Raw genomic sequence first — 72,089 nt, 5'->3', positions numbered from 1 at the left:
CTGTGAAGCACCTCCTGATGCAGGCCTAACGGCCCGAAACCAACGTTGTGTCGAGTCTTCATACTTCAATAAACTTCCCTTTTATTATACATCTTCTCAGTCTTTGGTATCCTTGGTCGCCCTCCCACTTTTATTTTACAGCGCACCTTAGTAAACAGGTCCTTTATATAATCATCTGCACTGTCCTTTTTATTTTGCCACACTAACCTTACATCCTATGCAGTAAGGGGGATAATTTTATTTATTTATTTGTTACATTTGTATCCCACCTTTTCCCACTTATTAGTAGGCTCAAAGTGGCTTACATAGTTCCAGAGAGGTGGTTACAGACTCCGGTGTGAATAAATACAGTACAGGGGTACTATAACAGTGACAAGTACAGTAAAGAAGTATCAGTAGATAGGTTGGGATGATTCAGACAAAATGTTAGGGTGTGATCATGCATCGGGGTTGAAAACTGTCCGTTTCCTGATTAAAATGCCATATTTCATTATTCGGTATTTATGTCAGTTCTTTGGGGTATGCCTTCTTGAACAGGTGAGTTTTTAGTTTTTTTTCAGAATTCTAGATGATTAATCGTAGATTTCAGGTGTTTTGGTAGAGAATTCCAGAGCTGTGTGCATATGTAAGAGAAACTTGACACATATGTTGATTTATACTTCAGACTTTTACAACTTGGGAAGTGAAGAGTCAAGTACATTAAGGAGCCACTTAGCTTTAGGTGCCTACTCTTCTTTTTAGAATAGCTTTTCTAGCACCTAAATCTAGGCGGCCCCTTATATTTATTTATTTATTTGTAATGCTTATACCCCGCACTTCCCCACTCACTAGCAGGTTCAGTGTGGCTTATAGTATATCAAACATACGTGTAACATAGTAGATGACGGCAGAAAAAGACCTGCACGGTCCATCCAGTCTGCCCAAGAAATGTGCCACTTTTTTGTGTATACCTTACCTTGATTTGTACCTGTCTTTTTCGGGCACAGACCGTACAAGTCTGCCCAGCACTATCCCCGCCTCCCAACCACCAGCCCCGCCTCCCACTACCGGCTCTGTTATCCAATCTCGGCTAAGCTCCTGAGGATCCATTTCTTCTGAACAGGATTCCTTATGTTTATCCCACGCATGTTTGAATTCCGTTACCGTTTTCATCTCCACCACCTCCCGCGGGAGGGCATTCCAAGCATCCACCACTCTCTCCATGAAAAAATACTTCCTGACATTTTTCTTGAGTCTGCCCCCCTTCAATCTCATTTCATGTCCTCTCGTTCTACCGCCTTCGTATCTCCGGAAAAGGTCAGGTTAACAAAGTAACATAGAGTGGATGCAGCTGTAATATAGTAAGTAAAGAGGTGGTCCTTTAGATGTGAATATGTAAAATGGGCAAGAAAGGAGGATGGTAAAGGTGGGGGAGTGGGAGGAGGGTGTATATTGGGATTAGCATGATGTTAAGTATGGAAGAATGTATAGGGAGGGGTAGGAAGAGGGATGTGTTAGAAAGGATTAAATAGGGAGCATATTTCAGGTTCAGTCTTCATAGCCTGATCCGGGATGCGCAGATGGATTCATAGTCTAAGTCAGGTCATTTGTGTAGGCTTGCTTGAAGAGGTAAGTTTTTAGCAGCTTCCGGAAGGGTAGATGGTCATTGACTGTTCGAATGGATCTTGGTAAGGCATTCCATAGTTGGCTGCCTATGATGGAGAAGTTGGATGGTAGTAAGTAGTAGTAGTAGTAGTAGTAAGTTTTGTACTTAAGTCTTTTCCAATTATTTATTTATTTATAACATTTATACCCCACAATTTTCCACCACTGACAGGCTCAATGTGGCTTACAACATTTAGTTAACAAACAGGAAAGTACAATAAATTGAAAGTGATAAGGGTGGCGGGAAGGTACAGGGTTAAGAGAAAGTAGTTAAGTCCACAAGATCTTTATATGAGTTGGAGTCCAGGAATCACAGAGGCAGGATGGGATCTTTAGGGTAAGCTTGCCCAAATAAGTAGGTCTTGAGAGACTTCCTGAAAGTCAGATGATCTTGAACCATTTTTACAGATTTAGGCAATGTATTCCACAAATGAGTGCCGATATAGGAAAAGGTGGAAGCATATGTGGTTTATACTTGAGTCCAGAACACGCAGGGTAATGGAGGTTTAAGTATGAACGAGAAGATCTAAGTGAATTCCTTGGTGGCAAGTTGACAAGGGCATCCATATATGCTGGAGCTGCTCCGTAGATGATCTTATGGACTAGGGTGCAAATTTTAAAAGTTATGCGCTCCTGTACAGGAAGCCAGTGTAAGTTCTCATGAAGTGGTCTGGAACTTTTAAACTTTGATGCACCAAAGATTAGTCGAGCCGCTGTGTTTTGTGCAGTTTGTAGCTTTTTGAGAAGTAGGTCTCTGCACCCTGCGTATATGCCATTGCATCTGACTCCCAAATTATTCCAAATACAACTATTATGGAACGCTCCTAATTTGTTTATTTTATTTACTTCCTCATTACTGAATATTATACCTTGTCCTGATATCATTATATTATGTTTTATCTATTTATCCACTTCCAGTCCTACATGATATACTTATGCACCTTTATTTGCAACAATTCTGAAATTACTATTCCACTAATATGATTGCCATGATATTCTTATGCACCTTATCTGTATCTATATTCTGAAATCCTTATTCTATTAATGTGAATGTTGTTGTAACATTTTGTAAGCCACGTTGAGCCTGCAAATGGTTGGGAAAATGTGGGATACAAGTGCAGCAAATAAATAAATAAATAAACTTACACTGGCTTCCTGTACAGGAGCGCATAACTTTTAAAATTTGCACCCTAGTCCGGAAGATCCTCTACGGAGCAGCTCCAGCATATATAATAATATATATAATTAATAATATATAATTATAGAAGTACCTGCTACCCTCTAAGGGTTTCAGCTTAGAAAAATGAACAATAAAACTATCATGCTAAAGGGTAGTGTGGCCAACATCTATCTCATGCAAACCTGCCTAATCAGGAATTGCTCCTGCTATAAAAAAACTGCACTAGATTTTGAGGTGTTTTTTAAAATGACTGTTTAGTGCAGAATTTTTACTCCACCTCAGGGCTAAAGTAAAGATCTCACATGGGAGCAGTCGAGTCATATGAGGTGAAGTGCAGCACTTCAGCTCAGAGGACTCGTGGCCCAACTGAGTCCAGTAGCCACCTCACCTCACCCAAGACTATCTGGTGCAGGGCACCCTTGGTCTGAACACCCAAAGCCAGGGCACCCCTAGCCCATAAACCCTGAGCCAGGACACTTCTGGCCCAGACACATAACACAGGAATACCATTGATTAGAGATCCTTCATGTTGCAGATGTTGCAGCAGCTTCCTGGACCAATAATACTTATCTGGTCTGGGGAAGCATCCTCTTCCTCTACCACCATCTTAAAAGCTAGCAGTGTTTGATACCCTTCCAGTGCATTGGGATACATCCCTAGAGGTCAGTCTGCCAAATGAAGGATCATCTCCTTTATTGGGATGCACTCCATTATTTGGTAGGCTCACCCCTAGTGGGAGGATTAGGATACCACTAGACACCTCCCCAGACCAGGTAAATATCTTTTGTCCAGGGTCATCTTGTAGCATGAAACTCTCTGGTCAAGGGTCGATCTGTTCTCCATGCCCAGTTCACGGGTTCCATGAGTCAGATGGCCTTGGAGGGGTTTGAGGGATCTGGAGCCTAGTGGTCCACCTCAGAAGGTTTCTGGGGTGACAATCAGGGGAGTCCAGTATCCAATGGGCCACCAGAATTTTTTTGATGGGCTGTCTTTTTTTTCTTGTTTGTCGCCAGCTCACATACTAGCAGGAAGAGAGACAAATGTACCCGCTGTAGCAACCCGTGACAAATTACTGAGGTGGTGGTGTGCAGCTTTATTCTACTAGTGCCCATTTTTAAATACGGCAGCAATTTGCGGTTGACTGCATCAGGAATAAACGATTTCTTTCAGTGTGTACATTAGAATACTGCACACTAAACCTCAGCACAAAATTCTAACGTTAAATCCTGCATTATTTTGTCCTTATCACACATTAGTTTACTGCAATGCAAGCTAAATAATAATGAGATATAAAGTACATAAAGCACCTCATTATTGTAAGGCAAGTAAATAAGACAACAGGTGTTTAACTTTGAAAGCTGTATTATTTGTTGAAAGATAGTGTCAGTTCAAAGCTGGCATTACTTTTTCTTTCTTTCCTCAGAGACCATATGCATCTTATTTGGGAAATGTAGGGCAGAACGTTTTGTGCATGGTGAGAATATAACTGTCTGAATTCCTTACTGGTCTCTCAATCTATCACTTTTAAACCTTTTCCTTCCTCCTCCCAGTAGCTTGTATGAGCATTTCTCCCTCACAGTACTTATTAACTCATTTTTTTTCTTCATACTGCCTCTTACACTGCACAATCATAATGCTCTTCTCTGATTTGGCATATTGTGAGGTTAAGGGGTGTGAATTAGCATATTTATTGCAACACAGTGATTTATAAACTAATTAGAAGAAACATGAATAAAGTGAAGGTTATATATTTAGTGGCAAGATAATACAATTCTGAAAGATAAAGATCATTCTATGCCATATATTGTAAAGAGAAACATAGTTTGTATGGAAATGTGAAAATAAGGCATAAATTACATCAGCAGAAAAATCTGAGAATGTTTAATTTATTGCTCAAGAACATTAATACATATTTGCCATTTGTGCCTTTCATTTCTCAAGAAAATCACATTTACATATTTGGTGAAGTATAGCATTGGCATAATTGCAGAACCCTAAACTATGCAGATATAAAGGTCAACAAAGTAGCTGTAAACAATTTCTTTGCATTGCCTAGCCCAATTCATTTGGGGCTAATGCAGGAGAATTGAATGTAGAAGTAAATTACAGGATAGATTTGTCTGCATAGGAAGGAGAGAGACCAAGATGGCACCATGAGTTGATGAACATTCAATTACTACCAGGTACTGCATGGATAGAGTTTTCTTTTGTTTATTGCCTTGTCTTCTTGCCAAGTATGGGGAAGAAGAAATCAAATAATCACTCCTCACAGGTGCTCTCAGACAGTGTTTGTGGCTTATAGATCATTATTTGATCCTGTGCTCTTCATTTGGTCCTGCTGGAGTGAGCAGTAGAATACTCCCTGGCAGAGCTAGAAACCAAACTTAGTTCTAGAAGCAGAACTCCCTTGCCACAACCTATGATGCTAATTGAGGGTGACAGTAACAGTTGGGTGCAGCTAGAACAGTTGAACATCAATTGAGTTTCCATTGTCCACAAGTCTTTATGTTGCAAGCTTCTAAGCTAACATTTCTGAAGGATAATTTGGTGATATATTTTAAATTGGAAACCTTGAAGAATATGAGCTGAATTAAGAACTTGAAACCCCTTAATTTTTAGAGGGGTTTGAAGTTCTTTTTAGAAGTAGATTATTGGCCACTAGGAAACTGTGGACTATGTATTTGAGATACAATTAGAAGATATAAAAGTCAGAAGATACTTGATTCTTCAAGGTGTACTATTCACCATTGAAGAAAGGAAAGAGAATGAGGAGGAAGGAGCTTTCGACTTTGGTTTCTGTGGAAAGTTAAGATCTATTTTTTTTAATTCTTTATTTATCATTTTTAAATTACAAGCTTTCATAACGCTTGAAAAGGAAAATCAGATATAAATAAAACAAAATTACAGAAATTTTTTTAGTTCCAGAAACATAATTATGCATCCTATATTAGACCACAAATTGGAGGGGAGAAGAGCCATTTTCACACGGGAGATCTGTATGCAACAAAAACTAAAGAAATGCTTAACAGTTTTATCCACTTATAATCATTCATTTCTCCATAAGGTCAATACTGCTACTATCCAACAGGCTTCATGACAATTTTTTCAATTCTATAAATTGCTTCAAATGAACAGGGTTAAAGAAAACATATTTTACACCCAAATATTTTATATTGCATTTACATGGGAAACTTAAATTAAAAGTAGCCCCCAGCGCCAAGGTAGCTGGTCTCAATGCTAGAAAATCCCTTCTCTTGATTTGTGTAGATTTAGTAACGTCTGGGAAGACTCAGATCTTTTGTCCATAAAATGGAAGTTGTAAATTCCTTAAAGCTAGTTTCCTAACCAGTTCCAAATCCTGCTGGAATACAAATGAGACCAACAATGTTTGCCTATTTGTTATTGAAGACAAAGATGTTTCCAACAGGTCTGAGACATTGAGATCTCCTTGAGGCTGTTGAGGAATTTGTGAAGATCCACTTGGTTTTTTTGTGGGTAGGTAATATATTTTATTAAGAGGAGGAATATTCTCAGAGGTAAATTTTAAATTTTCCATCAAGTATCTCTTGAATATATCCAAGGGGGAATACACCTCAGTACAAGGAAAATTTAACAATCGAAGATTTAATCTTCGGTTGTAGTTTTCAAAGTATTCCAACCTATTATATATCTATGTATTGTCCTGAATCAGTTTGGATGTTACCTCTTTCATTTTAACAGTATCAGCCTCTAAAAGATTTACTTTCTCAGTCAACTCGTTACTCATAGTTGCAAATGCAGTTTTTAAATTCTGTAAATTTTCAGATAAATTGTCAATCTTGCCTGTTGAAGTCTTCACAGAGTTGTCCAAACGCTGGAGCACGTCCCATATTGCCTCCAGCATAACCTTTGCAGTTGGAGCCTTAGATGTTTGGGGCTTCCCTTGCAGGGGCTCAAGGCCCTTCAACTCCATTGACGTGGGAGATCCAGGAAGTACTCCAATTTGCTGACCCAGTGGCAGATTCGTTTCCCAGACTTCCGAGGTCGACAATTCACCCGCAAATTCAAGTACCACCGGCTGCATAGGCGGGAGTTGCGTCGGGGGAGACAATGATGTGTCGATTCCCTGGATCTTGGTGCCTCCCTGCATCGAAAGATCAGCGGGACCTCCTGACGCTGTTAAAGTGGATTGCCGCATAAGGAACAGCTCCATGGACTGCTGGGCGGGTGTTGAAGTTAGGGAGGGCTGGGTCCTCACCCTTACGATCCCTTTTCTCTTGCTATGAGGCATAAGAGCCAAAAAATTAAGAAGAAATTCTTTCGAAGAAATTTTAGCAAGAGAAATTCTAAGTTCCAGCAGCGATGGGCTACTCACTAACGCGAGCAGTTGGTACCGCCGCCATCTTGCTCCGCCCCCCCAAGTTAAGATCTATTTGCTTTTTTGGAATCTTCCATCAATGTTATATTGAGCATCGCTTGGGTTTTGTTTTATGAAATGGATATATCTGTTATTTTTCATAATTATTTCAATTCAATGTTTCCTTTTGTAGCCAAAAGATAGTCCTGTTATCAGATGTAGCTATAGTTCTCCAGGTTAGAAGGAAAGCCACATGTGGTTGCTATCCCCTGGATTCTATATATTGCGCCCAAATTTCCATGCCCAACTTTATGTGCACACCAGTGATGTGCATGCAAATAAATTGACTAATGAGATCAGAAATATTGATGATTGGGTAATCAATAGAAATAAAACATAGAAAAGAAAATAAAACATGGAAAAGAAAATAAGATGATACCTTTTTTATTGGACATAACTTAATACATTTCTTGATTAGCTTTCGAAGGTTGCCCTTCTTCATCAGATCGGAAATAAGCAAATGTTGGTAGATGACAGTATATATAAGTGAAACATCAAAGCATTTCAGTGACAGTCTAACAGGATGGGGTTGGATAGGTGAGAGACAGGAAGAGTCGGGTGGATGAGGGACAGGGACATATGCATGGAGATAGGAGGGTGACAAAGCAGTACAATTTTATGGTTTATAATGGGCTAGAAAACCCAGATCTTTGTTAAGTCCTGTCTGGTGGGTATCAAAATATTTAATCATTCTGACTTCAAAGGTTTTACGTCCCTGTATTGTTTTAAAATTGCCTTTCAGGATTCTAACCATGAAATCACTGGTACAGTGTGCTGGTTTTGTAAAGTGCTGCCCCACAGGGGTGACATCCTTATTTGTACTAGCATTTTTTATATGGTGTCTATGTTAATTAAATCTCTTCTTTAGCATCTGACTTGTTTCTCCAATGTAGCAGCCTTCATTGCATTTTTTACACTGAATGATATATACCACATTGGAAGATGAGCACGTGAAAGATTCCTTAATGTTGAATATTTTTCCTTTGTGAATGACCTTGGGGTCCTGTGAAATGTTTTGGCATAGTTTGCAGCTGCTCCCTATTCACATGCATGACTCTGATGTACCCAAGGTGGTTTTCGTCCCCAGATATATTGATACACTTTTCACTGAAGCAGGGGCGTAGCCACGGGTGGGCCTGGGTGGGCCTAGGCCCACCCAGTTTGGGTTCAGGCCCACCCAGCAGTGGAGGCAGCAGAGTGGAGGGAGCAGGCTGAGCTCCGATCCTGCATCTGCCTCCCTCTCTCTCATGGCAGCGCTTCCCAGATGCTGCCTACTGCCGCCACGATCACAGGATCTACCTCCCTCCGTCTCAGCACTCAGCAGCAGTGGTAGCAATTCATACACGCTGCCTCCTGCTTCTAACCCGGAAGTGTCTCCTCTGCCGCGTCCTGCCCCCATTATCACAACTTCCTGTTTCTGCTGGGGCAGGACGCGGCAGAGGAGACGCTTCCGGGTTAGAAGCAGGAGGCAGCATGTATGAATCACTACCGCTGCTGCTGAGTGCTGAGACGGAGGGAGGTAGATCCTGCGATCGTGGTGGCGGTACTAGGGCAGAAGGTAAAAAACAGACACCGAGGCAGACTCAAGTTCCCCGGTTGAAGTGCTATTTAAATTCATCAAAATGCTAATTAGGTGCAGAGTCCTGGGCTGCCTGTGATGTGCAGGAGACTGGTGTGGCTTAAGGATGCTGAGAGAAAGCGAGCTAGGTGCGACTGAGAGCTGGTCAACAAACAGCTAGCTGCCCCTCATCCCCCTCAGCCAGGGGGCTTAACCCGACTCACTGTCTCTCCTCTCCTTTTCCCCCCAACTCAACTGGAGTCTGATTCGGCTCCAGAAACCAATGCGGAATGGTCCTGTCAGATATGTGAATGAGAAAGCAGATAGTGAAATCCTACCGTACAAATCACTGCCATAACAAAATCAATGAAGCACTCAAGGGCAAGAATGAGGGCTGACGAGACATATCCGGACATGCAGGCAGTCCACTTATATTTCTATGCTTTTGCTCAGTACAGACAGGTCCATAGAAGTTTTTTGGGGGGATTCTAGCTTGAGAAAGAGTTTTTAAAATGGATAGACAAACCAGCTGGTTGATGCAAGTCCAGGCAATATACGTTTATTGTGGTGTATTTAGAGAAACGCATTTACAAAATAAAAGGGGATCATTTTGGCTATCACATAAGAACATCATATTTTCTTACAGGAAGTGGATTTTTTAAACTCAGCAGACATGTAATAAGAAAAAGAGAGCTAGATATGGGTATGGTTCTTACTGACAACCTGCGTGAATGAGCATCACACATTCATAATATAAGAATAAATAATACGCAAAGCAACAGCAGACTGAGGATTGTGAAACAGGGTCTTGTGTTCTATACAGGCAGAAAACTCAGCTGCCTTTTTATAGACAACCTAACCTCTACAACTGCTGCCAGTGTCCATGTTTCTCTGCTGGTTTCGAATCCCCACATAAAATATAACACCCTTAGAGAAACGTATGAGATCTGCCAGAACCAGTCTGCTTCCACCACCCCTAATTCGACTTTTCTTTTTTGAAGAATTTCGTTTACGACTGATCATTCAACACCTCGTTGGCTCTGACTGTAGAAAAAAATATATGATAACCATCCTGTAATAGATAGTGTGACAAATTACTTCACAGTGTGTTTCAGGCTGCTAATTGATCGTTTCAGTCTGGGGATTGTATGGAATAAATTATAGCTATCAAAAGGATACAGTAGTTCATTTTAGGGGATAGTGATTTGTTCGTTGTGAACCGTCTCTCCGTATTTACCCACTTTTAGATGCCTGGTGTATTTGTATAATTCATTTTGTTCTGCTGGGTATGGATGAATGGAGGGGGCAGGGGAGAGAAGATAATTGCTGGGTATGGATGGATAGAGGGGGCAGGGGAGAGAATTGTTGGGTATGGATGGATGGAGGGGAGGGGAAAGAAGAGAGTTGCTGGACATGGGTGGATGGAGGGGAGGAAAGTGGAGAGAGGAAGGTTGCTGGACATGGGTGGATGGAGGGGAGGTCAGGGGAGAGGAGGGTTGCTGGACTTGGATGGATGGAGGGAAAGGCAGGGGAGAGGAGGGTTGCTGGACATTGATGGAGGAGAGGGAAGGGAGAGAGAAGAAATGCTGGACATGGATAGAGAGGAGGGAAGAGTGAGGAAGGAGATGAGATGAGGGAAAAGGAAGAGAGGAGAAAAACTGCACATGGATGAAGAAAATTAGCAGAAGCTGGATCCACTGGACCGTCAAGTCTGCGGAGGACCCAGCTTTTACTTACGGATATAGAGCAAGAAATGAAGAAGAAAGGCAGAAAGTAAAGAAATAAATGGAAAGGAAGCCCTGCAAACGAAGTTAAGAGGACAGATAGCAGCAGAATCAGATACTGGGCCAGCATGATCAGAAAAACAAAGTCACCAGACAACAAAGGTAGAAAAAAATCATTTTATTTTCATTATAGTGTTTGGAATATGTCCACTTTGAGAATCAGGTGCTCAACATTAAAAGTTTGTATTTATTTACTTATTTATGGCATTTTATCCCACATTAAACATGAATTAGATTGGAACTGGGATCATTTAATTTTTTTTTCCTGGAGAGAATAATGCATTGCCCCCCCCCCCCCCAGGCTCTCTCCCCAGCTATAGCCAGCTCTGCAATTTTGAGGGGAGGTACACAGGTGGACGGGGGGGGGGGGGGGGCGCAGAGGTGGACCGGGGACAAAGCCTGTTCTTAAACATTTACCAGCACACCACTGTCTAGTGCCCACCCATCCAACCTGTTGGCCCACCCAAAAATTGACTTCTGGCTACGCCACTGCACTGAAGTAAAAACCCCCTGTGCATCAGCAAAGGGAGAAAGGGAGATATGTAAAACAAAATATAATAAACAGGGTAACCCATTCATCTTAACCGCACTTATTCTCCCCACCCAAGATAAACTGAGCCCATCCCACTGATTCAAATCTGCCATTACTTGGGTAAGCAGAGGAGGATAATTCAAATAAAACAGACAATCAAGATATGCTGAAATAGATACTCCCAAATATCAGATGCTAAGAGGAGTCCACCGGAAAGGAAAGCGCCGATGCAGGAACTGAAGAAGGGAACCTGACACTATAACATTTAAGATCTCAGCTTTTGCTGGATTAATGGTAAACCCCGACACCTGCCCATAATGGAGCAATATGTCCATAACAGCCTCCAAAGAAGACAGAGGATTAATCAGGATGAAGAGTATATCATCAGCATAGAGTAAAATCCTATGAATCTTCTCCTCCACACAAATCCCATTAATCACAGGGCTGTCCCGAATCGCTTGAGTCAGCGGGTCCATAATTAATGCAAATATGAGTGGGGACAGAGGGCAACCCTGTCTAGTGACCCGAGAAATCTGGAAAATTCAGTGTAAATATCATTAAAGCGAAGACTTGCCAATGGTGAATCATAAGTAAGCACTATCCAGATCATAAAATTACCCAAAAAGCCAAATTGTCGAAGAGTACCAAACATAAATGGCCAGGATACCTGGTAAAAAGCCTTCTCTGTGCCTGTACCCAAGTCTACTGCAGAAAGTTGCTTTTGACGTGCCACCCAAATAAGAACCAGCAATCGCCATACATTATCTTTTGGCTGCTAGCCTGCTATAAAGCCTGATTGATCCCCATGTACCAACTAAGGCAAATAGCATTGTAATCAAGCTGCCAGCATCCGAGTAAACAATTTATAATCTACTCCCAGTAAGGAAATAGGTTGGTAAGAGCAACAGTCTGCCGGGTCCTTCCCCTCTTTGTATAGCAAAGCTATTCCAGCCTGACAGAGTGAGGTTGGTAACTGAGACTCTAATAGCAAAGACAATCTGAACAAACTTCTTATAAAACAAGTTTGAAAAGCTGTCCAAACCTGGGGCCTTATGTGCCAGAAGGCAGGCAATCGCTTTGCCGATTTCTTCTATCGAAAAGGGAGCCAAAAGTTGAGCATTCGCACTAGGTGACAAACTAGGAAGCATAATCCCATCCAAATAATTCTCCATGCAAGCATCCAAATCCCACTGCCATGCCAAATAGAGATGCTGATAGTACCAGACAAACTCTTGTCCAATCGCCCTCTCTCCCTGGACTATATCACCATTCGAGGTCTTTATCCATACTATTACATTCCAAGCATTTGTTTCCGAGGTTTAGCCACCAATAGGCAGCCCGCAAACACCATTGGTCCTTCAATTTAGTTCAAAATGCTTTTTGCGATATACAATTCCCACAGTCAAACACCTTAAAGCCTTCCCAAAGAGAGATGGGCCCTATAGCACCATTATCATTATGTGTAAAATATTCTTTAAAGTCCACCTCTGACTGTAACAAAAGTTAAGGGTTAGTCAACATCTGATCATCTAAACACCAAAGTCTTCGACTGGCCTGTCTCCAAGGTTGATCTGACCACACCCTCTGCTCTATAGTCACTTGAGCAATTAACAAACAGAATCCCTGCTCCATCAGCCACATGCATAAGAATCATGTAAGGCTGAATAGAATGAATACTCCCACTCCCATGGATGATACAAGGGCATTTCCAATAGCTTCTCTGTTTCCTCCACCTGCTGTCCTTTTTTAATTCTTCTGATGTCTTCTGCAGTTCGGACTGCACTGATGTGAGGTCCGACTTTAATTCTTGGAACTAGGTCCGCATTTCAGTTTGGAGGGATGCAAGCTCATTCTCTGGAGCTGCCGTGGGACTTGTCGGCAATTCACCACCCATTGCCATCTTGCCTGGAAGCGAGCCCGACACTGAAGTTGAAACAACTGATGATTTCACTGCTACAGTGTGCCGACAAGTGGACATTCAAACTCTGACTGATCTCCTGTTCCATAACAGCAGGCACACCAATTAAATTAGCTAGGTAAGAATATTACATCTCCTGTCAACAGAAAGCCCTGGAGCTCGTGGCTTTAGCTGACATCATCTAGATGGATGATGTCACTTCCTCCCATCGGCATTTAGTCTTTATTAAAACAGCCAAAAATGTCCTTTCTTTGCCCCGGGCATTTTTACAATGTTTCATTATCACAGAAAAATGTCTAAATCATAAGCCCACCCTAGTCCTGTCTAAAACACACCTCCAACATCCACCTAGAGATGAATTGTGGAGAAAAACGTCTTAAAATGAGTTTTGATAATAGTGATTTGGATGTTTGTGCAAAAAAGTCCATCTGCCGCTTTATGCCATTTTTTGGATGTTTTTCTCTTTTGAAAATTAGTTCCTCAATGTACTTTAATCTCTCAACAGCATGTCACATATATGAGGCCAATAAGGCATTTTAACAACTGATAGGGAAGTTATCAATGTAGGTTACTGTTAAGACTGGTTAGTTTACCACAAGTTATGCTATTTTAGCACAGAGTTCCATTTTATTCAATGACAGCGAATGTTAAAATAGCACAACTTGTGGTAAAATAGCCCAACTTAATGGTAGCACACAATAGTTTCCTGTCTGAATGTGTACTAACAAATGGATTTCTACAAAACAGTAGAAGTAAGCATGGAACATTGAGTACATACATGCCTTGAAACCCCAGGTAAACAAAACAAAATCCTCACAAAATAGTCAATGTAACAAAACAGTGAGGATGACCTAGAAAGAACCAGAATAGTCCAAGGATGAGTGCAAAAAACTTCTACTTGAAAACATGTGCTTTATTAACATCCACTACAAGTCTGTAAAAACACAATCATACATTTATAAGGTGCAAACATCCAATATTTGCTGAACAAGCGTCTCAATTCAAACATATCACCACTGTGGAAAGCAGCCTGTGGAGTACCCCAAGGATCACTACTATCACCAATACACTTCAACATAATGATAATCCCGCTGGCAAAGTCCCTATCCAATCGAGACCTTAACCCATACATCTATGCAGATGACGTAACAATCTACATTCCCTTCAGACATGACCTAACAGAAATAACCAAAGAGATCAATGATAGCCTGAACATCATGGACTCTTGGGCCAATTCATTCCAACTGAAACTGAACACTGAAAAAACACACTGCCTCATCCTCTAATCCCAGCATAACAAGCACAAACCCACAACCATAAAATACCCCAGGTCACACCCTCCCTATCTCAGCCTAAAAATACTCTGAGTCACAATCGACCGCAACCTTACCCTTGAGAGCCACATAAACTCTGTATTAAAGAAAATGTTCTATTCAATGTGGAAACTCAAACGATTAAAGCCTTTCTTCCCCAGAGAAATTTTTTGAAACCTCATACAATCAATGGTCCTAAACCATGCAGATTACTGCAACAGAATCTACACGGGATGCAAAGAACAACTCACAAAAAAACTCTAGACCACCCAAAACACAGCAGCCAGTCTAATAGTTGGTAAAACACGATTCGAAAGTGCCAAACCCCTCCGAGAAAAATTGCACTGGCTCCCAATCAAACAAAGGATCATCTTCAAAATCTGCACCCTGATCCACAAAATTATCTACGGCATAGTCCCAGCATACATGACAGACCTCATAGATGTATCAACCAGAAACAGAATCTGATTATCATGATCATATCTAAACCTACATTACCCAAATTACAAAGCACTTAAATACAAAACAACTTATGCATCCTGCTTCTCCTACATAAGCGCACAACTATGGAATGGACTCCCAAAAGCTGTGAAAACAATCCATGACCATCTAAACTTCAGGAAATCACTAAAAAATAACCTCTTCAAAAAGGCTTACCCCATCGATCCACCGTAAATCACCATACCCAGCAACACTGCATAACCAATGATCGTATGGGACAATAAACAATTTACATTCCCTTTGACCCTCAAGGTGCCTGACACACACCTACCTCATCAGACCACAATATAACCTTGTATTTGTCAACCGACTTGGCGAACGCCATTACGGTACTATGTAAGCCACATTGAGCCTGCAAATAGGTGGGAAAATGTGGGGTACAAATGTAACAAATAATAATAATAATAATTATTATTATTATTTGAGTGGAAATGATTTTCCCCGATATTCAAAAGCATTTAACCGGCCAGGCTATATTTGGCCACATGAATATGTGGGATATCTTTGGCCGGTTAGAAGATAACGGACTAAGTCTTAATATGAACATAGCCGGTTATCTTCTAACTGACCAAAAATAAACCGGATACTCAATCCTGGTCACCGGAAACAGGTTTAGCGGTGACTGCGGGAGTTAGCTGGGCCAACTCCTGTGGCCTGAATATCGGCCCCATTGTTTATTATTTCCTCACCTTGCAATATACATTCAATTTACATATGTTGCTAGATCATATGACTCCTGATGCAGGCACTTTCATCGAAATGTGGCCATGTCAAGACTTTGCTCTCCAATTGAGATCCTTGTTCTGCAATCATTAGATGTTTGCACCTTATAAATGCACAACTGTGTTTTTACAAACTTGTATTGGACATTAATAAAATGCAGTTTTTCAACTAGACGTTTTTCATAAGAACATAAGAATAACCATACTGGGTCAGACCAATGTCCATTTAGCCCAGCATCCTGTTTCCAACAGTGGCCAATCCAGGCCACAAGTACCTGGCAGAAACATGCTACCAATCCCAGGTCAAGCAGTAGCGTCTCCATGTCTCAATAACAGACTATGGTATTTTCCTCCAGGAACTTATCCACACCTTTTTTAAACTCAGATAGGCTAGCTACTGTTACTACATCCTCTGGCAATGAGTTCCAGAGCTTAACTATTGGTTAAGTGAAAACATATTACTTCCTATTTATTTTAAAAGTATTTCCATGTAACTTCATTGAGTGTACCCCTAGTCTTTGTACTTTTTGACAGAGTACAACATTGATTCTCTTCTACTTGTTCTACACCACCCAGGATTTTGTAGACCTCAGCCGTCTCTTTTCCAGCTGAAGAGCCCTAACCTCTTTAGCCTTTCCTCATATGAGAAGAGTTCCATCCCCCTTTTTTTAGATACAGCAATGAGAACTGAATGCAATACTCAAGGTATTTTGCATTCATCCTTGGACTACCCTCATTCTGTCTAGGGCATCTTTGCTGTCTTGAAAACCCAGACATGTTCCGCCCCCCTCTGATATACACATCCTGTGCCATGGAGTCAGTTTATCTTCCTAGGTAATGCTTTAGTCCAATTCAATAATTATGTTTATATTTATTTAAGAATTTGACATAATGCCCTTCCTAATATACCAAATTGTAGTCTCAGGCTTGCTACCCCTAATAGTTTCCGTCCACGCCCCAACCACAACTAGTTGGTATGTGTTGAGTTACAGTTTGTATGCTTATGGAACGAAATAGAAAATTGAATAAAAATAATTCAAATAGAAAAACATTTTAAAAATTGGATTTAACCCTGAGAAGGTATGTAAATGAATTCCGCAGAGTAGCAGCCAGTCATTTTAACCAAATGCTTAGGAAGAAGGTATTTAACGAGCATTACAAAAGTTAGAAACATCAGAGTGCTTGAGTTCAGTTTGAATCAACTGACTGAACCTGGTTCAGTTTGTCAACTTAATGGACAATAAGGCAAACATGAGAAGAGATGCACAGACAGTTTAAGGTCAGATTCAACTAGGCACCTTTCACCCTTTATTGTGCTCATTGTGAAAAACTATTTTTCCCCAGTTCTGCAAGAATAATCTATTGAATTGCTCTGGCAGATCTGGGAACAATTCAAATTGAACCTGCAGTCTGAAGCAGATTAAGAAAAATGTTTAGGTCGGCATGTTATTCTACTCCAATTTGATATAATTGCTGCATTTGATGCAGTAGATCACAAGGTGTTGCTGGAAAGACAGAGCCAGATTTGTATTGTTGGTTTTGTTTTTAATTGGTTCCAAGATTTTTTTGGTTAATAGAAGCTATTGTGTCAGGAAGAATAATCTGATTTCTCAGTTTTGGTCACTTGGTTGCGGAGTGCCCAAGGGCTTCCTCTGTCTCCTCTGCTTTTTACATTTTTTATTTCCTCTTTAGGATGTATACAGTTGAATGGGGATGAACTTCTGCTCTCATATGCTGATGACATTTTGATGTTGATACCTGTATGTGATGTGCTATCTGACACACTTAAGAGATTAGCTGTTTGTATTGATAGAATCGAACATTGGGCCATATCAAACATGCTAAAATTGAATACAGTACAGTCTCGATTATCCATCTGTCACTGATCCTACCATCCGGCATATCCGACAGACTCCCAGTGATGTCACATGGCATTTCTTTCCATTTTCCAAAGCCAGTCCCTGCTTTTATCACTGTTGTGAGCTGGGACCTTGCTTTTACTGCCTTTGTTTCTGCATTGTTTGAGGGGTTACCATTGTTTTCCATATTATCCAACTTTTCATTTATCTGACAATGAGTTGGTCCCATTTAGGTCGGATAATCGAGACTTTATTGTACTAATAAAACTAAGGTTCTATGGTTCAAGAACTCTGGCACTAATGTTTCTAATAACATTATGTTGTCATCAGGTGATCTCTACCTCAGGAGTGGTTCTTGATTCTTCCCTGACTCTGAAATCTCATGTGAACCATTTATGGCAAAGAACTTTTTATTAATTGAGACAATTGCGCTTGGTTAAACCTTATTTTACGCAAATATCCTTTGCCCTTTTGGTTTAGATGCAGATTCTGTCCCATGTCGATTATTGTATTGTACTTGAGTTTGTCTGAAAAACTTCTGTATAAGCTTCAATCAATTTATAACACCACTGTTCATTTAATATTTAGGATTAAAAAATATGATTGTGTCGTACCTTTCATGGTCAAGTTACATTGGCTTCTTTTAATACCAAATTAACAATACTAACTGGAAACTCACTCAGTAATGTCGAAACTCAATTCAAAGGCTCGAGTTGAACTTAGCTTTGTATGGCAATATGGGGCAGTAGAAACATCATCCCAATGGGGACCCGTTTCACCATTCGGATTCCTCAGGGGATTAGATACTGCCGTGAGTTACTATCTGTCAAACTCAGTGCTGGTGACCATTGAGCCTAGCCCCTCACTGCCTTACAAAGCTAAGTTCAACTTCTAGTCTTATGAATTTGTCACAATATTTTCACAGTTGAAGATTTTTTGCACCGATAAAAAATTGTCTTTTGGTTTGGTTGGTGGGGTTTTATGACCAATGATAGACATTGGGAACTGTGACTTAGATGCTGGAATTTGATATTATAACAGCATTCTGAGGATTTCACAGGCATCCGAGGTCTTTCCCCTCACCATTCCTTTATGATGTTAATCCACAGAGAATTCATTTCTCACGCGAGCCTTTGAATTGACTTTCTTTCAATACAAAAGCAAATTCTGTTCAAATCAGTTTGCATACTGTAGTTTTTAAAAAATGTTATGGCTTGATTTCTGAATTGGTGTTGAACTTAATTAGGATTCCCTCCTTAAGATATTCTTCTCGATTATCAGCAATTTTGATATTTCCTTCTCCTAATTTCAGGGATGTGTGATATTTAAAACCTTTTAATACTATATTTGCTGTTTGTGCAATTTCTGTCTGGAATTCTGTTCCTACTTTGATTTGATTGGAGTTTAATTATTTTTTTTTTTTGCAAAAAGCTCAAGATCTTTTTATTTGATTCTTAAGTAGTTTGTAGTTGATACTTGAATGTATAATGCTGAGGGGGTTTTTTTGTATTGTATTTTAATCTGTGTCTGTATACCACATTGGATCAATTATTTTGGAAACCAGTGGGATATAAGTATGTTATTGCAATTGCTATTAAAAAGTTTTGCTGCAGGTTTTCCAAAGATCTGTCTCAGATATCCAAAGGTTCATCACTAGATATTCATATATCTGTACAGACTTCCATAGTTAATACAAAGTTATGAAAATTTTTACAAGAAATTTGTAAGTTTCAATTTGCCTCTTTTTCTGAAAGATTGTTACATCACATCTTTAAACACAAGTCAAGCTAGGGTTTTCGCTTTCTGCTAACCAGTTGTCTGCAGATGATTAAGACTGTCACATGGCATTATGAACTCATGGCTGCCCATGGGATAGTGAGGAAAAACAGCTTCCTTTGTAAGAACAGCACAGAGTCTGGTTTCATTCAGCCCATGCTCCTCAACTGGATTATATGACAAAAGTGGAGATACTGGCTATGGAAGAGAGAGAGAGAGAGAGAGAGAGCAAAGCTGGGAGGATTGGATGGTTTTGAGAGAGACAGAAATGTGACAAGCAGAACTAGGGAAACTAGGAGAAAATCCATGTGTGTGTGTGTGTGTGTTTGAGAGGAAGATAGATTAGGACAAAATAATATAGCATAAATTGGATGAAAGGACAGAGGACAAGAAGCACACAGTATGCAGAGATGAAGGAAAAGGAAAGGGAGCAAAACACAGTGGAAGATAAAATGAGAGAAAGGATAATAAGAAACGTTTGATAAGCAGAAATGAAATGAGAAAGAGAGGAGTTAGATGGAGAAGGATAGGAAAGTAGAAGAGACAGAGGAAAAATCAAATTAGATGTACAAAAATACTAGACATCAATTTTAGTTATGACCACAATTGGGTGTTTATCTTTACTTAATAATTTGACTAGCTCACACCTAGTTTAACTCATATATCAAATTTTCTGTCTTGCCCCCTTGCAGCAGTGTAGTTAGTGATCATACCTGAGAGGCTATAGCTATCAACTGAATACTCTTTTGTTGATTGTCTTTTGAATACAATTTAGGTTATCCTACCAAAATAATTATTAAGTCATTAATTTTAACTGACAGTGGAATATTGAAAGCCTAAAATTAAATTACAGTGGTCTCTGTTTATAATAAATCTCTTTCTAATATACCTTTGCTGTAACAAAAGTGAAATCTTGCCACTCAGATTCAGTTTTGCAGTTACCTTTTGTAACAGTCAATGCTTCTGATTTCAGTGAAGCTCTTGTAGATGGGTCCTCAACAATAAATTGCCTGTTTGCACTGTACCATCTGCATAGAGAAGCAGACTCTTGTTATCAGGATACAGTAAATCAAAGTAAGACATGTCAAATGCAATTAATATACATTTAAACAATAAACGTAATTTTTTACCTTTTTTAAACTTATATTTTAAACATAATACAGGAAATATCATTACAGAAAACCACTGTGTGGATAACATCTCTGAAGAATATATTAATCCAGGCAATTCAGAAATCCTCAATCAACATTTCTTAGTCCACAATATATGGGACTCCAAGAGCTCATTGTCTCATAACAATCTAAGAAATGTAGCCAAAACTAAGAAACAAGAAATAATCCTAAAGGGAGGGTCTAAACAAAATCTTCTCTGTGGGTAGAAAACCAGGTAAGAATGCCCCTCATATTACAGCATCAGGCACTGGCTGAGTCAAGCATCCCAGCTCAACAGTTTTATTGCTCAAGAGCATTACTAAATGAGATGGTTCAAAGAATATATGCCTTATCTTTATTTATTTTTACATTTATATCCCACCAGAGGTGGCCCAATGCAGTCTGCTGCCTGAGGCAAGGGATGAGATGGGCCCCCCGGGCCCCCTAGTATCCTGCCCCTCTCCTCAACTGTCTCCTCAGAGCTATAATCAGGGAGTCACAGAGTACATCCAAATTTTTAATTTTCTTATTTCCATCTTCTAAAATTCTAGACAGCAGATATACAGATCAGCAGGACCCAATGTAGTCCAAAACAAGTAAAGTCAGAAACAACACAGTTTATACCTAATTCTTCTACCACCCTTAGGATTCACCTTTGGGTTTAAAAAGCAAAACCATGTGCATGTAAGGACTGGATAAATGAATTAAAACAAAGTTTAAAGCAAATGCCCTTAATATGTAATAACTGGTTGCAATAATGAATCAATGATGGAATATTCACATAGCAAGGAACCTGAGCCAACACCTCCCCCAAATTCCTACCATGTGTGTATGTAAACAGGGGCATATCTTGAAACTGGGTATGCAGAGCCAAAAATTGGCCAATGTTTTATAATAACTTCAGTTACCATGCTAGTAGCATGTGTATAAGGTAATATACAAGTAAGACGATAGTTCTGTGATGATGCCAGCTGTCTAAGCTATTCACGTTGCACATTATAGGCTCATTTGACTGCCCTACATATAATCTTAGAAGGGTAACCTCACTGTTCAAAACAAGTAACCATGGACCGAGCCTGTTCAATGGACTAATGGTCAGTTTGTTACACAGTCGTATCGGAAAGATACAGACCGAAATGCCATTTTGCATTACTGCAGCCACCACCCTTGAGTTTTGAAGAACAGTATTCCTGGGAATCAGTTTCTCTGGATACTGAGACTCTGTAGTTCCTGTCATGATTTTTAGGAACAAGCCGGAAATCAAAGTGGGAGAAAAAGAGAGACCACCTGGCCTGACAAGGGTTCAGCCTTTTGACCTCCTGTAAATATAGCAATTTCTTGTGATTGGCGGTTATGATGAAAGGGTGTGAAGCCCCCTCCAGTAGATGTCTCCACTATTCCAGGAATTAATTCATTTAGAGCAAAATCTTCATTTTAAACTGTTTTTAAGTTTTCTTACTCTCAAACATGTATCAAACATATAAACATTTTTAAAAGCATATATTGACAGTTTTCATATTTTTCCAAGGCAACCTCAGCGGCGCTCACTGCCAAAGATGTAAATCTGACAATGTAACTAGCGCCCACTTCTTCATCGGTTCACCCGATTTCCTTAATTTTTTAATTTTTTAACTCTTTTTTATTATTTTCTTATCAGTTAAATTACTTATCTTTTATTTTGCAATCAGACCAAGGGGGTTCAACTGCCCGACATGCATGTTTCGCTCTACACTGAGCTGTATCAAGGGCTGTCCCCTATAATAGAAAACCCAATATGTTAGTTTACTTTCCCAGCGATTAGAAAACCTTCCTTCACAAGTTTTCAAAACCTAGGTAATTTTAAAAGACAGTCTTAAATATAAACCTCTTACCTATAGTCTCTCCCAGCGCCAGCTCTACTTTATTTTAACTGGTTTAACCCTTTCCAAGATGGCGCCGGCCTTCTACTCTCCTACTTAAATACTTTAATTATCTCTGACATCATGCAGGCACCTTTAGAAGCCCATTGGCTAGAAAATAATCATACGGTTGATGAGATACGTTGGAGAATCCTGGAGTATGTAGGCCCAGGGGAGGAGGGAGGCTCAGTTAAAAAGCTATTAAATTATCGAGAACAATTTTATTTTTTCTCTTTAAATACGGTAACACCGGCCGGCTTAAATGCCGAGTTAGAATGGGCATTGCTAATTAGTTAGATTAGTTAGATTTCAGTTTTAAGTGTCCAATAAGAGCCTAGGGGAGGATCCATGATGTCAGAGATAATTAAAGTATTTAAGTAGGAGAGTAGAACGCCGGCGCCATCTTGGAAAGGGGTAAACCAGTTAAAATAAAGTAGAGCTGGCGCTGGGAGAGACTATAGGTAAGAGGTTTATATTTAAGACTGTTTTTTTTTAAATTACCTAGGTTTTGAAAACTTGTGAAGGAAGGTTTTCTAATCGCTGGGAAAGTAAACTAACATATTGGGTTTTCTATTATAGGGGACAGCCCTTGATACAGCTCAGTGCAGAGCGAAACATGCACGTCGGGCAGTTGAACCCCTTGGTCTGATTGCAAAATAAAAGATAAGTAATTTAACTGATAAGAAAATAATAAAAAAGAGTTTGAGAGTAAGAAAACATAAAAGCAGTTTAAAATGAAGATTTTGCTCTAAATGAATTAATTGCTATTATAAAGTATATTTTTTTCGTTCTTTTTCCAAATATATATTTTTGTTGTTGTTGTTGTTGTTGTTGTTGGAAAGAGAACAAAAAAATATATTTGGAAAAAGAACGAAAAAAATATACTTTATAATAGCAATATTTTAAGCTATAAAATTGAAAGCTCAAAAAGCTACAAAATTGCAAGCTTAATTTAAAATGAAGTTTTTTGGCCCAGTGATAGAATCGTGGCGTGTGTTATAAGAGCAACATAACCGCGCACTAAACCTTGGGTATTTTACCCACGGTTTCTGAGGGCTTTTTCTTCATTTTTTGAACAAGCACGCAAGTCGTTACTAGAGCTTTATTTTTGTATTAGGAAAAAAAAAGATCCCAGGTTCCAATCTAATTCATGTTTAATATGCGATAAAATTCCATAAATAAATAAGTAAATAAATATAAACTTTTAATGTTGAGCACCTGATTCTCAAAATGGACATATTCCAAACACTATAATGAAAATAAAATGATTTTTTCTACCTTTCTTGTCTGGTGACTTTGTTTTTCATGCTGTCCCAGTATCCGATTCTGCTGCTATCTGTCCTCTTAACTCCGTTTTCAGGGCTTCCTTTCCATTTATTTCTTTCCTTTCCTCCTTTCTTCTTCATTTCTGGTCCTCCGCAGACTTGACTGTCCAGTGGATCCAGCTTCTGCCTATTTTCTTCATCCATGTGCAGTTTTTCTCCTCTCTTCCTTTTCCCTCATCTCATCTCATCTCCTTCCTCACTCTTCCCTCCCCTCCATCCATGTCCAGCATTTCTTCTCTCTCCCCTGCCCTCCATCCACCCATGTCCAGCGACCCTTCTCTCCCCCTGCCCTGCCCTCCATCCACCCATGCCCAGCAACCCTCCTCTCCCCTGCCCTTCATCCACCCATGTCCAGCGACCCTCCTCTCCCCTGCCCTCCATCCACCCATGCCCAGCGACCCTTCTCTCCCCCTGCCCTCCCCTCCATCCACCCACCCACGTTCTCATCAGTGGTGCATACTTCATTTCTGAGTGCTCATTTCTCAATGCTGGCATGATTCATGGTGCACCAAAAAAAAATCTCATTATTTTAATTCATACATCGGGGATGTCTTGCCTAGACCATGGTAATGGGCTATATTTAGGGGCATAATCGAACAGCGCCGGCCATCTCTGGGGCCGGCTCCGCAACTGGGCGGAGCCAACCGTATTTTCGAAAAGATGGCCGGTCATCTTTTCTTTCCCTAATACGGTTGGTGCGTGTTAAATCTCAACATTTAGGTCAAATGTTGAGATTCCCGGGTTTAGAGATGGCCGGCTTCGGTTTTCGGCCATAATGGAAACCAGGCCCGGCCATCTCAAACCCGGTGAAATGCAAGGTATTTGGTTGTGGGAGGAGCCAGCATTTGTAGTGCACTGGTCCCCCTGACATGCCAGGGCACCCTAGGAGGGCACTGCAGTGGACTTCAAAAATTGGTCCCAGGTGCTTAGCTCCCTTACCTTGGGTGCTGAGCCCCCCATATCCCCCCAAAACCCACTCCCCACAACTCTACACCACTACCATAGCCCTAAGGGGTGAAGGGCGGCACCTACATGTGGGTACAGTGGGTTTTGGGGGGGTTGGAGGGCTCCCATTTACCACCACAAGTGTAACAGGTATGGGGGGATGGGCCTGGGTCCACCTGCCTGAAGTACACTGCACCCACACAAAACTGCTCTAGGTACCTGCATACTGCTGTCAGGAAGCTGGGTATGACATTTGAGGCTTGCAAAAAATGTTTAAATATTTTTTTTGGGTGGGAGGGGGTTGGTGACCACTGGGAGAGTAAGGGGAGGTGATCCCCAATTCCCTCCAGTGGTCATCTGGTCAATTGGGGCACTTTTTTGAGGCTTGGTCGTAAAAATAAATGGACCAAGTGATGCCGGCGAAATGCTCATCAGACCCGGCCATCTTTTTCCATTATCGGGCGCAGCTGGTCATCTCGTAATCACGCCCCTGTCCTGCCCCCATTCTGCCTTCTGTACCCTGCCAACACGCCCCCTTGAAGTTTCGCCGGCTCCGCGATGGACAGCAGTTGGCGCCGGCCAAAATAGGCTTTCAATTATACCGATTTGGCTGGGTTCAGGAGATCATCGGCCATCTCCCGATTTGTGTCGGGAGATGGCCGGCGAACTCTTTCAAAAATAAGCTGGATTGTGGCCTACACAAATATCAAGTTAACCAATTGCAACTGGTGCAAAGTACAGCAGCAAATTTATTAGTGGGAATAACATCTATCATCTTCCATTGATTCTCCATGGAGCTTTAGATTCAATTTAAAATGCTGTGCCTTATTTTTCAAGTGCTGCATGAGGAGGGACCTAATTATTTGTGTGATTTGTTATTGCTGTCTGTACCACAAAGAAAACTATGATCCTCACAGTAATATCATAGTATCAGGTAGCTGCTTCTGTTGAATTTGCTGCCTTCAAATTTGAAAGAGGACAGAAATAACCCGAAAAAGGCAAAAAGACAAAACATGGCTATGTAGACTGGTGTAGTAATAAATAGAGTAGAAATGCAGTGGGATATAGTGGGATGGATTGAGCAATGATGAACTTTATTTGTGGGACGTGTGGGGGAATTCTTTTAATGCATGACATTGTAGAATTTTTGTCTGTAAAGCTCTTCAAATGTTGCACTGAAGTGAAATGAAAGATAACCAAACATATAATAAATATTTACTCTCTAGCTTCCTCCTCTCACTGCCATCCACCCACACAATCTTACTATCCCCCTCACCCACACTTGTATTCTCTCTTCTCATTGACTCCTCATTTTTACACTCTTGCTTCTCTTCATTTTTAATCTTTCTCCAGCAAGTCTCTTGCTTCCTCCTGTTCTCACCCTCACTTACTCTTGTTCTCTCCTCTCATTGCCCCTGTATATTCTTTTTCTCTCTCTCTTACACACTCACACTTACTCTTTTGATCTACACTTACTCTTTCATGTACAATTTCTTGTTCTTTATTCATCTCTCTCTCTCTCACTCTCTTATATACTTCCTGTAGCTCTTCCCTGTCCAGAGAGAGTGTTTCCATACCTCTTGCTGTTGATTGGTTCTAGTGAGCAGAACGAACCAGAGGCTAGAGGCAGGAAATAAGCCCTTCAATAAGTAGGGAGTTTCCTCTCAGTTTCTGTCTCAACCTCTGTCGTACAGTACCCACCATGGTCTCAGCCAACCTCAGGGAATGAGACAGCTAACTTAGCACTGCTGCTCCTAGGCTTCGGGAAGGCTTAATCTCACTAAAATATTTAGACCAGGCACCAGTGATCTAGATTCTTAAATTAATTCTAGGAACCAAGGGTTTGTGATCTGTCAGCAGATTAAAATTACAGAGACTATAAAGGTAGCAACAGAATTGTTCACATATCTATACCCTGGCAAGATAGCTCTTTTCTGTACCTGGGTGCAGAAGTATAGCCAGACACCCAATTTTGGGAAGGCTTGAGCCTTGAGTCCCAAGTGGGTGGGCACAAGAACTCCTCCCAACATCCCCCTAGGACGATCTAGCATCTCTGAACTTCATTCCCGCCCCCCCCCCCCGCCCCCATACACCAGCAACAAGCAGCAACTCATATCAGCAGCTCGCGCCAGCCCCGAGCCTTCCCTCTGATACAACTTCCTGGTCCCATGAACAGAAGTTGTGTCAGATGGAAGGCTCAGGACCAATGTGAGCAGTTGATATGACTCACTGCTCACTGCTGGCCCAGCACTGAAGGATTTAAAAGGTACCAGGGAGGTTGGGGGAGGAAGTTAAGAGGCATTGGATTGCCTGGAGTTTTCAGCTGGCGGTGCTTGGGGATCCCCGCCAGCCACAAACCAGCTCTACCACTGCTGGCTGGGCTCGAGCTCAAAGTGGGTGGGCCTGGGCCACCCATGGCTACTCTACTGCCTGTGCGTAATGAGGTTTTGTAGGAATAGAATGCTACAGGTTTCCAGTTTTTGCCATGAAGTTGTAGTAGCACAGATCCAAAAACAAGAGGAGTAGGGTATGATAATGGAAATCCACAAAAAGCCAAAATGAAGTCTCACAGTTCAAAACAAGATGTTTATTGATAAAGCACCAGAATAGAACAAACCAGACACAGAGCTGTGTTTCGACGAAGTTTGCCTGTGAATCACAAAATCTTATGTAATACTATTAAATTGTTTGGTGCTGTACTATCAAAAATGGCTTTATGTGCAATTCCAAATCTTATCCGCCACGAGGCTGAAGAAAAGAGCTGCCTTTCCAATGATGCTGAAGGTCTATTCAATTGTGAGACTTCCTTATGGCTCAGGGGCGTAGCCAGACACCCAATTTTGGGTGGGCCTGGGCCCAAGATGGGTGGGCAGAAGAACCCCGCCTCATCCTACAGATGATGTGGTCTCTCCTTCTCTCACCTGCATGCCATATGGTCTCTCAAATATCCTCCCTCTCCTGCATACCTTTTAAATAGCAGATTTTCACTGGCAACGGGCAACAACTAATACACACTGCTGATGTTGGTTCCATACCCTTCCCTCTGATGCAATTTCCTGTTACCGCCTAGGCAAGAATACATCAGAGCGAAGGCTGTGGGCCCGGTGCGAGCAGTATGCTTCAGTCACTGCTCACTGCAGGCGAAGATCTGCTATTTACAAGGTATGCAGGAGGGACAGTTGTTGGGAGTTTTCGGCTTGTGGGGCTTGGGGATCCCTGCCAACCACATTATAGCTATGCTGGTACTGGGTGGCCTGAGCCCAAAGTGGGTGGGCCTGGGCCCACCCAAGCCCACCCTTGGCTACGCCACTGTTATGGCTTCTTGTGGATTTCCATCATCCTAACCTACTCCTCTTCTTTTTGGATCTGCGTCTATGTAGGGTAATTCTTCTGGTTCTGACTGTTGTAGTAGCTCATTCAGCCCAATCCAGAGGCACTATTAAAGCAAATCCTCTCTGGAGGGTTGAATGAATTTGGGTATCTTCAATTCAGACATGAAGGGCAATTCTATAAGAAGGTATGTGTAGTTAGGTGCACCTTGCATGTGCATATTTACAGAATAGCTGACTTACATGAGTAAGTGCATTATATGCTAGTCTATAAGGTAGTGTAGAACAGCTTTAGTGCATAACTGCACAGGGTGTACACATTGGTGGAGCATGGGAGGGGCATGGACATATCTCCAATTTACATGCATAACATGTAGAGTTATGCATAAAGTGTGGCCTGCCATTGACCTGGTATAAATGATCGTGTATAACATTAGATACGTCAATGCCGACTTATGCTCGTAATCTATAATGGTACCCTGACGCACAGATACTGTTAGAAAATTAGGGGGTCAGCGTGTGGCATCAGCACACCTAACTGGAAGTGCTAGTTATAGGATTGTCCTCTTAGAATACTTTTTCCCTGGGCTCATATTTAGACATTGGCAACATATTTAACGGGATCTCCTCCTTTGAGTAAGGGAGACCATGGAGGTGCTGCAAACAATTAGTAGATGTTAATCAGGTATACTGCATGTAGGTCTATAATGATGTACTCTTCCCTATCTTTCTCTTACTTTACACTTCATCAAAGGATCTTGGTGGGAAGGGGGAGAATACTCTCAAGACCTAGGTTGGCGAACAAAGACAATGAGCAAACAAAAAAGCACATCAGTCTCAAATAACCAAAACAACACTCTTTACTGGGCTCTCCCCTATCGAATAAAGTATTGCTCAAATAGTCCAAATAAAGAAAGTAGTAAATGAGTCCTTGCTAACCCAGCACTGAATTTTCTTCCTGGAGTTGCTGCTGTGTAGACCAAGCAGCATATTTTAAATTGAATTGTTTCTGCCCACATGTCATGGCCTTCAGACATTCATTCACCAAAGAAACTGGAGATAGGTTAGTAAAACTGAAATTTGACACTAACAACACAACAATAGCCTGACTCTGCAAATCTTCCACGTAATGCCTTGTTTCTAGTGGAACATAGGGAACTGGACTGGATCAACCCTAACAGGTGAATCTGGATCTAATTGGCAACCCTAGTCAGTGTGGACCTTGAGTGATGAATCATAATAGGCATAGATCCTAGTTTCTTCCAACATTTTTCAAGATTTTATGGCACTTATTTGGCAATTTGGCATAAAATTTCACCTTTCAACCTATGCTAAAAAACAAACAAAAAACGTCTACCCTACAGTACCTGCCCAGTATCAAATTTAAGTGTTTTATCTAAAGGTTTAGAGAAAATTGTATTTTTTCAGATTACATCCTTTATTGATAACCCCCCCCCCCCCCCCCCACTAGCATTGCATCCTAGGAAGTGAGGTTTCAGACTGCATTTCAGCAATGAAACAGTTCTTACAGTACTATTAAGTGAAATATATTCTCATTTGGTTAGGCACAATGTAGTTCTAACAGTATTACTGGATTTATCAGCTGCCTTTGATCCAGTTCATCCCACTTTGCTTATATCTCAATTATTTTCATTGGGGATTTTGGGAACTGTATTGAGTTGGTTTTCTTCTTTTTTTGTCCAATTGGCCCTTTAAAGTAATTTTCTCTGAGATCTCAGACATCCAGCCTTTGCATTGTGGAGTCCCTCGGGGCTCTATACTCTGTCATTTAATTTGTTCCATTAGTCCACTCTCATGCATCAAAAGGCATATCTGCACATTTCTATGCCGATGAAATCTTGCTATTTACCCAACAGATCCTTATTCTGTATCTATATGCCCACTACAGAATTGCTTCAACCCGTAGCAGATTAGCTGTTTGAGTATAGATCTGTATTAAACAAAGAGAAACCAGTAGCATGCTGGATTATTTGCCCTCTTCCCCAGCTATCTGATACTATTTTTTTATTTGGTACCTGTCAGGCTTCTCACAAAACACTGGGTTGTGAGCCCTTGGACCACTGCCGAGGAGTGGCAGTGGCAGGCAAAACCCCCCAACCAGCACTGGGCAAGTCGGAACACACAGACTGGAACACATTGGACTGGAACTAGGCTTCACCTACACTTGGCTGCCGTTCCCCAGAGGTTGAGCCCATAGGTGCAGACAGCTGGCAGGACTTACTGGATGGAGTGAATCAAGACAAACTTGACTCGACAGAGTACAGGATACAGGGACTCAAACAGGCAGGAAACAAACACAAGCTTGGCTAGAACAGGGTTCAAGGTACAGGGTCTCAAGCAGGCAGAAAACAAACACAAGGTTCACAACCAGAAGGGAAAGGAAGCCAAAAGCAGACAGGGAAGGAGCAATCAGGACTGGATTAAAGACAGGATTCAGGAGACTCAAACAGGCAAGGAAATACAGACTAGGAATACTAACTAAGAAACAAGGCAAGTGTCAAGTCTCTCGAGACTTGTATAGCTGTTTCTTAAGAGTTATTTAGCTATAAGTCTCAATATCTTGAAGTATAAACCCCTAGCACATCAACACACCTAAATCTCTTGTTCTTTTCTGAAGTTCCTTTATTGAATAACATAGATGATTACTCACAGTTAGATGTTCATAAGCACAAAGGAACCCTGTAGTTTGTGAGCTGTATCAGTAGAGAGAAGTTTAACCAGGATCAGCTCGTTGCAGAGATAAGAAAAGTAGTTCCAAAGATAGAGGCAGCTCAGAGTTAGGTGTTTGGGAGTGCAGTACCCTCTTTTAGGAGGGTATTTTCAGGGTGAAAAGACTAGTGCTTTTCCAGAGCTACAACAGGATCATTGCTTTGTCCTGGAGCAAGATAGAATACTGTCCTCCTCATGGGCAGGGGGGGGGGGGGGCAGAGCCAGGAGCTCAAACAGATTTAGAAAGGAAAGAGTAGAAAGGCCAATAGGGACAAAGCCTGCCCTCGAGTGGCAAGGTCGGATCTAGGAGGCAGCCCCTGATTGGAGGAAAAGGTCATACCTGGCTGACCTCTCAGGACAGAGATAGTAAGAATGGCCAGGAAGTGCTGGCATGTAAACAAAGAAGCCAAGCTTGGCTGAGACAGAGGAGTGATCTAAGCAGCATCACAACCAGTAGTAACAGATCTTATACAGACAGGCAAGTGGGGTTGCGTTGTCTGTGAACTACATTACGCACAATGCATTGCTCACACACATATCTTAGCAGTGAAGACTGCAGCAGTCAAGATCTTTAGGAGTAAGAATTTTAGGGTCACACTATAACTAGTGCCAGGCTGTCAGGGGACAGAACAGCAAGACAAGGCAGAAGTGCTAACTGCACAAACACCAACCTGGACCTTTGGTGATGCAAAGGCCCTGCTGAAAGGGCCAGGTGCTTAATAAAGGCAATCAGCAGCTGAAGCTCAGCTGCAGGAATCTCAAGGCAGCTAAGGGTGAGGCTAGCTGCTAAACTTCCAACCAAGTCTGGCGGGTTAGAATATCTGGACCGGACTTGAATGAAAGTCTGGAATGTGTAGGGAAACAGCAAGACAGTCTATGGCAGCCACCGGTTCTGGCCACCAGAGGGCGAGGTGAGCACAGCCAAGGAAAATAGTCACCATCGTGACAGTACCTTGCTGCTTGAGCCTTTCAAAACCTTTGTAACATCATCAAATTTTCACCAGTTTAATAGTATTCACAACACTTACTCTCAGCTTAGTGCTGAATCTCCTGGCACTTCTTTATGTACAGAGTGAGTCAGTTAACAGTCTCCAACCTGGGTAGAAACTCTTGTTCAACACTTCACAACTGTAAGTTATTTCCTTTATTTGATTTTGCATTAAAGAAGATTTTGGTTCAAGAGGTCTGAGTCTTCACAATGCTGATCTATACTCTGGTTTAAGTGACAATCAAGCTTAGTGTTTGCTGACATCATTTTTTGCAAGAACCATAACATACTTGATTAAATCCCACTGAATCTTCATCCCTTAATGTTTACAGCATAATTAAGAGGATAAAAGTCCTTATATCATCCACTTTAGATTTTAAGAGTGTAAAATATCTACCTGTATTTCCCTTGTAATGTCTCAAAAAATCCCAATAATCTGGCTCAAAAACTTCTCGACACATCAAGGAAAACATAATTTAAATGTCCAGTCACAATCTGATTTCAGCAACAACGCTAGTAGCAGATTATAAAGCTAACAGACTCTTCCCTCATCAAAATATCTGAATTGCTATTTTTGTTACAGTTTCAGCTTCCCCATATCCTAGCTTTATTAGGAAAATTATATGCAGAAATCAAAAGAGAGCAAAGCTGCCTAGGGGATTTCTAATACTTCTTTCATATTACTCTTTAAAAAATATGTATAACAGTAGAAAATTTCACTAAGAACTTTTTTTAAATTTCAAATTATCAGCATTTTCAATTTTACAAAGAAGTGCTAAATTATCTTTTACCAAAGGAATATTGTAACCAAGGGGTTAAAGGAAAGAGAAGGGGAAGGGAAAAGAGGGAAACAAAAAAATAATACTTTATAGTCTATGGGAAAATCAAAAGTAAAATGGGGTTGTACTTGTGCTGGCGAACATTCCGCCGGTCAGCAAGGTAACTTGGAATGGGAAGCTAAGGAGGGGTTGCCTAGGAAATGGGAGCTTGTGACAGTTGAGTGGTGCTTATGGCTTTGAAGAAGAAGGTGTGTTGTGAGTGAGCTCTGAGAGAGAGTTGAGGATTTGAAGGCATTTGTAAGGGGAAAGTAGTATGGCTAAGGTAAAAGTGTGGGAATGAGAAAAAAGAAAGGAGGGTAATAGGGAAAGTGTGTACAGAAAGTCTGCCTGGTGTAAAGTGGCTGTTGGATGATTGGTGAAGGGTAAAAGGAAAGGGATTCTTAATGAAAAGGGGAGGGCTACAGATAAAGGGTGAATGGAAGAAAAAAACCCAGTCTTAGGTGCAAAGGAGGCTGTGGGGGTTTTCTCCATATTAAATATTAAGGGAGAGGTGAAAAGAATGTTCACTGATTGAAGAGAGAGAGAGAGAGAATCTTGAGCAGAGTGAGTGATAGCTAAGCACCGCAGCCAGAATAGGGAATTGCAGTACAGCTTAGGTGTTAGAAGGGAATATCTACTTAATTTTATTTGGATTAGAGAAGTTGGCCACAGTCTTGCAACATTGTTTAATATCCCTTGAAGGTTGCTGGCAATTTTCAGGGAGAGAGGGTCTTGCTTCCAGTTATTTTAGTTTTAAGAGAGAGGTGTAGGGAGAAGAACGGAAGAAGAAGAGAAAATACCTCGATGATCCGGGCCCCAACGAAAAAAAGTGTTGCAACTTTCAACATCAAACCAACAGCTAAGTGACAGAAATCCCTAAAGGAGAAAAGAGACAGAGAAAGAAAAAAATCTTACCTGAAAGTTGGTCTGAGTATTGGTGGCTCCTGGAAAGATGTAACCTGTAATGTTTACTAAGTTATATTGTGAAGTGTGGTGTTCTGTGTAGAAACATGAATGTTTAGTTATTGATACAGTTTAGAAACACAAAAGGGGGAAAACCCTATTATTACTTGTTGCATGCAACTAAATTATTTACAATTAAATGTTTTTTATTTAACTGGAAAGGAGTCTATTGTGTTTCTGCCCAAAATCAGGGGAAATCCCTACAAATAGATTATTTTTCCTCTCGTGTCCTTTGAGGGCACGAGACGTGGTTAGTATATTTGTTCTCCTTCCACTTCTGGGAGCTGGGTTCAGAGCCACGACTACATAGAAAGGCAAACAGAACCCAGCGTTTACCACACATTTCAATCAGAAGTGAGGGGGTGATACAAATTTGGCGTAGTCGGCAGGATTTTTCCTGATTTTGGGGGTGCCACCAGAGGAAATTTGGGGTAATTGCATGTAATTCTGTTAACCCAGAGAGTTTATTACAGGTACAGAAAATTTGAGAGTCCAGAGTACGGTGAAGCTGTGCAATAAAATAAAAAAAAAGTGTGTTCTGTGTTTTGTGTTCTCCCGGGGTCTTTGTTTTTGAGGCGTACCCATCCCTGAAGAAGAGCTAAAGAACATGGAAGGTGAAGCAGCGGGAGGTCATTCCCCTCAGTTGTGGACCCACACCGTCGTAATTCCTCAGGATCGGACACTTCCAGACTTTCACGGGTTTCCAAGTGGCCCAGAGGACATGAAAGTGGAAGACTGGATCGAAAAAATGAAGTCCAGGCTGCGAATATTGCGGGTTCCAGCCGAAGATCAGGTGGAGGTTATCAGAGACCACCTGAAGGGAATTGCTCGGGATACAGTTAAGTATTCTCTTCCAAGGGAGTGTGCAGTGGAGGAGATCTTCGACCTTCTAAGACAAGTGTTTGGGGACAAGGTTGCACTGGGCGTGCGCATTCAGGAATTTTACAATCAGAGACAAGGAGAGAAGGAGTCAATCCGGATTTTTGCCTATCGTCTTCAGGAAAAGCTGGATGCTATTATGAGGAGGGATAGGCGCAGAATGGGAAACCCCGATGAGACACTTAAAGAACAGTTCACGATCGGGTTGAGGGATGAGAGTTTGAAGAGAGAGGTCTCCAAGCGAAGCGAGGATAACCCAGCCTTACCTTTCCCCGAGTTGATGCAGGCAGCCATACGTTGGGCCGGAGAAGAGAGAGGATTGGCTCCGTGGGAATCCTCCCCTAGGAGAATATTGCAGAGGAGTAGAGATGAGGCCGGTGACTATTGTAGGCCTGAAGAGTCTGCAAGGTTGATGATGCAGCAGATGACCAGTATGTTTGCGCGTTTATGTGAAAGGCAAGAAGAGGAATGGGGACGGCAGAGGAGAGAACGGGAGAATATGAGACACCCAAATTTCCAGGAGAGAAGGTATTTAGGAAACACTTCCAATAGGAGAGAGTCCAGAACCAATCAGGGAGAGTTGATCTGCTATCGGTGTCAGGAGCCGGGGCACATAGCGAGGAACTGCCGGAGTGAATACGTGAACAGACCTTATTTGAGAGAGGGTACAAGCGAGCCAGCGATGCCAAGTACCAGTGATGAATATTTGACACAAAGGAATGCTCGAGACGAAGCTCCGGGACCATCAAATGCGAAAACTACAGTGAAAATGCAGAAGCATGTTGATAGAGAAGAGGAAAAAAATGAACAGTTATTCGGAGAGAGGGCGATAGGCTCGAGCCCACTATTAAAGGTCAAAATTGGTGGAGTAGATACCCTCTGTACAGTGGATACCGGCTCCAATGTGTCAACGATCTTGGCTAGCTTCTTTTATAAGAATTTCCCCAATTCGGATTGCCTGAAAGATGCAAGCAAATTGACTCTTGTGGCTGTGAATGGGACGGAGTTGCCAGTCTTGGGGTACATTGACGCTGATGTTCAGTGTTTGGGACAGCTAGTACCCAGGAGATGTATCTTCGTGGTGAGGGATAACTTCTGCGATGGGCAAAGTGAGAATCAGGCCTTCCAAGGAATAGTAGAGATGAATGTCCTTCAGCATCTAGAAGGTCTGTTTAAGGATCTCTCCTGCATCTCACTAGAACCCGTGAAGATTTCGGGGATCCTGTCCAAGATTTCACAGAAGCGTTCTACCAAGGTCAGGGAATCTGATGGGGTGGAACAGCTGCAAGGAAACGTGAGAAAGATCATACCTGCAAAGTTGGGAAAGATCCTGATGAGCCAACAGATACGGACAAGTGCAAGAGCGGTACTGGGTTTTGGTTCTAGGAGGATGAATCTACCCAAGAAGTCTAAGGTAGCCAATACCTTGGTCTCACAACGGCGAGGGAATGTTTTCGTTCGGAGGATCAGTGTGGGTGTACAAGATGTCCTTCCAGGCAGAGAGCCAATTATGGACATAAATTCGGCGGAATCTGTGTACAATGTGGATAAAGAAGGAAGCAAGATAGGAACAAAAGGCAGGTTAGAAGCTGTGGAAAGTGGTGAAACCTTGTTCAGTGCTACTACAAAGGAAGAGAGAGAGGTGGTGACTGACACAGGTCAATTAGCATTGCGGCAAGTTGGTGAGAGAACAGCTGAGTGCACGGAAGAGATGAGAGTGCTTCCTAAATCTGAAGAAGATAGCGCTATTTCGGAAAGTCATGACACAGTGAATGGCAGGTTGACATCTGTGAGACGTTGTTCTGTGACTGATGAAAGACCTTGTCCTAAAGTGGAAAAGGGGGGGGAGGCAGAGTTGAATACTGCTCTGGTTAACGCTAATGGTGACATTATCCCTGCGGAAAGCAAGGAAGTCACGGACGTGAAACCTATAGTGACTGCATGTGCAGAAGAGAAAAGAGAGGTGAAGAGGGAGCAAATGCTGGAGTGGGCAAAAGTCATCTATGGAAGAAAGAAGACCAAAGAAAACCAAAGAAACCCTTACCAGCTGGGATGCCATGGTAATAACCTGAGGGCAAGGGCGGAGCCATTCCGAGTGGGAGAGTGGGTACTGCTTCGAAGGCAGAGATTTTCTGGGAAGCATAAAATACAGAACACTTGGGAGGTGGAACCTGTTACTGAATCACAGACTTTTCTTGCAGAACATTTTATTTTGGGATAAGAGGGAGAAGTGGATGCAATAGCTCAGAACCAGTTTGAAAAATGTAACAGATTTTTGATTTAAATAAAATCAAGAGTCTGATTTAATGTGAATGTACAAGAACTGAAAAATCGCAAAAATTGTTTGGTTGGAGACAATGTTTTAGCATAAATAAGAATGGTCTTAGAAAACCAAAGGTTTAGGCCTAACCTGTTAAGATAGAGATCACTGATATAGCCAGTGCCATAGGAGTGAGTGATGATAGTGTGATTTAGATATGTTTGTGTGGGTTGGCTAGTCTGGGGATGGAAGGGTATTGGTTTATGAAATGTCTGATTTGAGAAAGTACGATGGATGAGGAATAAGGATTGATAGGTATAATAAGGGAATGTTGGGGACAACATTAGTTTTTAAAGCATGGAGGAATGTAACCAAGGGGTTAAAGGAAAGAGAAGGGGAAGGGAAAAGAGGGAAACAAAAAAAATAATACTTTATAGTCTATGGGAAAATCAAAAGTAAAATGGGGTTGTACTTGTGCTGGCGAACATTCCGCCGGTCAGCAAGGTAACTTGGAATGGGAAGCTAAGGAGGGGTTGCCTAGGAAATGGGAGCTTGTGACAGTTGAGTGGTGCTTATGGCTTTGAAGAAGAAGGTGTGTTGTGAGTGAGCTCTGAGAGAGAGTTGAGGATTTGAAGGCATTTGTAAGGGGAAAGTAGTATGGCTAAGGTAAAAGTGTGGGAATGAGAAAAAAGAAAGGAGGGTAATAGGGAAAGTGTGTACAGAAAGTCTGCCTGGTGTAAAGTGGCTGTTGGATGATTGGTGAAGGGTAAAAGGAAAGGGATTCTTAATGAAAAGGGGAGGGCTACAGATAAAGGGTGAATGGAAGAAAAAAACCCAGTCTTAGGTGCAAAGGAGGCTGTGGGGGTTTTCTCCATATTAAATATTAAGGGAGAGGTGAAAAGAATGTTCACTGATTGAAGAGAGAGAGAGAGAGAATCTTGAGCAGAGTGAGTGATAGCTAAGCACCGCAGCCAGAATAGGGAATTGCAGTACAGCTTAGGTGTTAGAAGGGAATATCTACTTAATTTTATTTGGATTAGAGAAGTTGGCCACAGTCTTGCAACATTGTTTAATATCCCTTGAAGGTTGCTGGCAATTTTCAGGGAGAGAGGGTCTTGCTTCCAGTTATTTTAGTTTTAAGAGAGAGGTGTAGGGAGAAGAACGGAAGAAGAAGAGAAAATACCTCGATGATCCGGGCCCCAACGAAAAAAAGTGTTGCAACTTTCAACATCAAACCAACAGCTAAGTGACAGAAATCCCTAAAGGAGAAAAGAGACAGAGAAAGAAAAAAATCTTACCTGAAAGTGGTCTGAGTATTGGTGGCTCCTGGAAAGATGTAACCTGTAATGTTTACTAAGTTATATTGTGAAGTGTGGTGTTCTGTGTAGAAACATGAATGTTTAGTTATTGATACAGTTTAGAAACACAAAAGGGGGAAAACCCTATTATTACTTGTTGCATGCAACTAAATTATTTACAATTAAATGTTTTTTATTTAACTGGAAAGGAGTCTATTGTGTTTCTGCCCAAAATCAGGGGAAATCCCTACAAATAGATTATTTTTCCTCTCGTGTCCTTTGAGGGCACGAGACGTGGTTAGTATATTTGTTCTCCTTCCACTTCTGGGAGCTGGGTTCAGAGCCACGACTACATAGAAAGGCAAACAGAACCCAGCGTTTACCACACATTTCAATCAGAAGTGAGGGGGTGATACAATATGTATGTATGTATGTATGAACGAATAAATGAAACTCTAGAAGTATTCACTCTTTCATCATACAGGAGAAGACATTTCTCAGATTTCCCCACTGTGTTAAGTTCATTTTCAATAATAACCAATGTTTCCACTCTGGAGAAGCTTGTTATTCTGTGAATTTGAAATCAGAGGCAAGAATAGTAATACTGATGGGTGGTATATCAAGAAGTAATAAAACTTGAAACTTCTAAATATTTAGGGGGGTAGTTATTGTGGTACAATAAAAGTTAGGCTTTTACTGCACCTTAATTTGCCACAGGAATGACTAGCTTGTGATATTTCAGTACTGCAGGTTTGTCACTCTTAAGGTACATGAATAGCCTCACAGTGTGTTTTATTATTTTTATTTAGATTTTGTTCACATCTTGTGTTAGGGATCCCGAGAAGCTTGGTTTTATTTGGTTTAAGACAAAGTTTGTTGTGTTTAGCCCATTCTTGAATGGATGTTAGACAGCTAATCAGTTTATTCAGGGCTGTAGGTAAGTCAGGTTCAATGGGTATGACAAGCTGCACATCATCCATGTAGATGAAGAACTGAGTATCTATCAACCCAATCAGCTCAGCTAGTGGCTTGAGGTAGATATTGAACAGAATAAGTGACAGTTTTGATCCTTATGGTAACCCACAGGTCAGTGGCCTTCGTGGAGATGAGGTGCTGCCAAGCATCATGGACTGTTGTCTGTCTGATAGACAGGATCTAAACCAAGCAAGTACCATTCCATTGATACCTGTTTCTGCCAGTCATGCTAGCATGATATCTTTTTATTTATTTGATACATTTGTATCCCACATTTTCCCACACATTTGCAGGCTCAATGTGGCTTACATAATACTGTGAAGGCATTCACCAAGTCCGGTATGGGAATAGTACAAAATGTTATAGTGGGATAGGGAAAATAAGATTCAATCAAGATGGGTTTGAGGTAAAAGGGTTTGTCAATGTTCAATACGATCTTTGATAGTGAAGTGTTGCAGGGTTGAGTCACCTAAGTTGGGTCATTCGGATATGCCTTTCCGAATAGGTGAGTCTTTAATAATTTTCTGAATTTTAGGTGATCATAAGTTGTTTTCACCACCTGTGGCAGTGCGTTCCACAGGCGCGTGCTTATGTAAGAGAAGTTGGACACATGGGTTGTCTTGTATTTTAGTCCTTTGCAATTAGGGTAGTGGAGATTCAGATAAGACAGTGATGAACTGGTACTATTTCTGATTGGGAGATTGATTAGGTCAATCATGTAACCTGGTGCTGCACCGTAGATAATCTTATGGACTAAGGTGCAGATTTTGAAAGCGGTACGTTCCTTGATAGGAAGGAAGCCAGTGCAGTTTCTCACGGAGTGGTGTGGCGCTTTGGAATTGTGTCTTACCAAATATCAATCTGGCTGCTGTGTTTTGTGTCGTCTGAAGTTTCCTTGTGAGTTGTTCCTTACATCCCGTATAGATTCCATTGCAATAATCGACGTGGCATAATACCATTGATTGAATTAAATTATGGAAAACATCTCTTGGGAAGAAAGATTTTAAACGCTTGAGTTTCCACATTGAATAGAACATTTTCTTTACGGTGGAGTTGACTTGGGACTCAAGTGTAAGATTTCGATGGATAGTAACACCTAATATTTTGAGACTATCAGAGATGGGAAGGGAATGATCTGGAGTAAATAAGGTTGTTGGTTTATAATTGTTGTACTGGGATGAGAGGATAAGGCAATGCGTTTTATCTGTGTTCAGCTTCAATTGACATGAGTTTGCCCATGAGGGCATGATGTTCAATCCACTCTTGATATTGTTGGAGATTTCTGATAAACCATGTTTAAAAGGGATGTAGATTGTAACGCCATCAGCATAGATGAATGGGTGGAGACCTTGATTTGATAGGGACTTGGCCAATGGGATCATTAATATGTTGAAGAGTATTGGTGATAGAGGTGACCTTGAGGAACTCCGCAGTCTGATTTCCATGCTGATGATATATTTGTATTAGATTTAACTTGGTGTGACCTGGTGGTCAGAAAGCCTTTGAACCAATCAAGTACATTTCCACCAATTCCAAAGTGATATAGAAGTCGAAGAAGTATACTATGGTTAACCATATCGAATGCACTCGACATGTCGAATTGGAGTAGGAGTATGTTATTACCTAAGGCTATTTCATTCTTGAATTTGGCCAATAGGATGACCAGCACAGTTTCGGTACTGTGGGAAGGGCGGAAACCAGATTGAGATTCATGTAATAAAGAGAATTTGTCCAAATAGTTAGTGAGCTGTTTGGCCACTAAACTCTCCATCAGTTTAACTATAAGTGGGATAGATGCAACTGGACGATAATTAGTGATGTCATTTTTTTTTTTCTTTGCGTCCTTCGGTATAGGGGTGAGTAAGATGTTGCCATATTCTTCAGGAAAATTACCTTGTTGGAGCATATAGTTTAAGTACGATGAGAGGTCTTCTAAGAAGTGATTGGGAGCAGATTTGAGAAGGTAGCTGGGGCAAGTGTCCAATTTGCAGTGTTTGTTAGAGAATCTGAGAAGAGCTAGAGATACTGAGTCGATGGTGAGAGGAGAAAATTTTAACCAACTACGGTCAGCTGGGCATGCGCAAGAGTTTGAGTACAGATCATTGATGAAATTTTCAATATCGTTGCTATGTTGAGGAAGTGTATTGCATAATTTTATTATTTTGTCACAGAAGTATTTAGCGAGACTGTCTACAGATGGGGTGTCTAAATTGTTGGTGATAATTGGGGTGGTATCTAAGAGCTTGTTCACGATTTGAAATAGTTTCTTCGAATCATTGTACCCTGTGTCAATTTTGGATTTGTAATAAGATCTTTTGGATTGCCTTATTGCATATATATATATATATATATATATATATATATATATCATGATCCACAGTGTCAAAAGCTGCTGAGAAATCTAGCAGTACTAACACCGAGGCAAATCCCCTGTCTTGTTTTCTGTGAAGATCATCTAGTAGGGATACGAGGACTGTTTCTGTTCCATAACCGGGTATGAATCCAGATTGACATGGAAATAGCCAGTTTCTCTCCTCTAGCCAAGCACTGAGTTGAACACAGACTGTTTGTTCTATATGATTTCCTAGAAATGGGTTGTTGGATACTGGCCGGTAACTTTCAAGAATTTTAGAATTATTACAGACTGAATATTGAGGTGACTTGCCTTGGATAAGGGGGGAGGGATACACACACACACACACACACACACACACACACACACACACTTATTATAAGCAGGATATCATATGAAACTGAGTACAAGTGCAGTACCAAAATAAATCTTTTATAAAGTCATAAAAATAATTATGCAATATTGGGGTCCCAAATCTTATTAAGCTACTAGTCAATCAGATAATCTGTTTCCAGGGAACAAATAATTAATCTATGCTAGTGTTTTCTGAAAATTAGGCATACATCTGGACATACCTGTGGTGGTTGACTATCCACTCACTTCACACCTGGACTAGCCTGCTGCACCCTATAGCTTAAACCAGTTCCTCGTATCTTATTCAACTGTACATATAATTTGCTTTCAGTTTAGCCACCCATCTATTTCTCTCAATAACTTTGTACTACCCTCTAGTCCTATCCATGCATCTCAATTGCACTTGCCCCCTCTGCTACCTGTTAAGATGTTTCATTGTACTATATGAACTGGGCTAGCATCACATCTAGATGGATTGCAAGATCTGTCGAGCAGGGACCATCTCATACGTGTCTAGTGTACAGCACTGCACATGTCTATTAGTGCTATACAATTATGATTAGTAGTAGTTGTTATTTGTATGTTCTAATGTGTTACTATTGAGGTGTTTCATTTGTATTGTGCTGTCATTGTGAGTATCATATTGATCTTAAATGAATGTTCTTCCATGTTGCCTACTATGGTATAATTTGTAATGTATTGACATGTATCAAGTTTCTGTTATATGATTGTTTTACAGTGCTGTTAAATATGCATATTTATGTATACGTATACATATTTATATACATATATACATAATATGTATCATGTTAGTCCTATTACTAGGATTCATTTTGTCATCTCCAAGTTTACCTCATTGATTGGATTTTTGCTTGTATTTTGTCATTTTCCTATTGTTATGCTGTTAAAATTGTAAATATTATATTAGGCTGTACCTGCTGTACACTACCTTGGGTGAATTTCTTTATAAAAGTAGTTAATAAATACAAACAAACAAGCAAATAAATAAGTTCTTTGCCTCAGTCTTTGTTTTGTCTTCAGTATGCATCTCTAAGTGTAAGAAAACATAGCTCTACTTCTAGTTACTTGCACATTTTCTGTCTCATGAAATCTTGCTGTGCAGTTGTATCATATTCTGGCCAGACTTTTCAGAATGTCATTTAGAGAATGTGTTACCTGCCTTATTAGGTTCTATCACTATGATACTAATAAAGATATACTCTTACATTATTTTAATCTATTTACTGTAGCTCTAATCATTTTGTTTCAATTACTGATTAGAAAGATTAATTAGGCATGAAAAATCAGTGCTCAGGATATTTGGTTTAATGCAATACTATTAAATTATGGGGGCCTGCACACTATGGTGGTCATTTTAGAAGTGCTATTTGTGAATTAAATATCTACCCCCCCCCTCCCAAAAAAAAAAAAAAAAAAAGTAGAAAGCACTATTTTAGAAAAGACCAGGACCAAATGTTTAGGGATGGCTGGAGGTGTGTTGGGGATTGTCATGTGTCATGGGCATTATGGTGTCCTCAATGCCTATCCCCAGTTCTGGGTATCACATTAACATACAGGCAATGCAAGCCAAATGTCAGGAAATAGATCACCTATAAAGGACAAATAATTGCCATCATAGCATGTTGTTGTGACTGGTTACATTGCTTCTGACTGGAGGAGAGCTTAGAAACTGTGAGCCTGATTGCCATCTCTGTCCACCTAGATCTGTTGTCTTCAACCCCAATCGGTTCCATCTGCCTGCCCTCTCTCACCCAGCCCCAGCCCTTCCCTGCCTGCCTCCACAACCTCCCCACCACCACCCATTCCCATACCTACCTGTGTCCCTCTCCACATCTGTCCCAGACTCTGTCCCACTCCAACCCCTGTCTGTCAGCATCCGCCCTGCCATCTCTCATTCCCCAGCCCCACGTGAAATCTGTCTGTGCAAGTTAGGTGGAGTCTGAAAATTGTGTCTTGGTGTCTGTGCTGTTTGATACTGTATTGGGGAGCACTCTGGATGTTGGTGGTGGGAGTTGTAAACTACGAGCTGACTGAATACCTGGGCTATTGAGGCCATCCTGCACAAGGCACACCAGGAGGAGAGGAGGGCCAACTGGCCACATCCTTATCATAGGATCTGAACGTCCAGGGTACAATTCCTTGATCTCACTGAGAAGCAGTGCATAGGGCACTTTCACTTTGACAAGAAATCCATTTATCATCTCTGTCAACAGTTGGAGTCCCACCTCTGCTCATCATTCACAGGAGACAACCCTCAAGGTCACCTCTGCCTTAGCCTTTCTTGTCACTAGAAATTTCCAGACTTTTCTGGCAGCCACTGCAGGCCTCTGCCAGTCAGTCATCTCTCTCTACATCACACAGTTTCTCATGGCCTTTCTTGCACACACCAAGACTACATAGTATTCCTCATGGGTGTAATTTGGGGATGCAAGGGAGGAATTCCCCTCCCAAACACTACTAAATGGAGTGCCTCCCTTTCCCTCTTGTTGTAGTGCCTTTCTCTCCCTCCACGGGGTCTGGCATCTAAACTTCTCTCTCCTCCCTCCTCCCTATTGAGTATGACCCCTTCTTGATCCTCCTGGCAATCTAGTATCTTCCTTGGCCTTTCAACCCCCCCTCCCACTATACCTTATAAAGGAATTTTTTCTATTTAGAGTGGTGGCTGGAGACTTCCGGTGGGGGATGGAGCAGTGAGGAAGCAGGAAAGAGCTGCTCCGGAGCGCCTAAGATAATCTGCACTTAATACCCAACCCAATCGCGGAGGCTAGTAAACGGAGTACTCCCTGACAATCTGTGTTCATTCCGGATCCCAACAATTGTGTTGTGAGGGCCGATGGCGTCTAAATCGGCAAGGAAAGACTTGAAAGAGAAAAACCGCACTAGTGAAAACAAGATGGCGGATAAAACCACGCCGCCGTCGCCGACGCCTAGCTCATCATGGGCGGCGGAGATCACACAGGAGGTGAAAGCGGCGGTCGAACAGGCAGTGGGAAAGAAGCTGCAATTAATACTGGACAAATTAGAAAGTTTTGACGAGCGGCACGCTCAAATGATGACGGAATTGCAAGCTGTGCAACAAAGAGTGGGACAAGCGGAAGAGGATATCTTGAAAATATCCGAAGGACAGCCGCAAATACACACCCTGCTGACGGAAGTTGAAGCGAAGTTGGAGGATTTAGAAAATCGCGCTAGGAGAAATAATCTCCGCCTCGTGGGACTCCCGGAGGTATTGCCAGAGCGCGACTTGTGCACGTTTCTGGAAAAATGGCTGCCTAACGCGCTAGAACACTCTGGGCAGCTGGGGGCTCTAAGAGTAGAGAGAGCGCACAGACTAGGACAGAGGCGAGAAGAGGCAAATAGACCAAGAGTACTCATCTTTCGAATCCTCAACTATGCACATAAAGTGTTAATTTTACAGGCACTGCGGAATGGACAGAAGCTGGAGTACCAGGGCACGAGAATACTTTGCTTCCAGGACTACTCAATGAAAGTTTCCATGGCACGAAAGAGCTTTGCTCCCTTGTGCACTAAGCTGTTTGGCTTGAAATACAAATTCAGTTTGATGTACCCTGCTAAGCTTAAAATACTTGACAATGGAAAAGCTGTATTCTTTGACAAAGTGGAGGAAGCGTCATCATATGTGGATAGAATGCTGGCGGCTAAACAAGCTACTTAAGGAGTACTGCGCAGTAGAGAAAAGGCGATAACAGAAAACGACACATTTGATGGACAATGACCAAGGCATTAGAAGTTGAAACGGATTGGGGGTTGGACCCGTGCCCAGGCGAGTCGGACTGAACGTGGATGTAGAATTTAAGCTGCAGAAGATGGAAGACGCCTGGGACTCTCATGTGAGGTGGACTCATGGACTGGGGGGGGGGGGGAACTTGGATAAAGGAGGAGGGTGGGGGTTAAGACCAATAACATCTAGAAAGCGGCGCTCCAACCGCTATTAAACTGGAAGTTATGCCTATAGGCATGGGAATGGAGAAGGGATGGGGTAGAGTGTGGGTTGGGGAGGGTGGGAGCATGGGTGGGTGGGTAGTGGGAAGGAATGACGGGAAGTGGGGGAGGAAGGAAGAGGAGACGGGGAACATCCTGAACAAATGTAAAGCGTATATGGTCCTGGACCATGAACGAGGGTTAGACTATATGGCAAGCTACACTGAAGGAGAGACTACCGGGAGAGTGAAGGCTGGGACATTCTCCAGGTTTAGAAATAGAGCTGTTAAATGGCGATTCAAAGTGGAATGCCCGCGAATAATAGGTATAACATGACCACACTACAGGTGATAACATGGAACGTAGGTGGTATACATTCTCCTATAAAAAGACAGACAATTTTGAAGGCCTTGAATGACCGGAGGGTTTCGATAGCATTTCTCCAAGAAACCCACCTGTCACGAGAAGAGCATTCCAAATTGAAACGCTGGTGGGTGGGAGAATGGGTAGATGCTCCTGCAATGGGGAAGAAAGGAGGGGTGGTGACACTAATTAGGAAAGACCTGGGGGTTGAGGTTAAGAAAGTGGTGGCAGACCCCCGAGGGAGATATGTTCTGGCCTCAGTAGTGCTAGACAGACAAGCAGTGATATTATGTAATGTGTATGCACCCAATACCTATGAAAAACATTTCTACACACAACTCATACGTCAGATACATGCTTTGGGGGACATACCAATTCTGATGGGAGGAGACATGAACGAGGTATTAGACCCAAAGTTGGATAGGTCTCAACCAACAGAGAGGGAAATGGCTAAAGGGGAGAGGGGGGTTTCTAGACTGTGCGAGACATTGGAAATGGTCGATGGCTGGAGAACACTCCACCCTATTGATAAAGATTTTACACACATTTCCAGAGCTCACTCAACGTTGTCAAGGATTGATTACATTTTCCTATCACGGGAAATATTGACTAAGGTGGAGGAAGCTCAGATAGGCCCCATCATGATATCTGACCACGCCTGGGTGAGAGTGCAAGTGAGGTGGGGAGAGGGAGCCCCTAGAACCGGGTCATGGCGATTCCCAACTTTCTTATACCGAGACAGCCACTTCGTCCCCTTTTTGGTGGAGAAGTGGCAAGATTACAGGGCTAATAATGAACAACACATGGCCGATCCTGTTCTACTATGGGAAACGGCAAAAGCTGTCCTTCGGGGAGAAATCATATCATATGTTGCGCATAAAAAGAAGATTAGAGATAGGGAGGTCCTTAGGCTGGAAAAACTGACGACACACTTAAGGAAACAATATGGAAGGGATCACTCGATGAGCACGAGGAAACAGTTATTAGAGGCCCAGCAGTCCTTAAATGAATTATTGCAAGACAGAGCGCAGAAATCGAATGCATACTATAAATACCAGTTATACAGATTTGCTAACAAAAGTGGGAGACTGCTGGCCAGATTAGCTAATAGAAGACTGACAACGAGGAAAATCCTCACCATGGTAGATGAGAAAGGGGAGCGAGTACATACAGATGAAAAGATAAATGCAATACTGACAGCGTATTTTAAACAGCTATACACGCCACAGGCAGATCTTGTGACACCCAGTACCTCCTATCTAGACAGTATTGAGCTGCCGCAGGTACTTGCGGATGACTTGGACGTGCTAAATGCTCCGATTGCTGTGGAAGAGGTGGAATGGGTGATCAAGCAGAGCAAACTAGGCAAGGCACCAGGGCCAGATGGCTTGAGGGCCGAATTTTACAAAATTCTAGGTGAAGAAATTGGGGGGACACTAACCGGAGCATTAAATGCGGCTCTCGCCGATGGGCACCTGCCGGTACACCTTAATAGAGCTCAAATAAGTGTCTTGCCAAAACCAGGCAAACCGGTAGACTGCCCTGAATCATATAGACCTATATCTTTACTAAATGTTGAAACTAAGTTCCTGGCTAAGATTCTGGCAAACAGGCTATCTAGATTCCTTCCCTCATTGATAATAGAGCCACAGGTGGGATTTACCTGCGGTAGAGTAATAGCTAAGAATATGCGGCGTATCTGGGCCGCACTCGAAAAGGTGAAAACAGAACGGACCCCAGCATTGCTAATAAGCTTCGATGCCGAGAAGGCATTCGATAGAGTTGAATGGAGTTACCTCTTTAACGTATTGCAGGCCTATGGCATTACTGGATCCTTTGCACAGGCAATAAGGGTGTTGTATACAGAGCCCTCAGCGCAGGTATACGCTAATGGAGTACAATCAGAGTGGTTCCCGATACAGAGAGGAACGAGACAGGGATGCCCTCTGTCGCCAATGCTTTTCATTCTGGCATTGGATCCCCTGCTGAGAGAGATTCAGGTTAATGATGATATTCAGGGAGTTAAAATCAGAGAGGTACACTTTAAGACCGCAGCCTTTGCAGATGACTTGCTGGTGTTGCTAACAAAGCCACGCAGATCATTACCACACCTCATGGAGAGCTTGGAAGAATATGGAGATTATTCTGGCTTCAGGTTAAACCTGACAAAATCAGAAGCATTAGCTAGCACGGAGGAGCTCCAAAGAGAATGGGATGAGAGTTTTCCTATACGCTGGGCGCATGGGTCATTCAGATACTTGGGAACTCAGTTATCGATGGATTTGGGCAAAATATATGAACTTAATATCACGCACTTATTACAACAAACAAAAGTTCAACTTACACGGTGGTCCTCTCTCCCTCTATCGTTACTAGGTAGAATACATATCTATCGTATGATACTATTTCCTCGATGGCTGTACATCTTGCAGGCCCTCCCGATACGGCTGTTGAGGAAAGACTTAGTAGCACTGAGGAGGTTAGTGGTGTCTTTTTGCTGGGCAGGTAAAAAGCCCAAGATGAGATGGTGGCACCTGATGGGGGCTCAGAGAGAGGGGGGGCTGGGGCTACCTGACATGCGGGAATACAACCAAGCTTGTTTGCTACGCCATTTACGGGACTGGATCCTGGGTACCAATACTTATACGGACATGGTAATGGAGAGGGCGTACTTTTACCCAGGGCATCTGAACTATCTGTTACATGCAAACAAGAAAAAACTCCTGGGGGGGGGGGGGGCCCCGAAGTAGCCTGCTTCTAGAGCCTTTGTGGTTTGGGTGGAGGGACTTGTTGAGGAGGTGGGGACAAGATCCGACTACGAGTATATTTTTGCCATTGCAGGGAAATGAGGATTTTTGCGCCCGGCAGGGACAATGCAATATTCAATCAGCTAAAAGATAAGGGCATAACGTTGTTAGAGAACTTTATACAAACAGATGGAACATTAATGGCAGCAACTGAGTTCCTGCAAATTACACAGGAGGGTCCGATGGCGATTCTGGCATATCATCAAGTGGCTCATTATGTGAAAAGTCTTAGACGGGAGAGCCTCTCTTTGAATTTTGGGGGGGAACTGAGGACATTTTTAGAGGGTGATGCAGCTGGGCAAATCTCGGTGTCCTGGTTCCGCAGGGAATTGGGGAAAGGGCAACCGGAGAGACGGGTACAGGAAGTGGCAATGCGATGGAGTCAAGAGGCGCTGAAACCAATATCGGAATCCCTCATAAGAAAGGCATTAGTAGGGGTCTCACAGATCATACACAGCGCAGAGCTACAGGAGTGTCACTTTAGAACAGTGCACAGAGCATACTTCTCCCAGGGGCAAGCATACCATGCAGGAGTTGTAGAAGCTGATAAATGTCAAAAATGTACACAGACAGGTGCAACATTTATGCACTGCGTATGGCAGTGTAGAACTATTCAATCCTTCTGGAAAACCATGGCCTGATTTCTGAGTAGGGTATTGGGATTCCCGGTTGCCCTCACTTTTGAAAGAATAATGTTCACTATCATTAGCCGTTGGGGATCAGGCACACAAGGGGAAAAAATGTTTCTTAGCAAGTCCTGAATAGTGGGGAAAAAATGCATCCTCAACCATTGGACAACGGAGGCGGCCCCCTCCTATTGGTACTGGAGAAATAAGATGCATCAATTAATGTTATTTGAAGCAAGAGGGGCGAGCCTCACACCCAAGAGACAGAGAAAATTCTTGGCAATTTGGACACAATACTTAAATATTTTATCACCCAGGGCACGTAGTCAAGTAATGAATCGGCTCCCTTGGGGGCACACAGGGTGAAGAGCACCTCGGGAATGGGTTACAGTAGCAGGATGTGGGGGGGGGGGAGGGTCAGTTGGGCGGGGGGGGGGGGAGGATTGGGAGTAGTTTGTTATCAAACAAAACAGTTTTTGATGATGGAAGTTAGAATTGTTGTTTCTTAATGAAAAGTTCTGATGATAGCATGAATGGTTTTGTTGAACACGGAATATGTTTTTTTGTTTTTTTTTTTTTCAGTTGTATATCATCAATAATAAAAAATATTGAACATAGAGTGGTGGCTGGCAGCAAGCAGTGATGCATAGGTAGAGAATAGGAAGCATAGATGCTGGACCATTGGAAGGGGAAAAAGAAGGACAAATTCTGACCCATTGGGAGAGGGAGAGAGGAGAAAAGTGAGGGGGGGGGGAAAGAAAAATTGGACCATTGAGGAGGGGAGAGGGAAGGAGAAATGCTGGCAATTAGGGAGGGAAGGGAAGGGAGAAGAAGAAATGCTGGACCATTAGGGAGGTAAGGGAAGGGGAGGGAGAAAAAGATATGCTAAGCCATTAGGGAGGGAAAGGAAGAGAGAAAGAAATATCCTGGACCATTAGGAAGGGAAGGGAAAGGAGATATGTTGGACCATTAGGGGAGGAAGGGAAGGAAGAATGAGATAAGCTGAACCATTCAGGAGGGGAGAAGGAAGGAGAAATGCTGGACCATTAGGGAGAGAAGGGAGAAGGAGAAATGCTGGACCATAGGGAAGGGAGAAGGAGGAATGCGGGACTATTAGGGAAGGGAAAGCAAGGGATAAGGAGAAATTCTAGCCCATTGTAGAGGAGAAAGGAAAGGAGAAATACTAGACCACTGGGGAAGGGAAAGGAAAGTAGAAATGTTAGACCACTAGGGAGGGGAGAGAGAAGGAGAAATGTTAGCTCACTGGGATTAGAGAAGGGGGATGCTGACAGGGGAAGGAGAAGGAGAAGAAAAGGATAGAGAGGGGGATGCTGACTAAGGGGAACAAGAAGAAAGGGATAGAAAGGGAGATGCTGACTTTGGGAGGAAGAAGAAGAAATGGATAGGGGGATGCTGATTATTGGAGGGGGGAGGAGAGAGGGAGAAGCTAGGCTACAAGTGTGGGGGGAGAGAGAAGTAAGATGTTTGGCTACAAGAGTAGAGAATGGAGAGAAAGGGAAGGATGTTGGGCTATAAGGGGGGGGGGGGGGGGGGGGGTGGAGAGAAGGAAAGACAGGAGATGAAGGCCAGTTCTGGGGCTGGGCTTTGGGAGAAATGAGCTGCAAGTTGAAGCTGGAGCTGAGGACTGAGAGAAAAGAGCTGGAGGTTGATGCTGGGCCTGGGAACTGTGAGAAGGTTGCTGAAAAATGGGAATGAGAGATGGTATAAATGGGAGGACTAGAGCAATAAGGTAATGAAGTGGAGGGATACAGGACTGGAGTGGAACAAGGAGGAAAAAAATCTAGCTGACATTAGAACAAAAAAGCAGATAAGAGAAATGGAGAAAAAAGCTTAAGCAGAAGGATTGGCGTTAGAGACATATGAAGGGAAGAAGATGGAGGAGTGACATAATAGAAAATGGATGTGAGATCCTGGAAAAAGACTTAAGCAAAAACAAGAAGACCAGGATCAATCTAAATGGAAAAACAAAAAGATCATACAAAGGTACACTATATATACATATATATATATATTTTTTTTACTTTTTGAAAATGAAGTATGTCACCTTTGAAAATGTGCATTACTTCTATTTTATTCTGGAGGAAACACATTTCTGTTTCTCTTTCTTCAGTATTCCACTGTTAAGAACCTAGGGTTTCTTGAGTTTTCATTTAAGATTTTGTCTGCATATTTGTTTCTAATTTGCAATCTGTTATTTTTACTAGGTGATAGTTTGTTTTCCATGGGTAACTGAGGTGGGTTGATTCTGTTAATATGTAGGTTGTGTGTAGCAATCTGTAGCAATCTGGCTTGTCCTTGTTTCCTAAATGGAGATGTACTGTTGACTTATCATAAGTAGGGCTGGTGTATTTTGAGTTTGTGGACTTGGTGCTGGTGTAGTATGGCAAGCTTCTGAGTGTCCATTTGCAGGGTTTTGTGTTACTTCACACAGTATCTGGCAGTAGAAAGAGAATGGTAATATGTTAAGGAAGGGGAAGAGAGGGAGTGCATAGGCAGTAGAATGGGGTAGGTCATAGGGGCCAAGGCCCTGTCAATTATTTACTCCACTAGGGAGGAGGGAGGCAGGGACAGAGCTTGATTTGTTTGGCCCTCCCAAGTTAAAAGATGTTCTGATGCCTCTGAGGAAGAGTGCCATGAGGAAGGGGGAGGGGGGTGAAAGGAAAGAGAGAGAAGGGAAAAGTGTGTGCCAGAGTGGTTGGAGGGTGAGAGAGAGTGCCAGGAGGGAAGAGAGAGAGAGAGAGAATGTGCTGGGAAAGTGGAAGATGAAAAATGGTGTGGAGGAGAGACGCAAGGAAGAAAGAGTGGTGAAAGAGGTGAAGGATGAGGGAATTTTCAAGAGTTGGGGACGAAGACTGCGTGTGGAAGGCGAGGAGTGCAGGAGATGTGGGATAAAGGACAACACAAGGAAAATTGAAAACAAGTCCTATGCAATGCACAGGGGGAGATAACTGATGCCTTACCATGCTTTCTAGGATCCTGTTACAACTCATATATCATGAGTAGTATAAGCTACACATCTTTTGACAGGTGCCACACCCACTTCTGGGCTCTCAGACAATCATAACTGAGGCTCCATCCAAACCATGCCCACTCCTTGTCCCCATTTCACCCCTTTGATGACATCACTAGATGTGATATCATAGCCCTGCCCAAGCCCCCACCCTTTTGAATAACCTTGCCCCTTTTTGCATAGCCCTGCCCCAAACACTATTTGGTGACGTCACGGGAAGAGACATCATAACTCCTCCCAGGCCTTTTTGAAGGTGGTGGTGCGTAGTGGACACCCCTATGAGCACTTCCTGTTTTGCACTACTCACTGCCATCTTGGGTAGGTTATGTGGTGGGAAGTGATGTCAATCGTTACATCAATCATCAGACACCGCTCTCTGCAGCCTTGAGGGAGCATGTGCAGTTTATTTTTCCCATCCCTTAAATATTTTTGTGTGTATTTGTGATTGGCTGTCTGCTTTCTTTCAGGAACAAAAGGACATTTCAGGCTTCACATGGAGAGAAATATAAACGTTTAGGCATAGCCCTCTCTGCAGTTTGTTTTTCCCTATTCTTAAACCATTCCTTATTTTCTTTTTAATCCATTCACTCCCTACTCCCTGTTTGTTTTTTTCAGCCTCCTGATTTTATAGCAAATGTCATCAGGGAGATGTCCATTACAGCTAAAATCCACAGCTTTCTCTCTCTCCCCTTGTGAGAGATAGCAGAACAGCTGTACATGTGTCAGCAAAAGTTTGTGTGACCATCTTAAAAGGCTTTTTTAAGCAGTGCTTTCAGCCCCCTAGCTGTCTGAGAACTTCACAGCTCATTATCTCTCAGGAGCTACAGAGCTACTACTGAGCTACTACTGAAAAGGTGTGAGCAAAATTGAAATAAAATTTAAAAAAATGTGCCTGTCTTAAAAAGCTTTTTGTTTATCCAAACACTTGTAGCCCATAGAGCTGAAAGAAAATGCAATCACTCTCCCCAGAATTTTCAGAGGCAATTTAAAACAGACATCACAGAGTTCATTAGACCAGCCTGCTGAAGCTCTGCCCCACCCTCTCCATTCATCCCATCAACCCCTCCCTTTGAGACTGTGTACAGTTGGTGAAGTGCAGCTGATTCGGGAACTCTTACCAGTATGCAGATCGCAAAGCAAAAAAAGATGTAGAAAGTTGAGTTTTGCCCACTCCCTCTTCCTTTCTCCTGAAACAAACAACAAATACATTTTTCACTAAATCTGAAAGCCCTTCATTCGTTCATTACAGTACAGACTGGTTTCATACTGCTTTCTCTGTTTTTGGATTTTCAAAAGTGTTTTAAAAGAATGCGAGAAGCACTAGAGCTATATATGTTTCAGAATGAAAACATTGAATCATACCCTCTCCTTCTACCCTCTCATAGCTCGGTCAAGACATCTCCGGGGCAAGCTGATACCCCTCCTGCCAAAGACCATATCATAACTCCTCAGCAGCAGCTCTACTCTGCCCACACAGGAGGAAAAGTAGGGAACACATCAGCTTCCATATTTCAACTATTATATCTGCCAAAGGTTGGTGTAAATGCTCATGACCATCTAATAGCAGTTAGGGATGAAAATACAGGTATTCTATAACATCACATCTAAATTCTGGGAATACCCTGACCTGCCTATGCCTCTCCCACAGCCACACCTCCTTTGGAGTTACACACTATGAAATTTAGGCACCCATTTTATAGAATAGAGCATAAGGCAGATCTGCACTTAACTCCTAATTACTGCTATTAAATACTTGTTAATGCCAGTAATTGATTGGAATCGCCTAATTGGCTGATTAGTTTACGTGCGGTTCTGTGACTGACACACAACTTTGGGTGACCTATATATAGAATCTGGCAGGGTCTTTCCAGGCCCTTTATACTTCCTTCTAAAAGTGAATGTGGTGCCTCCTGCCTTCCGAGAGATGGAGGCTGTCCTGTGTTACATCACCCTGGTCTGGAGCTTAACTTAGGAACAGCAACTCCAGAATGTTCCTTCTTTGAGCTATACGTGTCTGAGGCCTCATCTACACAAGCAATAAAGACATTAAGAGTAATGCAGAAAGTATTGGCAACCATGCAAAGCATGAAGTGAGAGACACATAGATCAAGTGTGACAACTATTGGCTTTTTTGTCAAAGATTTCATTTACAAAGGTAAATATAATCCCCTTGTATATTAAACTTCCCTAGACACCTTGACTAGATGTACAGTTGTTAGACTTCAGTATTATATGTCTTTTCAAAAATCTCTGAGCTCCCCACACCCCATCTTTGTTGACAACAAATCACAGAACTACATCAGAACCTAAATGGAATTACATTGTTTTTGTAGCATCATGAAATTGTTCATTTAAGGAGGGCAATTTTTAAATAGCCTGTGTAGTTGCAAATTATGGAAGTGCTTTACCTATGTCTATCTTGGTTGAATTTTGAAAGAGAAATTACCTGGGCAGCCAAAATCAGGGGTCTGAAGAAGGGGGCTACAAGAACTCAGTATGCAGTGGCCATCTTGGCCGACAGCTCAATCAGAAGTTCCCCCCCTTAGCTTTAATAAACAAGTGAAGTATGTAATTTGAAATTTTCACATTGTTTTGGTCACTGGAGATTGAGACTAATATTAAAATGCCATAAGCACAAGAATACAACAGCTCCCCACTGTCCAAAACGTTAGAACCTAGAGAGCTCATAAAATTATTAAACAGAATTGGGGAACGTGGTGAACCCTGGGAACTCCACAAGGTGTTTGCCAAAAAGAGAAGCATTCACCATTCTTTAAAACGCAGTAAGTTTGATTTGCCAAAATATTGTAAAACCAACTAAGAACCAAACTTGAAATTCCTATTTTCCATATAGTTTTTCTAACAATAGTGATCAGCTGTATCAAAAGCAGCTGAAATACCTAAACTTAATGCTTTATTATTCTCTGTTACCAGAGCTATAAGTAGAACTCCAGTGATATTTAAGCTTGTAAACCAGAACTGAGAAGGATGTGAACTTAAATGATTGTCAGGTGTTTCACCAATTGCAACCCAATCAAAGATTCAATCAGTTTTCTAAAAAGGGCAATATTAGCCATTGGCCTAAAATGAACAGAAACTGAAGAATTCCATTTAGATAGCCTGACATCTGGTTCCAATAATTCTGGCTTAAGAATACCACCAACCAGAGACCAAAAAGTCTCTTTGTCAATCTTACCTCTTAAAATATACATTTTAAACTTTGATCTAGAATGTAATCTATTCATGAAAATATTAAAAGTGAAATGCAACCAATAATGATCTGACCAAGAAACTAAATGCCAGCTACTAGCAAATAATAGTGTAGAAAGATGTATATGCTTTCATGTCCATTCTATAAATGGCACCCAAATTTGGGTGCCTATAAAAATTAGTGCTAAACGCTACTCTATAAATGGTGCTCAGGGTTGGGCATTGTTTATAGAATAGCATTTGGTGCCAGGAACCGTGCCCAATTTTGGGTGTGAGGATTTACACCAAGTGAAACTTGGTATAAATTCACATGCCTAAATTAGACATGAATCTCCCTTATTCTATGAAACTGCATGCAAATTCCCTGATCCACCCATGTCCCTCCCATGGCTGCACCCCCTTTTTGGACTCACATGTAAAATTTATGCCTGGATCCTGCTGCCTAAAAATGTGCATACAAATTTTAATTAACGCCAATTAGCGCCCAATTACTGGCAATAATTGGCTGCTTTTTATCAATTAAATTGTGCATGCAATTTTGAGCACCATATATAGAATTAGGGTGTGAATGTCCTTTTTCATTTGTTGGAACAATAGTGGACAGAGAAACCTTCAAAGAACTTAAAAATGATTTAAAACTAGTAACATTTGGATCAGAAGCCTCTTCCAGATGGAGATAAATCTCCTAGAATAATCAAACAAAGAAAATGGCTGGATAGTTGAAAAATAGGTTCATAAAGTTGCAACTGTTTATCTGCCCAAGTTCCAGGAGGTCTATAAATCAATATGACCCCTAAAGAACCTGAAGCTGAGCCAAAGTCGTCCTGGAGTTGGCAAGTCAGCAATTCTATCCCTGGAATAATTAAATTTATCATTGTCAGATGAAAAAATCCTTGTAAATCACAGCAAGACCTCCCCCTTTTTTTTTTTTACCTTGTTCTGTAAAGAGTGCTGTACCCTTTGGGCAAAGTTCAGATAAAAAGGTACTATTTACATCAGCTAGCCAAGTCTCTACTATAAGGGAGCAGCCCAAATCAGACTCACCAATTACATTTCAAAAACATTAACCTAATGTAAACTGATCTAGCTTTGAAATGATAGCTTAGGACTGGCATTGGAGAGCTTCAGTGAAAAATTAAAGGATCTAGACAAATATTTCTTAAATTTGAGGAGAGTTTCCTATCATTAATAATAGAACATTTTTGTGAAAAGGTCTATTGACATAGACTATTTAACAGTAATGACAGTCTATTAACCATCTCCTTTCAACAAATATTTTCTGCCTAACTCTAGTCTTCTGATTTGGAGTTAGCATATGAGGAACACGTGGAGAGGCATAATCGAATGCGAACGCCCATCTCCATGGGCGTCTATGTCCGAGAACAGGTACGTGAAGGGGTAGGACAGACCGTATTTTTGAAAAAAATAGGCATCCATCTTTCGTTTCGAAAATACGGTTTGTACAGACCAAAATGCCATGGATTTAGTTGTTTGTGAGCTGGGCGTTTGTTTTTTTTAGCAATAATGGAAAATAAAAACGCCCAGCTCAGAAACGTCCTAATCCAAGCCATTTGGTCATGGGAGGGGCCAGGATTCGTAGTATACACTCGCCCCCCTGACATGTCAGGACACCAACTGGACACCCTAGAGGTCAGTGCGGTGGACTTCAGAAAAGGCTCCCTCATGCATAGCTCCCTTACCACGGGTGCTGAGCCCCCAACCCCCCTCCCCCCAAACCCACTACCCACACATGTACAACACTACCATAGCTCTTAGGGGTGAATGGGGCACCTACATGTGGGAACAGTGGGTTTTGGAGGCCTCCCATTTACCAGCACAAGTGTTACAGGTAGGGGGGATGGGCCTGGGTCTGCCTGCCTGACGTGCACTGCGGTACCCACTAAAAGTGCTCCAGGGACCTGCATACACGCGGGCCTCTAGGACTTGTTGCTGCTGTATAACCTTGGCACACCAGTTGACACTTGAAGACTAATCTCTTTGAAAAAGTCCTTTATTTGAATAAGCATGTTTACTCACAGTTAACTGCAGATCAGAGGTTGTGCCCCACTGGCAAAGAGTCTTCCTGGTACTGAGATTAGTGGTAGGTCAGAGCTGGCAGAATGCTGTACAATGCCCTCTTTCAGCAACATTCAAGGGAAGAACTAAGTGCTGTAACGTGGCTAACATATGAAAGGGATCTAAAACTGTGTTACAAAAATGGCCACTACCTCATGGACTACCGGAAACAAAACAGGGCACACTCTGACCCAGTAAGCAGGGGGGAAAGCACTATGGGAGTAGAGCCTACCAACTACCAACATCGTGAGCAGTTAACACAAGCTAGTGGCATCACGGAGCCCAATACCCTACACCCAGCACAATGTATTGCTGATGTGACTCTGCAGTGCGAATAACAGAAAAGGAGCCACATCAGAACCAGGGAAAGGCTGTCACAGGATAGAACACATTCTGCTGTCATGGAGGTGGGTATGGCATTTGAGGCTGGCATACAGGCTGGAAAACAAAGTTTTTAAAGTGGGTTTTTTGGGGTTGGAGGGGGTTAGTGACCACTAGGGGAGTCAGGGGAGGTGATCCCCGATTCCCTCCGGTGGTCATCTGGTCAGTTAAGGCACTTTTTTGGGACTTGGACCTGAAAAAAAAGGGTCCAAATAAATCAGACCAAATTCTCGTCAAAAACGCCCTTCTTGTTTCGATTATCAGCTAAAGACTCCCATCTCTCCTCAGCCGATAACCACGCCCCAGTCTCGCCTTTGCCACGTCTCCGACACGCCCCCGTCAACTTTGTTTGTTCCTGCGACGGAATGCAGTTGAAGACGACCAAAATCGGCTTTCGATTATACCGATTTGGTCGCACACGGGAGAAAGACGCCCATCTCCCGATTTGGGTCGAAATATGGGCGTCTTTCTCTTTTGAAAATAAGCTGAAAATAAGCTGAAAATAAGCCTATTAAAAAGAACAACAAAACCAATATCCAATGCATAAGTGCAAGCAACTAAATGAAATAAAGTAAGCAAACAGATTAAGGTATTCAAGTGTCTAAAAAAATATAAACCTCCCTGTGTACTAAGTCACACTAGTGGCTGCTGTGAACTAATGCTGACACAACCCATTCACTTTGAATGGGCTGTGTCGGTATTGCCGTGTGACGTGGTAAACAGGGGGGGGGGGGGGGGAAATGAGAAAAATTTCCCATTTCATTTAGTTGCATAAAAAGAATGCAACCATATGAAACCAACCACTTAATCATAAAAGTAATATAAAAAGTAAATTTGGTAGTTAAATGTATTCCCAGTAAATTTTCTACAAAGTTGCGCACAAGGGACTTGACATGCCCTTTAGGTATGCCCCTTTAACCTCAAGTGCTGGAAATGGCAAACTGAAATTATAGGTTATAAGCAGAGTCTGTTCCAGGGAGCCAGGCAATCTCAGTTTAGATGGATATAGATAAAATAGTGCAGGAGAAATCTCACTTACTACTACTACTACTAATTAGCATTTCTATAGCGCTAGCAAGGCGTACGCAGCGCTGCACAAACATAGAAGAAAGACAGTCCCTGCTCAAAGAGCTTATAATCTAATAGGCAAAAAATAAATAAAGTAAGCAAATCAAATCAATTAATGTGAACGGGAAGGAAGAGAGGAGGGTAGGTGGAGGCGAGTGGTTACAAGTGGTTACGAGTCAAAAGCAATGTTAAAGAGGTGGGCTTTCAGTCTAGATTTAAAGGTGGCCAAGGATGGGGCAAGACGTAGGGGCTCAGGAAGTTTATTCCAGGCGTAGGGTGCAGCGAGACAGAAGGCGCAAAGTCTGGAGTTGGCAGTAGTGGAGAAGGGAACAGATAAGAAGGATTTATCCATGGAGCAGAGTGCACGGGAAGGGGTGTAGGGAAGGACGAGTGTGGAGAGATACTGGGGAGCAGCAGAGTGAGTACATTTATAGGTTAGTAGAAGAAGTTTGAACAGGATGCGAAAACGGATAGGGAGCCAGTGAAGGGTCTTGAGGAGAGGGGTAGTATGAGTAAAGCGACCCTGGCGGAAGATGAGACGGGCAGCAGAGTTTTGAACCGACTGGAGAGGGGAGAGGTGACTAAGTGGGAGGCCAGCAAGAAGCAGATTGCAGTAGTCTAAACGAGAGGTGACAAGGATGTGGATGAGGGTTTTGGTAGAGTGCTCGGAAAGAAAGGGGAGGATTTTACGGATGTTGTAAAGAAAGAAACGACAGGTCTTGGCAATCTGCTGGATATAAGCAGAGAAGGAGAGAGAAGAGTCAAAGATGACCCCAAGGTTTCGAGCTGAGGAGACAAGGAGAATGAGAGAGCCATCAACAGAAATAGAAAACGGGGGGGGGGGGGGGGGGGGGGGAGCGGGGAGGTGGGTTTGGGGGGGGGGGAAATGAGAAGCTCGGTTTTGGTCATATTTAATTTCAGGTGGCGTTGAGACATCCAGACAGCAATGTCAGACAAGCACGCTGAAACTTTGGTTTGGATGCAAGGTGAGATATCAGGGGTAGAAAGGTAGATTTGGGAGTCATTAGCATAAAGATGTTAGGAAAAGCCATGGGATGAGATTAATGAACCAAGGGAAGAAGTGTAGATAGAAAAGAGGAGGGGACCAAGAACAGAACCCTGAGGTACGCCGACAGGCAGAGGGATAGAAGTAGAAGAGGATCCACCAGAGTGAACACTAAAGGTGCGGAGGGGGAGGTAGGAAGAGAACCAGGAAAGGACAGAGCCCTGGAATCCAAGTGAGGACAGGGTATCGAGAAGTATGCTGTGATCGACAGTGTCAAAAGCAGCGGAAAGATCAAGAAGTATGAGGATGGAATATTGACCTCTGGATTTAGCCAGTAATAGGTCATTGGAGACTTTAGTAAGCGCAGTTTCGGTTGAGTGGAGAGGGCGAAAACCAGATTGTAGTGGGTCAAGAATAGCATGTGAGGACAGAAAATCAAGGCAGCGGCGGTGAACAGCATGCTCAAGTAATTTGGAGAGAAAAGGAAGGAGGGAGATGGGTTGATGATTAGACATCAAGGACTCTGTTTACTAAGCCGAACTAAAGGTGCGCTAGTGTTTTTAGCACATGGTAAGTATTAGTTTACGTTAACTGTGTAGAGGCCTATAATATTCCTATGCGCTAACAATGCTAGTACACTTTAGTAAACAGGGCCCCAAATCAATAATATCAGTTAGACATTTTGATAAAAAAAACATAAGAATAGTCATACTGGGTCAGACCAATTGTCCATCTAGCCCAGTATCCTGCTTCCAACAATCCAGGTCACAAATACCTGGCATAATCCCAAATAGCAGCAAGATTCCATGCTATCAATCTCAGGGCAAGCAGCGGCTTCCCCCATGTCTGTCTCAATAGCAGACTATTGACTTTTCCTCCAGGAACTTATCCAAACCTTTTTAAACTCAGATGTGCTAACCGCTGTGACCACATCCTCTGGCAATGAGTTCTAGAGCTTAACTATTCGTTGAGTGAAAAAAATATTTCCTCCTATTGGTTTAAAAAGTATTACTATATAACTTCCTTGAGAGCCCCCTAGTCTATGTACCTTTTGAAAGAGTAAAATGTCAATTGATGTTTACTCATTCTACACTACCAAGTATTTTGTAGACCTATCCCCTCTCTTCCAAGCTGGAGTCCTAACCTCTTTAGCCTTTCCTTATATGAGAGGAGTTCTATACACTTTATCATTTTGGTTGCTCTTCTTTGAACCTTTTCTAATTCTGCTATATCTTTTTTGAGATACAGCGAACAGAATTGCATGGAATACTCAAGGTGAGGTTGCACCATGGAATGATACAGAGGCATTATAATATTCTCTGTCTTATTTTTTATCGCTTTCCTAATAATTCCTAGCATCCTGTTTGCTTTTTTGGCTTCCACCACACACTAGGAAGAAGATTTCAGTGTATTGTCTACTATGACACCTAAATCTTTTTTTTGGGTGCTGATTCCTAAAATGGACCCTTTGCAAGGAAGCCTGAACAGGAAAATCAATCTGAATATTGACAGCATTGATATAGCAAGAGAGACCCAGTGTTTGCAATAATTTACCTAATGGACTCAAGTAGGTATTAAACAAGATCAGTAATGACGGGGAATTTGGTGGCTTCAACAAAGCACCCAGTTTCCAGAATTTTGCTTCCAAAGTTGAGTATAGAGCCAGGGTTACATGAATATATTCACATCCTACAACATAGAGAACTGCAATGTTCAGCTGGTGATTCAACATACACTGCCAGCCTGTGATTCTCTGGACCCAGAAAGCTTGAAATAGAACTTTATTTGTCCCTTCAGTACCCATCATGAGCAATGTTCTTCCTAAGCTGTGCAGGTGTCCTCCATCCATATGGCTGCAATTAGGGGTGGTTCTTCAGTATTGTGTTCTCAGTTACTAGGGAGTGGCAGGTGCTCTGGAGTCCTGCAGAACATACCTAACAACTGTAAATGTGATATTGGATACCCCTTCCCCCCCCCCCCCCCCCCCACTGCTTAGAGAGAACATTGATCATGGGGTGATTGGAACTGAAAGTAAAAGGATGAACCTTATAATGGTAATTTTATGAAGCATTTTCTGCATTAAAGCATCTTTAACAGAAGGGGAAAGTCTCTTATAAAATAGTACAGTATTTTATGTGAAAAAAAGAAAAGGTACTCAGAAACATAGGAAGTCATTTTAGAATGTTTAAGTGCCATTTACACATACAAAAAGATGATTTATATGTGTAAATAGCTATTTTAGAAAACCCGATATTTACTTGCTTTTTACCACAAGCACAACCTACCCTCACACAGACATCCCTAATATACCATCAAATGCTACACACCCCCAACAAATACCCCATCTATCCCCGACACACATCAATTCAAACTTAAACATACAAAAACACCCGCCCCCCCACACACACCTTGATGCCCTCCCCACAGTAACATATACAATATCGCATATACACCACCCCCTATTATGAAAATGCATTTCTCACATTACAATCCCTCCCACTCATACACCTCTTGTCACTCAACTAAGATACACTACACTACACCCCTTCCCTACTTAGTTCCTCATATAGATAAGCCCAGGACTGCTAATGGTGGAAAAAGAAATTTAATAATGGGTCACACTGTATGGATGCACTTTCCAACTTATTAAATGTATTTTAAAACTGAACACACTTCTGATACAGCAGTGTTAAGGTGCTACTCTAAATACATTAAATGCTCTCAGGCTCATATAGTAGCTTTAACAAACTATTGTCTAAAAGTTAATAATGTTGCTGGGCATATTCATTCTGTGAAGATTCTTCAGTTTTATTGGATTTTTAGCAGCCTTAATATTACATTAGCATTCTCATTCAAGAGATGGATTACCTATTAGGCTGACAACTGTTACCACTTAAAAAGACATAAGAAATGTCCTTTCAAGTGCAGATTTCCCCCTCACACAAAAACTGTCTGTTGGTTTGTTAATGTTTTTTTAAATGTGATACACATAGATAACCTGTGTAAAATCATTCTGATGGCAGTGGTGATGATATCACACTGAGGAGTTAAATCACAGTGAGTTTCTTTTCAGATTAAGTGAGCTTGATGGTGTTGGGATAACGGTGCCTCCTGCAAACCCAGGCAAAAGCAGGTTTTGATTAAAGAATAGACGGGGAAATGGATTCTTCTGATCAGATCTGTAACCGCCATCAGATACTTTTGTCCTAAACAAAAGGCTGGCCTGAAGGGTGATTTTTTTTTTCTTGCTTTGATAATTAAAGTGCTTCCATTCTATGTGTAATAATCAAGGATGATTAGGACAAACAATCAGCATATTTTAAATGGTGAAATCAGTCTTTCAGTGCTTATTATGATGGTTAATACATTTTATAAAAATAGAAAGTTCATATTTATATTTATTGTATATGTATTAACCTTTAAAGTGATTAAATAAAACAAAACTACACTGCTTTGTACAAATTTATAAACGTGGGAAATGGAGAAGGCTAAATATAGCCTGGAATTAATGTGATTTGGATATTTAGGGGGCAATTCTATAACTGGGTATCAAAGTTAGGAGTCTAGGGGGTCATTTTATAAAGCTGCAGTAGAAAGTGGCCTTAATGCACCCTTGCGTGGGTCTTTCCTGCATGCTGCAGTTATTTTTACCACTGCCAGAAATTGCCCTATTTTCCATTTTCTGAATTAATGTCCACGTGCTAATGTTGTCATTAGTGTGTGGCCATGACTACCACCCATTTTTGTAGGTGGTAAGGGTTCATGCACCAATCCCATACTATTCAGTTAATGTGTGGTAATTTAGATGCCCTGATTAGCACAGAAACGTCCATTCTCTGCCACCAGACACACCCACTTGGCCCAAAAAGAAAAAAATATTTTTTAGTACGTGGGTGTGAGGGAGTAAACAGAACACTGCCACTCACCCTTAAGAAGGATCCCTCAGGTACCTCAAGCTACCTTAAAACCCTTAGCCCTGCCTAGGGAGAAAGTAAGGCAGGAGGGGTGGAGCCAAAACCAAAAACTATAAAAGGCAGGGCCGGAGTGGGGTTAAAGAGGCCCAGAGGGAAGAAGTGAAGACCTACTGTATACACCTTCATCGCATACCTTGGACCTTGTAGCTTTGCAAGTTGAACCCAGCCTGAGGCAGGCTGGCTGGTGAAATTTAAGAACTGTACTCATAACTCTGGGACGCCAACTCAGAGCCAAGAGGAAGTGTTGTTTTACCAAGGGACCATAGTGCATGCAGTAGTCCTGCAGAAGCAGACCATGGAAGATATTCTCCTATTCAAAGACTAGTTTTGTACTGGATTTCTCCTTCCCTTGTGAACTCAAGAGGACCCCCTTCCCAACACCTTTAATAAATGTTAATTTTGCTCATTCTAACCTGCTGCATAGTGTCAGTTTATCTGGGCCCTGAGCCCACCTTGCTCACGGTATCACAGTGGGTACCACTCACACATTTGGAAATTACCGCAGGATGCCTGACTGTGCCCCTTGGTAAGTCCTTTTAAGCTGCAGTTAGCATGCAGTACATCTAAGCGTAGCTTAGTAAAAGCACCTGTAGATGCAGTTCACTGAGTGCTAATTCTATCATGGCATGTGAGCACTGGATAAGTAGAGGCTGACAAATGCGCAAACCAATAGGGAGATAATATCAAAAAACAGTTTATTCAGAATATTCATATCAAGGACCCGACACGGTCTGTGTTTTGGAGCCAAAGCGCCTGCCTCAGGGGTCACAAACAACTTTCATGGTGTTTGCTGATCGATTGGGTGGTCTTTTGTTCTCTCTGTGGATTAACTTGTTTTTATAACCATGTGCATACATAAAGGAATTATTCAAGCCAATCAGCTTCTTCTCAGAGAAAGTTGTTTGTGACCCCTGAGGCAGGCGCTTTGGCGCTGAAACACAGACCGTGTCGGGTCCTTGATATGAATATTCTGAATAAACTGTTTTCTTATATTATCTTCCTATTGGTTCGCGCATTTGTCAGCCTCTACTTTTGCTGTTTTGCTTTGACTCTCCGTGGAGGCTCCTCCTGTCTTCTTGGATGTGAGCACTGGATTCCATAACAGACTATGTCTCACCTTTATCAAAGCCTGGATGTATAGGACCTAATAGTCAGTTGGCAGCACTCAGCTTTTTTGCTGACTGCCACTGGCGCTATCTCCAGAAATTCAATGCCGGACCATTTCGGGGTACACGAGGGCAGTGAAAACATAGCTGGTTAGGTGCAATATTTAGCACCTAACTGGCTATGATGAACCGCAAAAAGATAGGACTGATTTTTATGCGGTCTAATATATAGTTTATTATTTATTTATTGGGATTTATTAACCGCTTAATGAAGAGATTCACCCAAGGTGGTGTACAGTAGGTACAGTTTAACATAGGATTTACTATACTGCTCTAACTGACAAGCAGAACAGAGCAGTGCACATACTACAGAGTAAGAAACAAGAAAAGGAACTCCAGTTCAAGACAGAAAAGCTGAGTACCTGGCTGTTTCCACCCGCCAAAATAACACAATAGATGTACAGATCAGTAGGACTCAAAGCAGTACAAAACAAGTATAGAAAAGAATGAAGCAAAAGCAGAAAGGAGTAAGAGGGACAAGGGAAGGGAAGAAACAAAATAAAATAAATTCAGTTGTTTGATCAGGGGGGTTTGGTGCTGGAGTTCTAGGTTTTGAGGCATTGCTAGTAACTCCTTTTATTCTGTTGCCCCAAAAGCTTGTTTGACGAGCCATGTCTTTAGTTCTGACTTAAAACTTTTGAAAGAAAGGTTACCCCGGAGATAGAGAGGTAGACTATTTCAAATGTTGGGTGACAGAATTAAAAAGGCACTGTGACTGGTTGATTCGAGACGGGCAAGTTTTGAACCCGGGAGAACAAGACAATGATCATTCAATGACTGTAGAACTCTAGCTGGAGAATATGGAATAGTGTGATAGAAGAGATAGCTAGGGGACTCTAGCCTGAAAGCCTTAAATGTTAAAGTTGCCACTTTATAAGTAATGTGTTGTTGAATCGGGAGCCAGTGATATTGTTTCAGCAGGGGTGTTGTGTCATCAAAATGGCAAATGTGACGATAGTAATCTTATGGCCATATTTTGGAGTGTTTGAAGTTTTTTTTTAAAAGCCATCTGGGGTAGGCTTGCATAGAAAATATTGCAGTAATCAAGCTTAGAAGTGAAGGAAGAGAGAATCAGCACGTGAAATTGACTACAGTCGAAGAAATAGCGGATCTTCTATAACTGATGGAAAACAAGAAAGATTTGAGGCTGAAAAGAAAGAAAAGAGTTGGGAATGACGCCAAGGTATTGAAAGCTAAATACTAGGGTAATTGGGGTTCCACAGAACTGGTAGAAGTAGACGGCGGTGAGAACAAGCCAGAGAACCAACAAGCAACATTTTTTTCTATTTTCAATATTAACTGATGATCCTTTAGCCAGGTAGCAACTGTATCCAGGAAAGATTGAAGTGGACCAAGTGCAGGAGACAATGGAGAGGTGGGATAAAGCAGGAGGATGTCATCCGTGTAGATATAGACAGGGATACCAAAAGACTGAATAAAATTTACAAGGGGGCTCAAAAATAGATTGAAAAGAAGGGGGGGGGGAGAGAGAATTGAACCCTGAGGTACACCAAGGTGTAATTCTCTTTTCTCAGAGATAGAATCAGAGGTAATGACTTGAAAGGAGCAGTGAAATAAGAAAGAAGTGAACCAGGATAGAACCTTGCCAGAAATGCCTAGAGAGGATAAATGAGAAAGGAGAAGAGAATGGTTAATGAGATCAAATGCAACAGACAAGTCCAGGGAAACTTATGAGGTTACCTTGGCTGGTTAAGTGCTGAATACCCCCCAAATAGCTAGTTTCACTTTGGGTACTATTTGGACATTTTCAGTGGTACTATCCTGTTAAGTGCCACTGAATATGTTTGGTTAGCCCTAGACAGGTGATTTAAATTGAATGCATACCTATTTACACATTATTTGCGTAACTAAATTCTGAGTATCTTATACTTTGTACCTTGTAATTTGCTAGCTGTTTTATTTTTCTAACTTCCTGTTCAAATGAACTGGTTGTTCTTACTGTAATCTGCATTGAACCTAGAGGTAGAATACAAATATAATTGTAATTACAGTTTTAAAAGGTTACAAAGGTCCATCAAGCCCAGTGTTCTGTTTCCAACAGTGGCCAATCCAGGCCATAAATACCTGGCAAGATCCCATAAAAGTTCAATACATTTTATGCTGCTTATCCCAGAAAGAAGCAGTGGATTTTCCCAAGTCAATTTAATAATGGCCTATGGACTTCCTAAAAGAAAAGTCCATAAGCCATTATTAAAATGGACTTGAGAAAATCCACTGCTTATTTCTAGAATTAAAAAAAATATATGGCTTAACTTTCTCCATTTGTATAGTATCAACTACTAAAAAGTATATAGATAGGAAAAAGTCACTAAGAACACTTGTAAATTGCAACGAGGTGGAGTCTCATATCATTTAGCACAACTCCTCATATCACTCCCATGGTGAATCCAAGTTCGTGCATTTATTTTAATCATTGACTATAAGCCACCTCCACCCAATTGTGGCAATTACAATAATTTTGATGATAACCTGTGATCTCACAACATCTCATGGAAAATTTACATATATATATAAAAAAATGCTCAAAAGACACTTAGCTTGAGGAGCCTGTATGCTCAACTCTCCAAACTGGTGTGTGTAGAAGCCCCGACAGGTGCCTGTTTTGCCTTGCTTCTTCTGGGGGAATCTCACACCATTTAGCCTACCACAATAAATAACATACATGTCAAAAGAACAGTTTTAAACCAAACTACAAGTGCTTTAACATCATTATCATTAAATAACACCGGACTTACTATTCTGTGTCTGATCGCAGCTACTTTGCTGTCAATACAAAATGGCGATCCTACTCTTCTTATAGCCGACTAACGGCGGGAAACTGTTAATGGTCACTTCCGTAACCGCTCTAAAAAAACTGCAAGTGTTACATGAAACAACCCCACTGCAACATAGTATTCAGACCCCTGGGTTCCACTGTATCTAACTGATGTATCCAAAAAGTTTCACGTTGTAGCAACTTCCTGTTGAAGTCGCCTCCTCTAACTGACGGATCAACACGTTCTATTACCTTACATCTTAAATCTTCAAAAAGATGATTTTTGGCCACCCAGTGTTGTACTAAAGGAGCTCCAAAGTTTTGTGCACTTATCCTAGACTTATGTTCTATCAATCTAGCATGGATTGACTGTACCGATTTGCCAACATAGAGCATATTACATGGGCACTTGATGTAATACACTATCCCAGGGGTACGGCATGTAGAATTCTTTTTTATATTGTAAGTTTTACCATTATGTGTAAAATCATCTCCTTCTTCTGTGATCTCACATGTCTTGCAGTGAGATCGCCTACATCTGAAATGTCCTTTTTTTATCTGCCGAGTTGTTTGATTCTTCTTTCTCTGTTATAGTTGGTAACTGAGCTGGACTCAAAATCTCCTTTAAATTCTGAGAGCAGGAAAATGCCATCCTTAATGTGTGGTTCTCAAAGAGGGGGTGTGATCTCATTACGTCCCAATGACGTCTTATAATGCCAGCTATTGTTTCTCCTCCTGGAACATAGCGCAGCACACATGTCAAAATATCTTCTGTTTGTTGTGGTCGTTGTCTCTGTTGTAACAATAAATCTCTGTTATTAAATTTGGCACGTGTGTATGCTTTCTTTAAAGTCCTGTAGGGAAATGTCTTTGCATTAACCTAGCTCCTAGATTTTTCATAAATTGATGATGAACTACAGTCATTTGAAAAGGCATGAAATAATTTGGTGAAATAAGGAGTAATCTTGTCCTTTATTGCTTTAAGCATGTAGGAGAACACACATCTAGAGAGGATGTTTTTGAGATCATAAATTGTATCAGGTTTAGTAAGTAATGATAAAAATCAGTACAATCTTGAGAAGCTGGATCCAAGACAGAGGCCTCAGGAATAATGGGCTTGAAATTGGAAGAAACAGATAAAATCTTACTCTCACAGGCTTCTGTAAACTGATCAGCTGTAAGACATACAGTACATCAGGAATCCTATTACAAGAATAAGTCCTAGTTTAACAAAAGCTTGTATTGATCCAACATAGACTTGGCTTGTGCTAAATCAGATTTAGGTGTCATTGTGGACAATACGTTTAAATCTTGTGCTCAAGGTGCAGCGGTGACCAAAAAGGCAAAAAAGAATATTTGGAATTATTTAAAAAGGACTGGAAAATAAAACAAACATTATCATAGTGCCTTTGAATTGTTCCTTGGAGAGACCAAACCTTGAGTATTGTGTGTAATTCTGGTCACTGCATCTCAAAAAAGATATAGTGGAAGTGGAAAAGGTACAAACAGGGTGACCAGAATGAATAAGGGGATGGAACTCCTCTCATATGAGCAAAGGCTAAAGAAGTTAGGGCTCTTCAGCTTGGAAAAGAGAAGGCTGAGGGGTGATACGATAGAGGTCAATAAACTACTGAGTGGAGTAGAATGGATAAACATGAATCAGTTGTTTACTCTTTCAAAAAGTAAAAAGGTTAGGGGACACTCCATGAAGCTACATAGTAGAACATTAAAAGCAAATAGAAGAACGTGGAACTCATTGCCAGGGCAAGTGGTAAAAGCAGTTAATGTAGCTGGGTTTAAAAAAGGTTTCTACGAACTCCTGGAGGAAAATTCCATAAACATTTATTAAAGTAGACCTGGGGAAAGCTACTACTTATCCATGTGGTTAAGGATCATTGGATCTTGCTACTGTGTGGGACTCTGCCAGGTACTTGTGACCTGGACTGGCCACTGTGAGAAACAATTCTTATGTTATTATATTCTGGCACTTAGGGGGTTCTTAACTCGCACTGAAAATTAGTGTGCGCTAAATGCTAAGATACCCATAGGGATATAAAGGGTGTCTTAGTGTGAGCTAATTAAAATGCAGGTGGGACACTTAACAGAGCTTCGATGTAACAGTTTTGGCAGTTTTTTTTTTAAATTTCCTTTTATTAGTTTTCAATACAAAGATAAACAAGAGCTCACAACAAAACAACAGATAACCCTTTACAGCAAAAAGTAACCCTGGAGCTCACAGGTGAAAACAACTATCCATGTCTAGGTTAAGATAAAAGCAAGAAAAGAGAGAGGAAGAATAGAGGGGAGCTGGAGGAGCCAAATCAGAGTGTAGAGCATGCAAGAGACATGAGACACATCAATATTTATGCGTATCACCGTACAACGTTGAAGTGAGATACAAGCGGTAGCCATTTCTCCCTATAACACACAAACCGAGGAGACTGCTTAGCAAGGTGTGATTCATACTTGTATATTTGAAGCACTAAGTTCCACCATTCCTGGAAGGTGGCTTGCTGTAAGGACTTCCAATCCGACTTTCACTGTCTTGCTTATTTTCTGCATTAATGATTTGGTGTTTATGCTCTGCTTTGTACTACTTGTTAATAAAAAGATTTTTTTTAAAAGTTGCTAGCGCACCTTAGTAAAACTCCCCCTTAGTGTATTGACTTGCTTTTGGGTGTTTAAAATAGCTTTTAGCATGTGCTAACACAGATTAGTAAATGGGCCCTTATTGTATATGTAAAATTTATAACTTTAGTGAGGGTTTTACTGTTGGGTCATATAACATATATATTTAAATTATTTTTTGCTATTCTTGCCTACCCGAAGGAACTTGGAGAGAATGATACAAAAGGGTTCAAGAATGTCTGGCTCTTTGGGGGCAAAATAAATCTACAAAATTTAAATGAAAAGGGATGAAACTTGGCATATGGGGAAAAACTGTCAAAAGACACACTGAGTTTAAAAATGGGCCAAATCAGACTAGAGGTTCTAGAGAAATCAGCTCCTCAATATATGGCCCAATCCATTTCTATGAGAAAAGGAGTTCCAGCTTCTTTAACATAGAAATTTGGATAGAGTGAAATGTAGCAGGTTGGAGAACAGGGCATGGTCACCTAAAAGGTGAAATTCCCTACTCTTCTAAACCCCCAAACTGCCCAGCTCCTCAAAATGTATCTTTCTCAGAACTGCTTCAACTCACAAATTGTCTCCAGAGCTTAAAAACTACTCCTACATTTGCTACACTACCCTGCAAACTGTCTTACCTCTGAAAACTACCCCGGCAACTGCCACGCCACCCCTAAACTCTCCCACTCCTTAAAACTTCCTACTGCAAACTGACCAATCCCTAAAACTACACCCAAACTCTCCTATCACCCTGCAAACTGCCCCCACACCCAACAATTTATTCCACTATTAACTACCCTACACCCCAAAATTACCCTACCCACAACTGACACAATATCAAAAACTACCACCTGCAACTGCTTCACCATCACATTAATTGTACCACCCCAAAACTAGTCTCCCACAACTACCTCAACATAGTCCAGATTACCCTTACCCCTTTCCCTCAAACTAACTACCCCACACATGCCCCCAACCCTCTCTACCTTCCTCACAGACACAACACATCCACCATCCTAGAATTAAATAAACTTGATTGGATCGCTCCATGGCTAACTTAACGGAAACTAAAATTGAATGCGAAGACAAAGGCTTTGGTCTTCAGTACTAACCCATCACACTCCTTACTCACACCATTAATATGGATGAGATCAAGACTGAAATTGTTCCATCCTTAAGAATTATTGGATTAGTTATCAATAGCCAGTTAAAATTTCAGCTATATCTCTCCACTATTGTCCAAAAATGCTTCTTCAAATTAAATCAGATTCATTGATTCAGACTTTTTTTTTTGTTACCAAGCCCTGAAGAAGATAACCCATTCTTTGATTTCCAGGGAATGTGGTAAAAAGTAGTTAACTTAGCAGGGTTTAAAAAGGGTTGGGATAATTTCCTAAAAGAAAAGTCCATAATCAGCATAAATCTGTTTTACTTTTCTGGGCTATTGCCAGGTAATTGTGACCTGGATTGGCCACTGTTGGAAACAGGATACTGGGCTTGATGGACCTTCAGTCTGTCCCAGTATGGCAATGCTTATGTTCTTATGATTCTGGGGAACCTGGAAT

This window comes from Microcaecilia unicolor, chromosome 1 (genome assembly GCF_901765095.1).
Source record: "Microcaecilia unicolor chromosome 1, aMicUni1.1, whole genome shotgun sequence".
In the NCBI taxonomy this organism is placed as follows: domain Eukaryota; kingdom Metazoa; phylum Chordata; class Amphibia; order Gymnophiona; family Siphonopidae; genus Microcaecilia; species Microcaecilia unicolor.
The sequence above is the reverse complement of the archived record's forward strand: the minus strand, read 5'-3'. Positions refer to the sequence as shown.